We start from the raw sequence: 72089 nt of genomic DNA, 5'->3' as shown, positions 1-72089 counted from the left end.
AAATTGTACAATTTGGTCACATACGAACTATCAAAAATAGATCTTCATCTGAAATTAAACTATCGAATATTGTGAGTTTGATAATCCATCTTTGCCATGTATCATTCAAATATTTTGCCCTTAGTTCATTTTTTTTATCTGCAAGAAAGTTAATTTTTTATTAACCAAAATAAAATATTATCATTTGGCAAGTAACCAACTATAAATTTTTTATTTTTTATTTTTAACTTTCGAGTTTAGGATTTAGGGGCAGGCAGCTAGTGAACAGCAATGGGCCATCATAGACTTTCAATTGATACGAAAAGGAATTAAAAAAATTGCAAAAGTGCAAAATAATATCTTTCTCCAAATAAATAAAGACATCAACTTTGGTGGTTGTGAATTAATCACGAGAGGGAATGTTGTCAATTGTGGTTAATTTGGAATCTTCATATGTCCAATCTTTGATTAATTCGATGTGAAACTTAATTAAATGTGCATGGACATTAGGATACAGTATCATTATAATGATTTTGAGGGTGTTTTATAATCAGGGAGGTTATTAAACCAAAAGTCTAACTAATATTGTGATTGGTGGAGAATGTGAGATATCATGATTATGTGTTAGATGATTGAGAAACATATGGGTTCATAGTAAATGATAATTGATGAGGATGTACGGACACGTAATACTTCGAGAGTACCTAATAATTTTTCAAAAAATACATTAGGGAAGAAATAAGCATATTAAAATGTTCTTTTTTTTCTTTTTCTTTTTTCTGCCTTGTTTGGTTTGTTTTTGAGAACAAAGTATTAGATTTTTTTTTTAAAAAAAATAGAAACTAATTTGATAAGAACAAATATCAAAAAAATATTTTAAAAGTTTTAAAAATTATTCATGGCCCCTTAAAAGATAAAATTATGTAAAAATAATATGTGTTTTTTATTTTTTTAGAAAAATTTTCTGAAACAAATTTCTATAAACCAAACTAAAAATCGACCTTTCTTGAGACATGTAAGACTTAAATAGTTATCTTAACAGTATCAGAACACATTGCCATTATGATTATGAGGTTCTTTTTATAAAAACGTGTTTTTTTTTTTTTATTTTAAACCCAAAAACTTGAAAAGGAACGGCATTTTCAGAAGGACCCAAAAAATTATATCAATGTGACCTAAAAATAATCATATATCAAAATGCCATATAATTCTTGATTTTTCTTTGAATGTTACATCACCTTATCAATATCACTTGCGTTTATATCACCTTTAAGAGAACCACCCTTGGCTTGTTTTGAGAAGTTGGCTTTTAGTCACTTTTTTTGGTTTGTAACAAAAGTTAAAGTTGATTTTTTTGAATTTTTTTTCATTTGGGAATGTGGTTTTTAGCCATGGGTAAAATTACAATTTTACCTCTCATGAGTCAAAATATACTACATGGGTAAAGTTGTAATATTTTAAATTAAATAGGGATAGTTTGGTCATTTGATTATGATTTTACATCATAAACAAATATTAATCAAAAAAACCAAAAGTCACTTTTTACTAACTTCTCAAATCATTTGTCTAAAAAAGTCAAAAACTTAATTAAAAATCAAAAAATTACTTTTCACCATCTTCTCAAAATAAGCCCTTATCGGCAGGCGTCTCGCAGTTTTTGAAATAACACTACTTTCCTTGAGGTAACTGGAATAGTCAAATCTTAAAATTGACTTCCAACGTAGTTCATATTTTTCATTGACTTAGGCCAAGTTTGGGGACTTTAAAAAAAGTCAAAAAGTCAAAAAGTTACTCAAAAAGTTAAAAAGTTAACACTATTCACCAAAAGTCAACAATTACGGCTGCACAACTCCCAATTCAAAATTTTCCCTACAAATCAATTTTTACAATTTTTTATTACACATTTTTCAATAAAAAGTCAAAAAGTTAACCCAAACATCCATATTTTCAACCTCAATTTTTTAGTCTAAAAAGACAAAAAGTACACTTTTTTAGTCTTCCCAAACTTGGCCTTAATATGTTTATTAATTTTCCACCATTTATTTTAAAAAATAATAACCTCTATGATGCGATTAGATCATTTCTTCTAGTTTGTTTGGCCTCAAGAATAGTTATCATCTCACCAATAGTCAATTTTATTTTTTAAAATTATATATTTATTGACTATTTTTTTAGTCGCCAAAAACTCATTCGTAAAAAAAAGAAAATTGCACTTTGCTCTTGTGGAGATTTGAAGCATCAACCTCTCACACCATAAATTTTATACAATACACTTTTTCCACTACGCCTCCATAACACCATATGATTATATATGTAACATATATTATTTATATAGTACATAAACCCATATTAATATAAAAGTATATATATATAAATTATTATTTTTTATTAAACATAATTTATTTAAAAATAAATTATTTAGTAGAAAAAAAAAATAGACCACTTTTGGTGACTAAACATAATTTTAGTCATCAATTCTATACTTTTGTCTAATAATTATTTTTTAGTCATTAAAAAATAAAATTTCCGAGCTAAAATTACCACTTTTGGCGACTAAACTTCTTTTCAGTAGCGAAAAAGCCTCACTTTTGGCTACTAAACATGTTTTTAGTCGCCAAAGGGCCTTACTTTTGGCTACTAAAATTTTTTTAGTTGATAAAAATCTCACTTTTGGCTACTAAACATGTTTTTAGTCGCCAAGTGCTATACTTTAGGTTATTAAATTTTTTCTAGTCGCCAAAGGGCCTTACTTTTGGCTACTAAAAATTTTTTAGTCGGTAAAAGCCATTTATTGGCGACCAAATAGATTTTTAGTCACTAAAACCTATACTTTTGGCTATTAAATTTTTTTAGTCGCCAAATATCTTCACTTTTGGCTACTAATTCTTTTTTAATCGCCAAAACTGATACTTTCAACAACCAAAAGTGATTTTTTAGTCGCCGAAAATACTTTTTCTTGTAGTGTGATGGCACCATTGATTTGCATATGTTTATATATTGCACCTATCAATCCTGGTCCAACACAATTAGATCAAGTTTTAATTTAGGAAAATAATATATATGTTCACTTTTTAAACCTATTTTTTAAAGGTAGTGGCTTCCCTCCAATCTGTGATCGAACTGAAGGGTACTATCGGGCTCGTGGGGGCCCATCCTGGGTCCCGTTTCGATAATCCAAACTGTTCAATGTGTAGAACTCGTCAAGTACTATATGACTATAAAAAATCACGTTAATCGGATATCGATAGCTATGTGATCAAATCAGTTTTTTGTCAACCATTTATTTTTTCACCCTCCATTTTTTTTATTTTATACAAAACTAATTTGATCACGTAACTATCGATATCCGATCAACATAATTTTTTAGAGATATATAGCACTCGACAAATTCTACACATTGATCGGTTTGGATTATCGAAACGGGACCCATGGTGGGCCTCCACGAGTCCAACAGTACCCTCCAACCTGATCACGGATTGGAAGAAAGCCCAGCCCTTTTTTAAACCCAATGATTTATGAGTAAGATGATTAATTGATTGATAATTAAAGAAGATATGAGAGAAAGAAATAACATGCAAGAGTGATTGGTTAATTGATTATTGGATTTGAAGAGTAAGTCTAATATTTTGGTTTAAATAGTGTTATTTAATTTATTTGCAAAACATCCATTGTTCATTGTCTGTAGTCGCTCATGAGATCGACTATGCTGTCAACTAATTAACTTTGTCTAGTTGTAGGGAGACACTTGATTATCTTGTTTATAAACTCAAAAAAAAGTAACTAAGAATGCAAAAGAGCTAAGCCATTCATTTATTTATGTAAAGAGCTCAAATTAATTTAAAATTAGCTGAGTTTAAAAATTATTCATAAACAATGTGATTCATTTATAACTCTAAAAATAGTCATGATTTCTACATATTAGTAAACGACAATTCTAGGTAGCTCAAATTTTTGTAGCTCAAATGGCTCAAATCTGTCAAAACGACGTCGTTTTGACAGATTTTGAGTGTAAAACGACGTCGTTTTGACAGATTTGAACCATTTGAGTCACAAAAATTTGAGCTACCAAATATTTTCCATTAGTAAAAGAGACTTGTTAACAAATATCCTAGGAGCACAAGAAAAATACGAAATATTTGAAAAAGTAAGAGACAAATTTCACCTATGACAAAATATTTTTCGTTGATTTCAGAACTCTTTTAATATATATATATATATATATATATATTAAATTTATTTTGAAAACATTTTTCATTCCAATGTTAATATTAAATAATATCAAAAAGCATTTATGAGGGTTTTTAAATTTTTTTTTTTTTTTTTTTTTTGATAATTGATTTCCATTGTTTGAAAACAGTGTCGGTGGATGGAGAAATTAAATGTGCAGCTTGTATGCATGCTTTTAAAATAAAAAAGCGAAAAAGGACAAAGCTCTCTACACTCAACCCTTTTTACCCTAACCTAACCACCACCTACATTGCACAAGGGTTGGCTCTGGCTAGTGATTGCTTCCATGTATATATTTTCTTTTTTCATGCAAAACTTGAACGTGAATTTGAGAAACGAAACATTACATATCATATCATATAATTGTACCAAAATATGCAAGCATAGAGATAGGGGCGGGGAATATACAGTGACGGAATCAGAAATTTAATTTAGAGGAGGCACTTACTAATTATAATAATTTTTACAAAAAATATTTTACGTAAATTTTTTACGATTGATTTCAGGAAGCATCAAAAAATATATATTATTTATAACTAATGTATCATGGACAATATCAAAAAAAAAATATTGATGTAAGTCTTAAAACAAATTATATAATGATAAATTATTTTTTTATACAAAATTCGATTAAAAATTCAATATAATGGTAATATCATGTCATCATTGGTATGTAATATCACCCACTAATGATAAATAAATGCATAAAAAGTGAACCTCACATGTCAAATGTAACTAACAATCTAATAAATTTCATATCTTTATAGTGAGATTACTTATACTTGCATATCACTAATAATGACATCGTCGTTACATTCAAAAAATTTCATAGCTAATATAGTTTATTTATAATAGTCTCTTTATTTTCAATCAAAACAACCATTATTGTTTTCATAATTTTTAAAATGTTATTGACATTTCATTCTAATAATATTTTTGTAATTTTTTTTTAAATTTTTTTTTTTATGTTTGTAAAAAAAAATTCCAAAATTCAGGAGCACGTGACCCCCTTGTCACATGCTGCCTCCGCCCTGGGAATATATGAGATTAGCTAGCAATAATAATGAAAATGGTGGGAGCACGTGTGTAGGAAACTTTGGCACGTGAGGGGCAGGTAAGATATTAGGAATTAAATTCAATGATGGAGAAGTGGTCCTGTGTCAAAGCGTGTGAAGGGAAGGGAGGGTGAGATTCACGTGACATCACCCCAAAGACGATAAGTCGGAGAAGCTGGTCTCTCCCATGGCCAACAATCAATCCCCATCTCTCTATTTAAAATTAGATGATAAATATAACTTTCAGTATAAATTTTTTAAAATAAATACAATTTGATTATGTGATTATCGAAATTAATTTGATTATTTACATAAAATGATTTTCTTGACCCGTCTCATAAAATAAACAATTCAAATTATCTCAATGAGTTCAGAATATGCCACATCGAAACTCACAACAAGTTTTACTCTACCTTGGACATAAGAGGCACTAAAACCCATTATTAGAATGACCTGAGTTTCATATTAATAGGAAAAAAATCTGAAGTCCCAGACTTAACCACCTAAATTTTTCTGAGTGAGAGATTGTGTGGTGGAGATTAAATTCGTAATATTATTGATTTTAGTTTGACATATTCTTATATATACATATTTATATATTTCACTTTTTTTTAGCGTTAAGCATTTTCAAGCAGTCGCTTTTTTCTTTTGTCAAATTTATTTTGTGGTTAATTATAGGGAAAATAACATGACAGTTGAGCAGTAAAAAATATTACAAATAAGTAAATTTTTTTATACATTTTAATAATTAAAATAATATATTTCATAATTTTGTAATATTTTTTTTAAAAAAAATAATTGAGAGCACTAAAAATGATACTCTAATAGCACCACTAATGATGGCTGTCTATGCCTTGTTATTTATTTTTATTTTTTTTGACATTCTCAATGCATTAGTGTTATTAGTGATTTTTTTTTAGTAGTATGAATCATTGTTTTTTTTTTTACTGTCCTATTATGCATTTATTTCCCCTTAATTATATAAAGAGAGAATTTAGGCTGCTTCAAGTTCATTCACTTCTAACTTTCAAATTAGAGTGTTTTTGTTTTTGTCACTTGAATAAAGATTAATAGTTTTAATTTTAAAATTTTAAAAAGAATTTTAATAATATGATAAAGAGTAAAATTCATATGTAATATAATATGTGTGTTTATATATTTATTTTTTTCTCTATCACACTATTAAAACTCTTTTTAAAATTCTACAATTACAACTCCCTAACATCATTTTATTTGTCATACTGTTTCGGAAATTTCAGCGATAAAGTAGTAACACATGAATACGAAAAAGAAATCACATCAAATGTCTTTCAATCAAACAGAATAGATCAATAATGTGAAGCAAAAGAAAATAAATAGATAAGAAGAAGAGAGGAAAAAAATAAAACAAAATAAAACACAGAAAAAATAGCACTACTCTGAGTCGCCTCCATTAATGATTATTTAAGCTTTGTATTTTTTATTAGGAGAGAAAGATTACATATATATATATATATATATGTTGTGATAAGCAAGGTTTGGTTATCACTTTTATATATATATATATATATATATATGTATGTATTAATAAATAAACAAAACAGCAGAAATTTTAAAACAACGTACTTTTTATTTTCAAATTTCTTTTTTTTTTTAATCAACAAAATATAAAATTTATTGATATTTGAAAGAAATTACAACTTCGAAGCGTATATCAACACAACGAAAGAGTGAAATATCAAAACAACACCTTCCAATCCTAACTAAGTTGACACAATTTTCAAATTTCAATTAGAAGTTGTACCAAATAGACCTATGGTCACTGTGACAACTTATGCTTAGAAAATGCTCCATGGTTCAAGTATGAATGGTATAATAATTAGACATTTCCTACATTATCTGCCAAATGTGGGAGCTATATCAGGATTTCACTCCAAAGTTTGTAGGTAGGGCCAAGGATTGAATTAAGAGATTGGTACCCCATGAGAGCTAATTTGAGGATTGAGGATTGAGGATGGAAGTGACAAAGCATAGGAGGCTTTCTCATCAAGAACTTGCCCAAATTGCTTGTCTTATGCAACCAACTTACTCCAATGGCATCCACCACATGCTTAAGTACATTGTTGCCTACCCTATCTCCTATTTATAGACAAAAATGTAGTGTTTGTCACTTTCATCCCCAAGATGATAATGCATTTTGCAAAATTAAAATTACTCCATATTTTCTAGTGACCCTTTTGCTTACCTGAAAAAGCTATAAACAAATAGCCCCAAAGCAAAATTTGATTATTTAAAACAAATAAACAAAGAAAAATTGAGGGTCTATTTGGCATTACTTTCATTTTTTTCGAAATAAGAATAATGAAAAGTTTTTGAAAGTATCCATGTTTTTATTTTTTTTAACTTCCAAAAGCAAAAGTTTTTAATTTATAAAATATTACAAAGAGGTAAAGGAAAGCACATAGTTCATCGAAGAAGTATTATTGTGAATTTTTAATTTTTAGTTTTTGGAAAAAAAAAAATACCTTTTCTCAACCACAAGCACGTAGACACTCCAAAGGCCTAAATTACTCCCACATCAACAATCACTTTTAGCCATTACCGATGTGAATACTTTTTAGTTTCAAATTCTATGATCTTAAACAACAAAAACTATCGGAAATTATAAATATATTTAATGATATTTATTTAAAATATAAATTGTTTCTTATGATTTGAAAAATTACAAATATCGCATTGTCAGAATTTTTTGTTTAACAAAATTAATTGAAGAATTGAAATTCTTAATTGCTCTCCTATACAGTAATAAAATTACTTGAATTATTAATTAAAATATATTTTTGATGTTATTACTATTAATTGACTTGATAATTTATTAATAAAATAAGATATTTGTTATGATATTAAAAACTTCAAGAGGTTGGATGTAATTTTAAAAATTATAGGGAGTAATCTATATTTTAAGCAAACTTCAAAGGTAAATTTGTAATTTACCCTAAAATAATCTACTAAAGATTTTCTATAATGCCCAATCTTTCTTAAGTGAAATGTACAAATCATTGTTTTACTCTTTCTCCTTTTTTTTTTCATTTTTACCCTTATATATATTTTTTTTTATCCTTTATTTTTCTATCTATTCTTACTCATTATAATCAATTGCTGCTCACCGTTGTCATCAACAACTCACCAAAAAGTCATCGGAAAAGTTATTGAAAAAGTTGTTAGCAATAGATGGCGGTGGCTGTGGACATCTAGGTGGACACATGGACAAAAATAGGCAAATAGTACTACAACATATAAGAGTTTTATAGACTAAATCTTTTTGTTTCTAAAAGTATAAATTTTGTTGCAAAAAAATATTTAGAAAATAGTTTCAGTTGTCACGAGTACAGTTGCTAAAAGGTCATTCCTAAAATTCAAAACATAAAAATTTTGAAAACGTCACTAATAAATGCACTTTTGGGAACAAAATAACTTAATCCCAAAAATGTTTATTTTTTGAGACAAATTTTTTGATCCCAAAAGGTTCGTAATTCATCACTAAATATACAATTTTGTCGGCACAAATATTTTGTCTCTAAAAAGTGATTTTATTCCTAAATTCTTATCTCTAAAACCTTAATTTCTTGTAGTGTAGGTAGAGCATTATAGCCTTTCAAATTATTATTTTTCTTATGGATGGAAAAGAATAAAATTTGGGACAATTGTTTCAAAAGTTTCAAATTTGGGCTTTTAGCCCAATTGTACAATAGTTTTTTTTTTTTTTAATCTCAATTTAAATATCAACTAACTCCCGAAATCACTTTTTAACCAAAAAAAAAAAAAAAAAAAAAGTCCAATAAAGAAAACAAGTTGAAAGATACTAAGAAAGAGAAACAAATTGAAATACCTGTTGAAATCAAGGCCATGAGAAAAGGGTAATACATACCAACCTTGAAAATTGCTAACCGTCAATCGGTTACGTGTGGCTTTCAGACCTTATTCACACAACAAACCCAACAAATTGCATATACCCCAACTCAACCCTTTCTCTCTTGCCAACCATCTTTTACTTCTATGCTTCTTTATTATCAATAAATAAATAAAATCTCTTAATTTGGTCCTTTATATTTTATTTTTTTCCCACCTTTTTTCTATACTTGCTTTGCCCATCTCTTTGCCTGTCCCCAATAATGCAATAATAGAGTGTGTGAAAATGACCAAAATGACCTAATCAACTACTATGGTTGTGCGTCCCAAAATATGATTACCAAAGGCATTTTGGTCACATAAATGTAGAACATAGGATGGTGGTAGTTTAGATCATTGAGATGACTTTGTACTAGACTTATCCTTTTTTTATATATATTCCTTAGTTTGCGTTGGTTCCTAAGGACCTATGGAAAATGACAATTATAGCTGACATTTGGAGGTGTCATTTTTGTCCTTTCACCATAAAAGTTAAATATTTTTTTGAATATGTTAAAGAATGACTAAATATTTATTTATTTATTTATTTTGTAACAAATATATTGACATTAATTTTGTTTGCAATGTCTTTATCATACAGAACATATATACATATTCCAAATCTACAATTAAATAATAAAAAAAATCTCAAATGCTATCATGTCATTTATCATTCAAAAAATAAAAAATAAAAAAACACAAAATTTGATATGTGAAAATCAATTTTATTATGTGTCTTGCCTATATTACACTAAATTGAAATTTATATTATGAATTTAAATTCAATTATTTAAGTAAATAATATTATGTTTAACATATGAGCATTAACTCATTCTCTTCTTTTTTTTCTCTCTTTTTTCTTTTTTTTTTTTCTTTTTTTTTTTTTTGTGGGTGTGTAGTAACTTGTAATCCACAATAGATCCAAAATACTTTGAATTTTCAACCTCTGTCAAACCCAATAAATCTTCATTACTTTGTGAAACATCAACAGAGGATATTATCCTTTTCAAACTATACATTCTAAGTGGGGTTAATTTTGTCCTTTGACAAGTCTCTTAGCCTCCGTTTGGGTAGTGGATTGGCTTTTTAATTTTTAGATTTTTTAAAATTTTTTTATGAGAGAAGAATGTAATGATTATGGATTGGATGTGATGTTTTCTTTGTTATGGCTAAAATAACCTATTTTATTTTTTGTAACTAAAATAACCAAAAAAACTTGCAAATCCACTCGCCAAACACAGGCTTAATAACCCAGGTCTTCTATCTTCGTCCTTTCATTAAAAATCTCTACAAAATTTTCTTTGTCATATTGGAGACGAAATTAAATAAATATAAAATAATGTTGAGTAGAAGAGGAGGTGTAGAGGAACAATAGCGACCTCTTCTCTTCCCTCCTCTCTCTCTCTCTCTCTTTCTCTCTCTGTTGTTGTGTTCTCTGAGAGGGAGTGAGAGAAAGATACATATATATATATATATATATTGATTCCAAAGCCTCCATATTTTTTTATATTTTGTTGTTTGCTCATTTTTCTTTGCAGAAGGCGATTGCAGAGAACAGTGATCAGTGGAAGGAGCAAGAACAAAGAGAAAAAAAAAGGAGAGAAAGAGAAAGAAAGTGAGAGAAACGACACGGAAAGACAACAGACAGAAGTAGAGAGAGAGAGACATAGAGAAGAATTCAAGAGAGGCTTCAATCCCACAGAAGAGAAAAGGATGTCTGAGAGCTTTACACCCTTTTCCACCCTGCAACTATAAGAGGTATATAATTATGTATGCATACATCAATAAAGCTGGAAAAATAAAAATTTAAAAATAAACAAATCAGAAAGAAAAACCCATTTGATGCCTTCACTTTTTTCTCTTTACTTCCTTTTCTATGTTGCAGTGTTTTGATGAATAACCCAAAATTCTATAACGGGTATTGTTTGTGTTGCTTTGCTTGTGTATATGACCGATCTGAAACTAATAAATTGAACAGTACAGAGAGAAAGGAAGCTGGTTTTGTTGAACTGAAGAGAGAGATGATGAAGAACGAGACACTGATATGGGAATAGCAATACCTCTTCCTCTTCCGTATGTGATTTCTCATTCAAAGGCTTACCATCATCAAATTCAAATCTCAGACAAGCCCAATTCTGCAAATTCTATGTCCCAAGACTACCACCACCACCACCACCACCACCAAGGTATCTTCAGTTTCTCAAATGGGTTCGAGAGAGCCCAACACGAACAGCAACAGCAACAGCAACAGCAACAACAACAACAACAACAACAACAGCAGCAGCACATCGCTCAGCATCAGATCCGCAGGCCGCCGCCATTGGTGGCGATGGAAGAAGACGAATCCGGTGAGCTTCCAGTTTATGAGACCGCCGGTATGCTTTCGGAAATGTTCAATTTTCCACACGGTGGCGCTGGAACGGGCAACGAGCTGTTAGAGAACCAGATATCTCCCAATTATCGCAACACTAGGCCGGCGGCAGCGGAGGGGGTAAGCAGCGGGTGGTACGAAAACAGGATCGGGGGGATAGGCGGTTTGGGACCGCTGAGCGATGATTCGAAGAATCAAAACGTAGTGAATAACCAACATCATCACCATCAGATTTCAAGCATTAATGTCACAGACTCGGCAGCTGCTGCCATGCAGCTTTTTCTGATGAACCCACAACAACCCAAGTCACCTTCACCATCTCCATCTCATCATCCTGCTCCTGCAACATCCTCCACACTTCACATGTTGCTTCCAAATCCAAACCCATCATCATCCACTTCTACTCTACAAGGGTTTCACAGCCACCACCAACACCACCACCAAATTGGTCCTCCTTCCCAATTCACATGGGTTCCTGACAGTGCACATGAAGGAGTTACAACAACTGCTGAAATCGGAGGAGTAGTGGAAAGCCAAGGACTCTCGTTATCGTTATCGTCTTCGTTGCAACACTTGGAGGCGGCGAAAGCTGAGGAATTGAGGATGGGAGATGGTGGGATGCTGTTTTTTAATCAGGTAGGAAGTGGGTCTGCTTCAGCTGCTCAGTTTCCGTACAGGAATTTGGGTGGTCATCACCAGGCGCCACTGCATTTGCAAGGCGGAGGAGTGGATCAAAACCATCAGGTTCATGTTGGGTTTGGGTCTTCTTCATTAGGTGTGGTCAATGTGTTGAGGAATTCAAAATATGTTAAGGCTGCTCAAGAATTGTTGGAAGAATTTTGTTGTGTTGGGAGGGGTCAATTCAAGAAGAGCAAACTTGGAAGACATAATAACACAAACCCTAATCCTAATCCAAGTAATAGCGCCGCCGGTGGTGGTGGTTCTTCATCTTCCTCAAAGGATCTCCCTCCTTTGTCAGCAGCTGATAGGATTGAGCACCAGAGAAGAAAGGTCAAACTATTATCCATGCTTGATGAGGCATGTATTCTCTCTCTCTCTCTCTCTCTCTCTCTCTCTCTCTCTCTCTCTCTCTCTCTCTTTAAAATCCCGGGAAAATTCCGGCATGTTTGTCGGAAAATTTTATATTCATGTATTTGTATAGGAAAAAGCCGGCCGGTGAAATGGGTTCTTTAGAAATTAGATTGTATTGGTCGAGTTTGATTACATAATTTTTTATTTTATTTTATTTTTTTTTTAAATATCTATATATTTTTATATCACTGATTCACTTGGTGGGGATATTTTTATATATCTAGATGTACATTGGGTCTTCGTTTGGTGAAAACTTGAGAGAAGACTACTATTTAGGGGCATGTATGTGTCAAGTGTCAAGTTAAGAAGGGACGTTACTTTTGATTGAGAAAGATGGCCAATAAGCTAACAACAGTTACATATGAGCAGCCATAGACATATATAGGTAGTAGTTGGAAATGGCGGGTGTTCTCATCACTTCCATACCCAATCTTGGTAAAAATTGCATACAAAACCCATATTTCATTTGATTATATATATACACACATATGTATATCAATATCACAGTTGACCTGCGGGTGATTTGTTTTTCTTTTCTTTTTTTCGCTTTGTCATTGTTTATATCTATGTTCGCCGTATTGGGAAAAGAAAACAAGTAAAGAAACATAACGATATTCTTTGCTCCCATCAACAATCACTTCACACTGTACCTGGGTTTGATCCACACATTTATTTGGGTCTTCATTGATTATATTTTTTTTTTTTGACATCATTAGTCTTTTTTTATTATTATTATTATTATATTAAACTCCATAATTGACTTTTATGGGGTTTTTTTGGGGGGGAATATGGGTTTTGTAGGTGGACAGAAGGTATAACCATTACTGTGAACAAATGCAAATGGTAGTGAACTCATTTGACTTGGTGATGGGGTTCGGATCAGCAGTCCCATACACGGCCCTTGCCCAGAAAGCGATGTCGCGACACTTCCGGTGTCTGAAGGATGCCATAGCAGCACAATTGAAGCAGAGTTGTGAATTGTTGGGAGAGAAAGACGCAGGGACATCGGGAGTGACTAAAGGAGAGACACCGAGGCTGAGACTGCTAGAGCAAAGCTTGAGACAACAAAGAGCGTTCCACCAAATGGGTATGATGGAACAAGAAGCCTGGAGGCCCCAAAGGGGTCTGCCTGAACGCTCAGTTAACATTTTGAGAGCTTGGCTTTTTGAGCATTTCCTCCACCCGTACGTCTCACCTTTCCCTCTCCTCTCTCTCTCCTTTCTATTTATTACTCTCCAATCATAATCAACATTAGTTCAAAAAAAAATAAATCATAATCAACATTAATGTTAGCATAATCCCATTTTCTCACTATATTTTATCTATCATTCAATTTGTCAACATATAAGTTTATACCTCATAGGCGTGTTTTGAAAATTAAGTTAAAAATCAATTCATAGTTTTTTTTTTTTTTCTTCGTTTTTTTTGAAAAAACATCTAAACAAATTATAAAAAAAATAATATAACTTAAAAAATTCAAAAAATCAAAAAATTAATTTATAATCTAGATACCAAAATAGGCCATAATATCACTCTTCAACTTGAAAAAAAAAATATACAAAATGGGCAGTTCTAGTACATCTTTAATAAAAAAGAACATATATAATAATGAGACTATTTGTTTATTAATTAAGCACAAATCTAGTACACTGCTTTTTATCTTTTCACTTTTAGTGATTATAAGCGTTTAAAGGAACAGCAGGAATGCAGTGTCCTTGAATGTTTGTCTCGTCAGGTAAAAAAAGCTGAAAAAAGCCTCTCCTCATTTTGTTTCAATGTTTTTTTTTTTCTTTTCGTCCCTCATGTCAAGAACAACCATAACAGCCGATTAGCTCCCTCCCTGACCCTTTTCATTAGTCCATAAAAAGAATCCCCGTTATACTTTGTTTTCAACGTACATACCATACCACCTAACCCCTCTGTCTCTCTTTATATACGTATCTTTATTTTTATTTTTATTAATAATGTGTTTAATTCTTAAATTTAAAAAGAAATTTGAAAATGAAAAGAAAGAAAATAGATGAAATATGTGTAAAATATAATTACATTTCATACAATTTTTTTTGCTTTCCTTTCTAAATCCCTTCCAACATCTATGAACCAAACAGCCTAACAGTTTATTTAGAAAGTGAGTTTTTAGATTTTTAATATGTTTGAAAAAATATTTTAGTTTTTATAAAATAAAATAAAAAATGTGTAAAATGTAATGTGAATGGAAAGAAAATTTTGATTTTGTAGAATAAATGAGAATAAATCTTTTTGACTTTTTGTATAAGTTGAAAACTTTTTAATTTTTTGATTAAAATAAATACTTTCTAAATGGACCCTAAATTCACATCGTATTAGAATACAATTATTAAAATTAAACTGTACTGGGCTTATTTTTTAATCTTATTGTTTTGTGAACCATATTTTGAAAACATTGAATATAGATTTGAGTAGTAGTTTGATAAGATTATTTCATTGAAATCATGTTTTTAAAATTCAAAAGAACTTGCACTTAGAAAATAAATTTTTAAAGAATTTATTTTGATTATAAAAATAAAAAATAAAAAAACTATCTATTTATATAGTATGAGAAATATTATAAGGTCATTCATTTTGTATCATTTTTTGATATCACCTATTACATGAATATTAAGAATTCATTATTTAGAAAATCATTTTAAAAAATAAAAAATATATATTTTACCATATATCTCAATAATATAAAAAATCATACTAATGATAGTCCAATAAACTATCATCAAAAGATACAAAATGATAGTCTAATAAATATTTTAGATTCTCCTAACACTTTTTACACATTTAAAAATAACTTTACATACTTTTACACATTTCAACAAATTTTTTACACATTTACTTATGTTATGACAAACAAAGAATTGTTATTAACACGTTCCTAATATAAAACAGTAATTTCAACAACTCAGATAAATAAATCAAAAAAGAACCCAGAAATTTTAATCAAAGGTTGAAATATACTTATAGTTGAGTCCCACAATAACAACTTCAAATATATGGTCATTGATTACAAAATAAAAAAATAATAAAGACTTACATTTTCAAACTCACAAATTCACACACAACAGTAACATGATAAGATATATCATTGGGATATAACATCCAAAAAGTTAACGTCCATCATATTAATTATAAAACCTTTGATGGGTGGACGATTGATTTTCTGATTTATTATATAAGTTACTGGACTTTTTGAATATTAAAAATGATAAAAGGATGAGTGATATATGTTAGAGAAGAGCGGGTCTAGTTGTCATCTATAGTTCAGCTTTTTTGAACATCGTCTATTCAGCTGGTGCTGCTGATGATGCATGCATGTTCAGCAGCAGCAGCAGCAGCAGCTGCTTTCTTAGATATTGACGCCCATGATTTGGGTAACTAGCAAGGACCCTTTGAGGAGAGCTTTCATGTCATTTTCATCTTCATATTTTTATTTTTATTTTATCACTCAGGTACCCCAGCGATGCAGATAAGCATCTCTTGGCACGTCAGACTGGCCTCTCCAGAAACCAGGTATTTTCCTCTCCTCTCTTACATCCCTCTCTTACCCATCATACCCATACCATTACATTCATATATACAGTCACTAATCTATATCTATATCGGTATCTATGGGGGTGTTTGGTAAGAAAAAAAATAGCTTAGTTTAGGCTAAAATTTACAAAAAGACAAAATAGGCTAAAATAATTAATAAGACAAAATATCACATCAAACCCATAATCATTTCACTTTTTTTCTCACAAACATCACATCCAACTACAAAAAAATTCAATCATCTTCTCAAACACAAAAATTTTAACCTATTAAAATAACCAAAAACTAAAATAACCTATTAAAATAGCAACTTTCCAAACAAAGCCTATATATATGGTAGTACAAACCAAAGAGCTATTACAGTTAGAGAGTGAATTCAGCCTTTTTTTTTTTTTTTTTTTTTGGGTGCTGTGAGCTTGTTCTTTGAGAAAAACGAACAGTGATGATTAATCAGAGAAAGTGATAATAGAGTTAGTAAGTAAGTACTGTTGGAATTGCATGGTTTTGGGTTTTTATTTCTCTCTTCACTCGTGGATTTTCTCTTTTTTCTCTTAGACAAACTGCCAAATCCATTTTTTTGTTTTTCCTTTTTTTTGTGTGTGTGTGTGTGTGTGTTTTCTTATGCTTTTTGTTTATTTGTATTCTTTATAACCAACACATATATCCGGGAAACAGTGAAGAAACTCTGGGGATAATAGCCGCAGCGACAGATACGGAATAGAATGAGAAATATGAATTGTTTTCCCCCTGTCTCTCTATCCAACAAATGACAAATACTAAATGCAAGATGTCCCTCACCAATAAAATATAACAAACAAAAACAATATGAAAATGTTTAAGAATTTAAAAATCAATACCAAAATCAAACATAACTTTCTCATATACAATACTATTAACTTCTAATTTGATTTCGTCATAAAGTATATTTTATTCTTTGAGTAATTTCTCTTTTTTTTCCTAAATGAAAAGTAATAAAACTTGAGACTCACTCAATTACCTGTAGAGAAAAGAAAATACAATAAGAAATATAATGTAAGATCATATGTAACATTTTTATTCCTGTTTTGTTTCTTACCCATTGAACTTTGGTTCAACACAACTTTTTCTGTCGCTTTATAACAATACAAGAAGAAAAATGAGAGCCAATGTGTCATATCAAAGTTATTGTAACCATAATCTTCATAATTAATAGCAGTTGGTTGTAGCATAATATTAAAAGGGTTTCTTAACAAATGCTCAGATCACTATGACATTCCTTAACAAAAATTTTAGTAAAAAATTATGAGAAGAGCCAAAAATTTGCAAAATGCTATAGGGCAAAGAGAAATTAAAAAATCCAAAAAACATTAGTTGAATAACATATATTTAAAAATTATAAATTTATGTATGATTATATTTTTTTTATAATTTGATGTGACACACTAACTATAATCATTACAATAAATTTAATGTCAATGTCATTATTGTCTAATATAAATCTGGCCCGGTGTACATTTTTTAGGTGTTTTTTTGGATATTTTTTTGAATATGTATTATTATTATTATTATTTTACCTATGATAAATTGTGGGTGGGCGATGAAAGTGTCTTTTCACCGAAAGACTTTTTTTTTCATGAACCAAAAGGACTCAATAATTAAGAAATTATACAGAGATGGAGGACAATTTGAACAAATTTTTTTTAAAATTATGAGCCACTATTGTGTATGTTTTTATTTGAAATTACAAACACAAATTCATCCCATCATTTTGTATGAGAATTATGTACGAAAATTCTATTGATATAGCATTACCAAAAAAATAATTGAGAGGGAAAAAGCTGGGGGGGAAGAGAAAAGATAGGAATCATGAAAAAATTTTCATGAAATTGGTCATGAAAAATTTATGACCCTTGGATTACCTTGATTAGTGTGTAGTGTTTATTTTAAGTGTAATCCAAAGATCATAAATCTTTCATGATCATTTTTATGAAAGTTTTTTCATGATACCTAGCATTGCTCTAAAATCTCTTCCCAATTGTTGCATGTAATTAATGTATATCATTCAAACAGTCCAATTAATTATTCCTCTACATTGATCTGTCTGGTAAAATAAATGTTTGGTCCCCCTCCCCCAATTCAATTAAATACCAATCTCATCTCCATCTTAGCAATAATGTTCTAACGTTTGTGTTTTAAATTTCAGGTCTCAAACTGGTTCATTAATGCCAGGGTCCGATTGTGGAAACCCATGGTGGAAGAGATGTACCAACAAGAGAGCAAAGAAGAAGAAGAAGAAGAAGATGACGCGGATCCTGATCCTGATCCTGATCATAATAATAATAATGATACTGATGAGCGAGAAACAATTAGGCAGCAAAACAGTGCCCTTGCACAAACACCAATGCCTACTACTACCACAACAACAGTCACAAGAGCTGTTAACTCTGTTGCCACTGCACCCCCATCATCATCATCAACTACAACAACAACAACAACAACAACAACAGGCAAAAGATCCCAAATCAATGCACTTGATAACGACCCTTCACTCATGGCAATCAATGCCCAATATTTCTCGGAAAACCAAGCACACCGCCCCACCACCACCGTCTCCACGGCCACCACTATTCATGACTCCAACACGTGTCGCTACGGCAATTATGGAACCATCGCCACTGCCACTGCCGCTACCGCTACCGGGAATCCTGATATTGGAATTGGATCGACACTAATCAGATTTGGGACCACGACGGGTGATGTGTCGCTCACTCTAGGACTTCGGCATGCCGGGAACGTGCCGGAGAAGAGTCCTTTCTCGGTTAGGGATTTTGGGTCATGTTGAAATTTTATATATATATATACACAAAGTACCTTGATGAAAACAAATTTTATATATATATTTGGTTTTGGTCCCTCTCATGATTCTCAGGACTTATGTTAGTCATTTTCTTTTTTGTTGTTTGATTCTATTAAGAAAGAAAACAAATTTACATCATGGGAAAAGTAGGGATTTACGTTAGGTGGGTAGCTCTGTATGAGGTCTATTGTAATTGTATAGTACACTGTTTTTTTGGCTTCCTATATATGTACTTCGTTAAGGTTTTGTACTTAATTATCTCTTAAATAATTTATGAAATGTCGGCTTTAGTAAGAAAAGTTTGGGGACTACAGCTTCATGCCAAATTTTGAGAATTAATTTATTCAGGAGTAGTAAAACGTAGTTTGACATTCAATTACTATATCATAAATTTCATATCTTAAAATAATCTAAATCATATGATGATGTTTTGAAATATAATAATACTATATGTACCAATTAGTGTACTAACTAGTGTACTAATTGATAATATGACATAGTTTAAAAGATTTTTAATATTTATAATGTGATTAATAAGTAGAATCAATAATAATGTCATAATTAATATTAATACACTAATTAATATATTAATTAATACATGTACCACCACCATTTAAAATATATTTTTGCATATGTAATTTTGCTCATGGGAGGGGGACCTTTGCACTTACTCTTCTTAATGGGCAATAAAGTATTGTGCTTTTAATACTCGCTTGTTTCAATTTGTGTAATTATTATATTTTAATTTAAATTTAAATTTTTTTTTTTATCATTACCGACCTACTTAAATTTTAAAATATGTTTATAATATTTTATCAAGAGTAGTTTTAGAAGTCTAATAAAATTTAATATTTCAAAATAAAAAGTAGACAAATATTTTGAAACTAATTACACTGCAATATATAAGAGTTTTAGAGGTTAAGTTTTTTTGTCTCTAAAAATATAAATTTTGTTGCAAAATCCATTTAGCGACTAATTTTAATTGTCACGAGGAATTGCTAAAAAGACGTCCCGAAAAATAAAATAAAAAAAAGGAGCTTCTAGAGACAAAATTTTGAAAATATCGCTAATAAATGTATTTTTAAAGACAAAATAATTTGATCTCAAAAAGATTTATTTTTTGAGACACTTTCAGTTTTAAAAGGTTAATAATTCATCAATAAATGTCTAATTTTACAGCTAAAAATAAAATAATAACACTTTTGACAATAAAAATATTTTGTTCCTAAATTTTTGTTTTTAAAATTTTAATTTCTTGTAGTGTCCCAATGGATAGGTGGATAAATAAAATGAGAAGATTGGAATATGTTATAGATATAGGTGTGTTGTTGTCATTGTTGAAATTCGGAAAAACCCTAGAATGGACAAATGTTTATCCAATTTTACCATCAGAGGATTGAGTAGTGAAAGATGAGAGAGAGTGATATGTGTACCCTATGCCGTCAAATGGAGGAAACCACAAAACAGGTGGTGAACTTTATTTGTGATTCAAGATCAGGGGGTTTGTTTGGTGGTTGTGTTTTCTCTCTTCAGTTGCATAAAGTCAAATACTGTAGATAGATAATATTAGTTGGACATACAGACAAGTGTCACCATTAATAAGATATATAATATACTAGCAAAAGATATTTTTACATCATATCTTTTTTTATTATTATTAGTAAAGGAAAAATTTTATTAAAAAATATGAAAATAAAGATGTAGGAAGATGCAAACTATCGAGAGAGATTCGGATAGTACAAAATACTCTTATTGTTGCAACTCGCAAATATACAATTAACCTCTCGACCTCACGATTAAAAAAAAAAAAAAAAAATCATGAGATTTGCACCTTGCTCCTATGAAAGGCCTCCACTTGTTAATTCATTTATATTGACGCTATGAAGCTTTGGTTTTGCCTATCTTTTTCATGATAAATGACAAAAGAAAGTATTGTCCTACATCTCGTGTATTGAGAATATATAATATAAATAATAATAAATATTAATAATTTATTTTTATTTTTTTAACGAGTTGATGATCAATAATTTAACATGATAACAAACTAACCAATAAATATTTTTAGCCAACTTAAATAATATAATAAAATTATCTCTATTTCTAAACGTTTATATTTTTAGATTAATGTTGGTTAACAATTTAATAGTTTGGTTGTTTTTTTTTTTTTTTATTTTATCACACAGAACTTGGTTCAGCAAATTGTTTCCGAAAATTATTTTGAGAAATTGCTTTTTAAAACAATCCACTTCGTGTGAAATGCTAAAATTTGTTTTCAAATTCTCAAATAAAAAGGATGTTTATTTTTAAATTTTCCATTATTTTTATTTGTGAAAACATGAAAAATGAAAACAAAAGGCATCTTGGAGGTTATGCAATAATGTACATGCACCCATTCTGCAACAATTGTTAGCACTCAAAAGTTGCAAGCTTAACCTTCAACATCATCAAATCAACAAAAGATAAGAAATAAGAAAAGAAAATATGTGCACTATCTTCTCTCCTCTCTTGCTTGTATAGCAGATGAGGTAGTAGGTTAGTTACCTGATAACTGATGCCAAGACAAGACAGTTCCTTAAAATCCAAAACAATTGTATGCAAAGCAACAACTACCTTTTACCATCTATATATATGTTGCTTTCTAATTCAGACATAACAAATAATTAACCAACCACACTAACCGAATGCTACTGGTTGATTTACTAAGTTGTTGTGCTGCTACAATCAGTTCATGTTCCTTTTGAATATGATATATATGTATGGTTCAGGACCTGTCAAATTGTTATTGAGCTTTCATAGAACAAAATACCTATTTAGCTGATTCATTTTGTTTTCTAGTTTACGTAAAAATGAGTAATTGAAAAATATATAACTATTAGTACATTACTAACCATTTTCAGAAGCATTTTTTATTTGTATTTAGTATTTGCTAACAAGAAAGTATAATGTCATGTGTTTAGATCTTGAATTTGTAAAAGAATTTGCACAAAAAATGGAGAAGGAAACTTTCAACACCAAAAATAAATAAATAAATAAAATAGAAAATTAACTTCAAATTTTTAATTAAGAGCTCCACATCAAAATTATGACATTATATTTCGAGATTATTAAATAATTATCTCAATATATATTTATATATAATCAATATGTTGTTATGTGGAATTAATGGCATTCTCAACTACCAAGCAAATATCGCTGTCAAATGCATTCCATTCTGATCTATGGGTCTAGGTTTAGTAGCGAAATATAACTAAACCCTTAATTTCATGATTAAGGAATAACAATCCTCCAAATAATTAAGACATGTTAATAAATAAATTCAAAAATTCTTCTGTCAGGGCCTCTTCTTGTGGGGTCCGTTGACGTCCAATGAAATACCACCATTCGAACTCAAGATTCGTCGAGGAAAATGCATGCACAATGTGGTGTAAGTGAACCAATACTTAGGGTTGGAGATGGAGAGTGGTGTACGGTTTTGTTTATATACAAGATATGTTTTTTTGATTAGCAAAGAAAAGAATTTTATTGATGAAAAAAACTATTACATCAATAAAGAAAAAAAATGATGAGTGCAAAAGCATGCAGCAACCCATCAAGAGTTGGTGAGGAACCAATCACAAACACTCAAAACAACTTCACCTAAATAAAGGTTAACTAAGCCTAAAACATAACACCGGCAAATCAAACCAGTGAAGGGCTAAAATAACAGCAGCATGGTCTGATTCAGAACAACCACATTCAGCACAACCTACCATACAGAATTGATAGCAGCAGAATGAAACACACCATCCACAAGATAGCAGGCAAAGACTGGGGATCACAGATGCAAGTCTGAAACTTAGGCCAGATCACCTTCAAGCAGAACTATACCAAATACTTGAAATTTAGCCCAGATCACCACAAGCAGAACTGATAACATCAGAATGAAAGCCCAGATCACCCACATAAGACAGAAGCAGACACCCTAAACCAGACCACCACCTAAACAGTATCTAATTTGTGAGAAGTTATAGAAGAAATCATAAATCGAGAATTGAGACTCCTTGAATGCAGCCTTTAACCAGATAGCAAGTTTGGTGATTATAAGCTCCTGCAGCTCTAGCATCTTAGGCTGAGATCCATCAAAAAGGCATTCATTTCTGTGTTTCCAAATGGACCAAAGAGCCACTAATGGTATGCCTTGCCAAATTCTCCTTTCGTTTTTATTACAACAGTGCCCTGCCCACCATTGTAGCAAGCCTTCGATGGATCTTGGTACCACCCAGACAGCCTCCCACCACTGAAGTAGACCAGACCATATCCTCTACACCAAAGGAAAAAAAAGTAGTACATGTTCAATTGTTTCCTGCTGAGTTTTACAAAAGATGCACATGGTGGATGCAGATAAATTTAAAATACCAACCCGATTCAAGAACACTGATGTTTTGTGTGATACCCCTATCTCGTAATATGCTGATTGGTACTTAATTTGAGTATGATTATGTGTTTAGCATGATTTTATGTGCCATTATGTGAATGTTTGTGATTTTGAAGTCTTATCTGTTCACCGTAGGAATACCTGTCTGAATAATCTGTTTTGGAAATCAAATTGAGGGCCTTATCGGCCACAGAACCCGAAATTGATTACGCCATCGTGATTGGCATAATTTTAGAGCCTACGGTGAAATTTAATTAGAAATTGATTCGGGTTAGATTAAATCGATTAAATTGATAAATAATGCCAAATTACTTTATTATTATTATTATATTGTGAGTGGGGATTTATGTAAAGGCATGTTACACTCAATTCCCTTCCTTTAACTTCATTTGGGCTGATCAACTCTCTAGAGAGAGGCAAGGCCGGCTGTTAGAGTGAGAGATGAGAGAATTGTGCAAATTTGGCCTAAAGCTTGGGAATCTTGGAGATTTAGCTCAAGAATTGACTAGAGCCTAGGAGATCAAAGCTTCTAGGTGAGTAATTCTTGGAGTATAGTTTGTTATTTTGTGTGTTCAAGCTAATTTGGTGATCAAGAGTAAGGTTAAAATGGAATTGGGTTGCATTTGTTGAATTGAAGCTTAATATGTGCATGCATGTAGGAAATCACCTTGATATTGCATGTTTGAGCACAAATGTGTATAATCCATGTGAAATGTTAAAGGAAACTCATGTCTTGATCACCATTTGTGTTACCTAAGTTGAGAGTGTGGCTAATTCATCACATGCATGTACAATTTGAGAAGATATGAGCTTGGATGCATGAGTTTGTTATGTTGGTGTTGAGTTTGACATATTTTGGGACATGCATGTAGATAAATCAAGAAATTGAGCTCTATAATGCTATAATCTTGCATTAGTACCAAGTTGATATGATTATATTGAGATTTGAGCCATTGCGAGCAAGTATTGTGGCTTGAAATCCGAATTGGAGCTCCAGAACACATTCTAGGTTTTCCAGAATTTTGAATTCCGCTCGAGCGGGAAATACGTGCTCCCAGTATTTCTTTCTGCAAACCTTGATGTCCGCTCGAGCGAGTAAGTCCACGCTCGAGCGGGGAACCATGTAGGATGGATTTCCGCTCGAGCGTCTGAGGTCATACTCGAGCGTAAAAATGATACATCCAGAACTTTTTGCAGACATGGCTTACGCTCGAGCGGGGAATTTCACGCTCGAGCGGAGAGCCATGTAAAGAGGCCTTCTGCTCGAGCGCCGGATTGAACGCTCGAGCGTAAATTTCCCATATCCAGTACTTTTGCAGGCCTCAGGGGTTCGCTCGAGCGGGGATCCTGTTTTCTGGAATTTTGTTCATGCATTCTGTGATTCGTTTTCTGTTCTCTTTCACTTGTAAGCACTCTTAGGCATATGTTAAGCATTGTAAATGAGTTAATGAGATAAGAACAAAGCCTAAAGAAGAATATGTGAATTAAGGAACGGATTGAATTGTTAGTGACCCTTTTATGTTCATGAAATATGTAGGGTCAAGCTCCAGGGCAAATCCACAAGCCGATCACTGTGAGTAATATCAATATTTGAAAGCTTGTCAATGTCCAATTGTTATTCCCTTATAAACTTTATGAATTGTTAATTGGGATTGTGGACAAAAGTCTGACATGAATATATGAATGGACCGAAGGTCGTTTTGATATAAATGAACGGACCGAAGGTCGTTTTGACCTATATGAATGGACCAAAGGTCGTTCTGACATGAATGAGCGGGCCGAAGGCCGTTTTGACACGAATGTATGGGCCAAAGGCCGTTTTGACATAAATGAATGGACCAAAGGCCATTTTGACAGAAATGAATGGGCCGAAGGCCGTTTTGACATAAATGAGTGGGCCGAAGGCCATTTTGACAAGAATGAAAACCTGAATGGGCCAAAGGCCAGTATGTTGGAACTACAGTCACTTGATCTAAATTTTGTATAGCTATATATATATATATATATGTGTGTTAAGTAGAAATGTGAATTGGGCCCAATGCTGTTTGGAACATGTTATTCTACATTGTTATGTAATTTCTGTATTTGATATTATTCACTAGGCTGTTGCTCACGCTCATTCATGTGTTTGTAGGTGAGCCAAGAGAAATCCAAACCCAGCCCCAGTGAAGTCTGCCAGAAACAACATGAGTTTTGGAGAGTCAGCCTTGTGTCTCACGCACGAGACCCATCCTTGCCATTTTGCTATGTATTTATATTTTGTCTTGTTGGCTGGGACTTTATGGATATCTGTATATAGTTTTGATATGGGTTGACTCAGTTTGGATGATCCTGTCTGTAAAGGATTTTATGGTACTGCATTTTGTCTTGGGTTATTAACATATATGTGTATAGTTCGTTTGATGTGCATAGCTCTATGGACAAAGTTTTAAATTTTTGCTTCCGTTTGGCCCCTTTACTCTGATGAGTTATGTCTGTTTTGGTTTGAGGCCGTAGGTAATCTCAGGATTACTGGCCGGTTATGTCCTTAACCTATGGGAGCGGATTCGGGTCATGACATTTTGACCCTACGCTTCCATGCGAGCCAACCAAAGAATTGCACTTTGGGTGGAATATATTTGATCCACACCAATTTACTTGTGCTAACATTACAACCAAAATTAAGATTAGTATGATTGTAAAAAACAGATTGTAAAAAACAGAGGCAAGAGACTGGCCTGGCTTTGCTGCTAACCACACAGCACTATCTTGGACCTCCAGATTTAATTCAGGTGTAATTGATAAGGTGCCAATGAGTCTGGGTAATTCCTCATTTTCCCAGTCAAATAGGAGCCTCCTAAAATTGAGAATCTAGTTTCCAGAAGAGTTTGAGAGATCCACAAAGTTCTTGAGATATCCCTCATTATCAGAGGACAAACGGAAAAGCCTTGGGAAGTCATCTTTGAGACAGATATTTGCACACCATCTATCATGCCAGGATCTGATTCTGCATCCATTGGCCACTCTTAATTGCAGGTTATTAACATAATATTGTAGGAGAGAGTCCTTCTGTTCCATTGCTCCTATTATGTCACTCCAAAGTTTGGAACAATTGGTGCTTGAGGTCAGATATAGAAGCCAGTGCCCTTCCTGAAGTTTGTACTTGCTACATATGACTCTCTTCTATAATGTGTTATGTTCATAGGCGAACTTCCATCACCACTTGAGAAGTAAACACACATTCACATCTCTAATTCTTCTAATACCCAGCCCACCTTAATTGATGCTCTTGGTAACCTCTGACCATTTCACTAAGTGTATTTTCCTCTTCGAATATGGGCCACCCCATAAGAAGAAAGCTTGAATTTTGCCTATCTCTCTAGCTATTCCTTCAGGCAACCTGAACAGAGACAAGAAGAATATTAGTAGACTTGACAAAACAGCTTTCACCAAGGTCAACCTTCCTGCAAAGGATAGAAACCTCATTTTCCAACCAGCAAGCCTCATTTTGAACTTTTCAATGACAAGCTGCCAAGTCTTCTTTCTCTTGGGACTAGCACCCAGTGGTAAACCCAAGTACTTAAGAGGTAGTTTATCAGTCTTGAAAATCAGCAAAGAAGCAAAATCCTTAAGAGTAGAGATAAAAATATTAAACCCACAAACCACACTTTTATAGTAGTTGATTTTAAGCCCTGATGCTAATTCGAAACATCTAAGAATCCTTTTCAAGCTAAGAACTTCTGACAGATCCGCCTCACAGAATAATAAAGAATCATCTGCAAATTGGAGATGAGAGAACTGAACATGGTTGTTTCCAATGATTACCCCTTTCAACAATCTCGAGTCCCTAGCTCTCTGGAGGAGTATATTTAGTGCTTCTGCAACTAAATTGAATAGGAATGGCGATAAGGGGTCACCTTGCCTAAGACCTTTCTAAGGAATAAACTCCTTGGTTAGTGAACCATTAACAAGTATAGAAATCCTTGAAGATGTAAACACATTCCTTGATCCAAGAGATCCATTTGGAGCCAAACCCAAAATTTGTAAGCATGGAGTAAAGGAACCCCCAATTGATGGAGTCAAAAGCCATTTCAAAATCTAGTTTGAGTAACAGTCATGCTTTCTTAGATTTGTGCCATCCATCCACAGCCTCATTGGCTATCAAAACTCTATCAAGAATACTCCTACCACCCAAGAAAGCTGATTGTATATCACCAATTACAAGAGGCATAACTTTTTTAAGTCTAGTTGCAAGAACTTTAGAAAGTATTTTGTACACTAAACTAACCAGGCTAATATGTCTAAAATCCTTTAGGTTGACAGCCTTTTCCTTCTTAGGTATGAGAGTGATGAATGCACTATTTAAACCAGAGGCCAATCTGCCATTGATATGGAATTCTTTCATAAAGTTAAGCACCTCACCTTTAATCACTTTTCATTGCTTCTGAAAGCACATGAAATTAAATCCATCTGGCCTTGGGGCTTTATTTCCATTGCAGTCTCTTATTGCTGCCCAGACCTCCTCCTCAGTAAACTCTGCTTCAAGCATGTGAAATGAATCACTGAGCCTTATCCTCTTGAACTCACCAGCAAGTACTGGCCTATTCACCAAATCCTCTTTAAAATGATTGGAAAAATAGGTCCACACCTCATTTCTAACCTGGTTTAGCTCCTCAAATACTACCTCCTCAACTGTGATGAAGTGGAGAGTGTTTCTATTCTGCCTGCTGCTAGTCATGACATGGAAGAATCCAGTGTTCCTATCACCTTTCAAACTCAAGTCCAGCCTTGATTTTTGTAACCATTCCTATTCTATCTTCCTGCTCAACCTCCACACTCCAGACCTTTTCTCTCTTTGCAGCTTCAATTCTTCCTCAACCAAAGGCCTGGTTTTAGCTACCAGATCAAGATCATGTAAATCAGATTCAGAGTCTTGCAATTGGGATGCAACATTTCCATATATATGTCTATTCCATTGTTTTAATGCCAACTTAAGGGCATGCAATTTCCTTTGCAGAATGTAGCCAGCAGTCCCAAAAACCTGTGATTCCTTCTAAGTTTTCTCCACTAAAAGGGCAAGGGTAGAATGTAATAACTAGGCATTGAAAAACTTAAAAAGTCTAGTCCTCCAATCCCTCTCATCCTCCATGAGGGCAATTGGGCAGTGGTCAGATACAGTTCTAGGGAGGCCCCATAATTTGAATTTAAACCTCTCTATCCACTCAGGGCTAATAAGGAATCTGTCTATTCTACTCCATTTGTTTTCATCAAAAGCATTACACCAAGTGTATTTCCTGCCTAACATTTGCACATCTATCACCTCACATCTGTCTATGAAATCATTGAATTCTTGCATGTCTCGATCCCTTCTTGATGATCCTACTATTTTCTCTAAGTGCCTAATCTCATTGAAGTCTCTACCAAGACACCAGGGTTGTGGGAAGGAGTGTTTGAGATGTAACAATGTCTCTCATAGCTTCCCTCTCCTTGTAACATCATTTGGAGCATATATATTAACAATTACACAATCAAAAGAGTTCAGTAATTTACCTGAGAAGAGGATGAAGTTTCTATTGTTGCAGCACTGTGAGAGCTGAAATACTGCTAGATCCCAAAGACAAAGTAGCCCACCTACCAACCCTGCTGGATCTACAGCCATGAGCTCCAAACTATCCCTAGGCCAAACACTCTTCACCATTGCACTGGTCAAGTTAGATCTTTTGGTTTCTTGGAACAATGCCACATCAATTTTCTTATCCAGCAAAAGTTTCCTGATCTTTCTCTTCTTTTCAGGTCTACCCATTCCTCTTATATTCCAACTTAGTGTCTTCATAAGAACAGAAATGACACTGATTTCACCTCTATGGAACTTTTTACTCCGCAATGCCATTTGCACTGTCCAACCTCTCCTTGTCGTTCACCTCCATGAGTGTTAGTTGTCTGATTACCTCAGATTTCTACCCTTTCACTACAAGAAAATGCAGAATTGGCGACTAAAATAAGTATTTTCATCGCTGAAAGTAGTACAAATGGCGACTAAAATCAGTTTAGTCGCCAAACTTGAGCACTTTTGCCGACTAAAGCACTTTAGTCGCCGAATATAGGGCTTTTAGCGACTAAAAGTCAGTTTAGTCGCTGAATATAGGAGTTTTAGCGACTGAAAAAATTTTAGTAGCTAAAAGGCACGATTTTTGGCGACTAAAAGCATTTAGTAGCCAAAACTATAGCTTTTGGCGACTAAAAAATACTTTAGTCGCCGAATATAGGTGTTTTACCGACAAACAAATTTTTTGTAGCCAAAAGTAAAGGTTTTTGGCTACTAAAAAAAATTTAGTAGCTAAAAGTGGACAAATGGCGACTAAAACTGAGTTTAGTCGGCAAAAGTGGAGCTTTTGGCGACTAAAAATTAGTTTAGTCGCCGAAAGTTGTTTTTTTGGGCGGAAATTAATGTATTTAGCGACAAAACAGCATTTAGTAGCCAAAAAGCATAGAATTGGCAACTAAAATTCATATTTAGTCGCCAAAAGTGCTCCTCTATTTTTTTTTAGTAAATACTTTATTTTTTTCGTAAAATATATTAAATAAAAATAATTATTTATATATATATTGTTTTCTATTAATATCGGTCAATATATTATATAAATAATATATGTTGCATTTATATTTATGTGATGTTCTTGTGGCGTAGCGGGGAGAGTGTTGGTAAAGGTTTACAGAGGCTGGGACGTTAGTGGTTCGAAACCTAGGAGTAGTAAAGGCTGAATTTTTTTTTTTCGGAAAAATGCTTTCAACGACTAAACTGTTTCGTCGCCAAATGTGTTGTTTTGGGCGACTAATGAGTTTAGTCGGGGATTCATGACCTATTGGCGACTAAAATAGTTGTCGCTAAATGGATAATTTAAAAAAGTGGAATTGAGTATTGGCGACCAAAAGTTTTGTCGCTGAAGACCTGACTTTTTGCCGACTAAAATGTTTTTAGTCGCCAAAACCTTGGGCGACCATTTATTCGCGACAACACTGGCGACAAAAAAAATCAGTCGGGAAAGGTATAAAAGTAACTTTTGGTGACTAAAAATAGACCTTTGGCGACTAAAAAATTTAGTCGCCAAAGGTGATTTTTGTTGTAGTGTTTATAATCAAGTCCCAAATTTCTCCCCATTTATAATGTGGCCTGAGCTTCTTGAAGAACATCATTACAGGAAGGGGTTTGCTAAAAATCAGGCTTAAGATTTGATGAAGATGTAGCAGTGGACGTTATCCTGCAACCTTTAAGGGTACATAAGTTTGATCTTGCTCCTATTTGACCAATTCGTCTAACAAACCCATTAAACCTACCAAGAAGTATAGGATTTTTAACTCCACCACTTCTGCTTCCTCTGCTTCCTTTCCTTTTACCTTTCTTAATACGGGTACTGATGGAGCTTGAGATTAATAGGCTAAGGTGGACACTATTCTTTGTTTGAGAGCCCAGCCCAGCTACTCCACATACTTTCTTGACTAGATAGAACCCAACATCAGCTGGCCCAATGGGTTGAAGATCAGAAGAAGCAATGTCATGGGATGCCACAATGGGCTGTAGCCCAGATTGATCAGGGCCAAGGGCTACCTCAAGATTAATGCTAGGTCTTACCTTTAGAGTTTCACTTAGGCTCTTCATAAAACCAGGAATGTGTATCTGATCATCAACAGTAGGAGCTATAACACCTTTTTTAGCATCATGATTGCACCATGTCCTCTGCTGCCTACTTTCCACAGCATGGCCTTCAACTCCTTTTTGAGCGACATGATTGTACCACTGCCTCTGATACAGGCTTTCCATTGGTAATGATGACTCTACCACATATGTGCCCTCATCATTTGAATTTCCCACAAAATCTTCAGTCTTTTCCACTACAGATGCATTACTCCAACTACCACCAGCAGCCAGCTCATCTCTTTCCTTTATTCTAGTTGTCGAATCCCCTTTTGCCACATTCGAGACCCCTGCCACCTCATCTGCCTTGTCACCATCTCCTTCCCCCAAGCTATTGACAGCCTTGGGTTGAAGAACTCCATTAACTTTGGAGCAAACATCTTTGTCTGCCTTAGTAGTATTAGTGCCATTACAGCTGGTGCTTGCTTCCTCTGCATTCGGCTCCTCAAGAGCTCTTATTGGATAGGTTCTACCTTTACACTCCAGATTAATGCTTGTGTTTATTGGCTCCATAACACTAGTAAATATTTTAAATCTTCCACAACGAAATGATTTAGGCGTGCAAACATCTCTATCAAAGTGAACCAACTCCCCCCATAGTCTTCCAATCCTCCTAAAGATATCTGAGTTCCAAAGATTAAGTGGCACCCCGAAGTAGCTAATCCAAACATATCTCTCTTGTTGAAGATACATACCTGGTCTCCACTCTGTGATGAATTCATTCCAATCATGAAACCAGTCCTTGATCAAATGCTTATTGCTCGACAAATCTTCCATAAAGCTGAAGGATATGATGACATCCCGCCCTCCTCTTTCTTTCACTAGCACATTTTTTACACCTCGTTTGATGAGTTCTTTTTTCACCTCTGTAACACAGTAGACTGGTTTGAGCCTCATAATCATGCTCTCATAAAACCACCCATTTCCTAGCTCTTCTACTTTAAAAGTTCTTGATGTGCTTCGTTGGTCAGCACCCTTGATGACCTCTGCAAATGACCTTCCATCCCTGCCTTGGTTCCAATTTTGTTTAGCTGCTTTAGCAGATGACTTGTGTGCCTCTGATTGCCTTGGTGGTGGTGGTTGCAATCTCTGCCTAGCCGCTATTCCTTTGCCATACTCTGCAAGTTTGACAACCAAAGCTTTGTCATCTACCCACAAGCCATTTGCCTTTTGCTCTGTCACTTTAGCTGCAATGGAGCAGTCATGACGTACGATTCCAAATCTTGTATTTGTTGATCTCCCTCACTTTTTTAGTATGAACACATCCTTAACCACACAAAATTTTATGAACAAATCATACAAGTGACGAGGTTACATAGATTCAGGCAAGTTGTCTACAAAGAAGGTAAACAGTCCTGATCTTCGTTCTTCAGACCACGTGCTATATTCACTTGACGTCCTCTTTGCTTGATCACTGGAATCCATCCTCCTTGCTTGAGCATTTTGCCTCTCTTCTAAAGGGGTCTAATTATTAGACTAAAACTTTCGGTCTATGTGTATACAAATTATTTTAAAATTTTTATTATTTTGAATGAGATCAATATGTTGTTTGAATACAAGGCTCATTTTTTTAAACCAATTAGGACATGTGTTTTGTTAACACTTGTTAAGTAAATGAACAAAATCATTTTAAAAATAATAACATTACAAACTTAAACTTATGAACTCAGAATTTTTTTAGAAAAATAAATTAATGGTTTAAATTTATTTTATTCATAGACTCCACACTTTATTAATTTAATCTCTACTACACAAACACATTTAGAGTAAAATTATGAGTTGATAATGGTAGATTCATGGCATTTTTGTTTTAAAAATATAGAGAAAATGACGGGATTTGGGAAGAGTTTTTTTTGGCTAAAATAACCAATTAAGATGTGTTTTGAGAAGAGTTTTTTTTTTTTTTTTTTTTTGACTAAAATAGTTAATGAAGATAAAAAAATGCTAAAATATCTAATAAGGCAAAATGTTACATCATTTACATTAATTAATCATTTTTTCTCTCACAATTATCTATTTAACTATAAAAAAATTATAAATTATTTCAAACATAATTTTTTTTTTATCTCATAGAATAATTTAAACAATCAACTAAAATAATAAAGTTACTAAATCAGGCCATCGTATGAATGTGATTGGGCTGGCATTCAAGGGTGGTTATAAATGCTCACTACAAGAATTAACACTTTTGCCGACCAAAAAATTGGTCGCTAAAAGCCTATTTTTGGTCGGCAAAAGTAATCCGCGACCAATTTTTTTGGTCGCTACTTTGGTCGCCAATTGAGGGTCGGCAAAAGTAATTCGCGACCAAAATTTTGGTTGGTCGCGAATAGTCGGATTTGCCGACTAAATTTTTGGTCGCTAAATATATCATTACCGCGACTAATTCATTTAGTCGCTAAAACACTTTGGTCGCGAAAAGTGATATTTTCCCGACCAAATATCTTAGTCGCCAATTGACACATTTCGCGACCAAAAAGTTTGGTCGCCAATTATTACATTCAACGACCAAAAAGTTTGGTCGCCAATTGTGACATTTCACGACCAAAAAATTTGGTCGCCAATAGTCAACGAATCGCCGACTAACAATTTAGTCGCCAAAAGGTAAGGAATTGCCGACCAATAATTTTAGTCGCAAAAGTGTAGAATTTGCCGACCAATTTTGTAGTCGCCAAATCTCTATTTTTTTTTTTTTTTTTAGAACATTCAATTTTTGTTTTTAAACATTCAATCCAATATCGAACAAAATTCATTCAACCCAACCACAATTAAGGAACAATAACATGTAAAAAATTAAAAATTGCTCATAGTTTCGGTACCACAATTGAAGAACAAAATTCATGACACACAACCAAAGAAATTAACTAAGAAGAAAACTTGAGAATTTAACTTGTATACAAGAGCAATAGTACGTACAATATGGGATTTGGCAAAAACAATCACTAAAAATTCAATCTCAAACTATACTTTGCTCTCACCAAAAATTATAAGAACAAAGAAATCAAAGAAAATAACAAGGTATGAGACTATTGGAACAGTTCTTCAACTCTTTCTGTAGTACGCTCATACCACAATGACATCCTATTGCAATTTCATCCAATCTGAACGGGCATACTTAGGATTCAAGCCCAACAACTTGCAGTCTTCATCACTTATACCCTTCAGGACATTTAAAACCTGTAAAAATGTCATATAATGCTCCCTTTGTAAGTCTTGATCAGCTAGAAATTGACAAGAACAAAACATACACGCACAGAATTTGGGACAGAAAATGCATTCTGTTAGTTACCCAAGCAACACACTTCTTCCCCCAGCACCTTACCACAAAGTAGGCTAAGAGAAATATTTTACCAGTCAACGGTTATGATTCTTTTATTCAGTTGCATGAAGATCCTCCTTACAGAATGCTCCACTTCATAGATAATATATAATACCAACTGTCATGGACATAAGAAGAAGAATAAGAAGAATAAGGGGCTGATAGAAGTCTAAGCGCATTCTTGTGACTATTAAGGAAGGGAGGCTGCAACAGATTCAAATAACCAGAAAGCATCTGATCCTTTCAAGTGGGCTCAATGTTTCATAAATCAAAACAAATTGGCTCACAGGAAGTTCACAAATTGACATCAATAAAATTGTAGTTGTCGTCTTTTGGCAATTAAGATTTGATAAAATAAAAAATAATAATAATAATATTAATACAAATTAGCTATCCATTTCTGATTGGGCATTATTACTTCGTAACAAACAGCATTAATCTGGGATTACAATTATGTTTGGAGTTGGATTCCATACCATACCCTTTACTTCTTTCCTACTCTTCACCAAGTAAATACAAGAGCTTCACAGACAATACCCCTTATTATTAACAGAGTGCAATCATAGAACTAACTATAGGATCCGGAAGAACTTACATAGAAAGGAATATAAGTTTGTCTGCCATTAACAAGCCCACTTGTGTAGCCTGTGTACCCGGCCATAGCTCCATGAACAGCACTCTGAGCAATGAGTGTACAATACACATTGTCAGCTGCATTGCTTGGAATAGCCCGGATCATGTATGTAGGATTTGTTAGAAAAATTGATCAGGTCCAAATCTTGTTATTTCCCTTCGCAGCACTCTGTTTGATAATTTCTCCAAGTTCAATTCAAGAAGAAACATAAGACAAACAAGAACGGGAAGTGAGAGGTTACTGACCTGTATATTTAAGAGTAAGAACCATCTTATTTCGTTTTGCAAAATGTTCCTACAAAACAGGAAAGAACTAGTAAGCGACAGCACGAACCTGTTATATTATCACTTGGGAATGCTCATCTTATAGAAAACAAAGAAATCACAAAATATCATAAAACTAAATTCATCAATGAATTATCCATTTCCATTAGATAGCCATGTAATTTTACACTTGTTGTCATGAAGAACATCTGCATGTTTACAAATTGAGAACGTAAATTGAGAGGTATAAGATGCGAAGTTTAGGAAAAATAAAACAGGGGAATAGTTTTTTCCCCCCTCTTTTTGACTAGATAGATTCTCAGTCAGAGGATTAAAACTAGGAAAATTAAAGATCAACAAGCAGCATCACTAGTCCAGAAGAAGAAACTGGAGACTAGAAAAAGATAATACATTAATATACTTCCAAATAGCCTCTGCATAAAAGAAGACAGTTCCAAAAGAATACGTAATGAACTTAAAAAAGTTGTTTACATTATGCGGCCCAATAATGGTGCCTGTCCATGAACGCATGTAGATGTCATCTCCATCATCCATTCCATAACTCACATGTACCAAGCTTTTTTATTTATGTTTTCTGTCTAACAACTATAATAGTACCAAACTACCATAGCCACCAAAGGTGGAATTTTTCAATCCCAGGACACAACCACCAAACAAGATACAACACACAAAAAGGCAACAAGCATCTAAAGAAGCCAAAATAAATCACAAGGAACTACAGCCCTCAGCATGCATTTCCCAATGCCTTCTCACACATCTATTGGACGTATAATCCTGTCAATGTGGGAATACACAAACAAGCAAAGCCCCATGGGCAATAACGCTCCAACTGTTCACTCAGTGCAATAATTTTCATTTATTATGACAATGTTATTGTTCTCTGCAAGCCAGGATCTTTGAGGGGGAGGAGCCTGATAGGAGTTTTAAACGCTTCTTAAACAGCACTCATATTGCAAAAGGTGGAGCAGGAGATACCAGGGACTTCATTCTAAGTAGTTTGATGGGATTTGTTTAAAAAACATTGGTCCAAATGCTAGCTTTAAGATCAGGGACACAGGCAGAGGGTGATACAGTAACAGATTCTCAAAATGAGCCCATTGAAGACAACCAAACTTTGTAAATGGCTCTAGTGGCTGATAAGTATGTGGATTCTAGCATTTAAGATAAAATGTCTGGGCATTGAGAAGGCATACAACCATGTGTTTTCCTTATCTTGATCACTCATTGGGTTCAACTTGCAAGGCCAAACCTGTTCAAGACTCAGTGGGATAGAGTATGGTTTTAAATTGTGATCGTAGACCCCATTGTTAGTATCTGTGTGCTGTTATGAAATATCAGCCATACCCATGCACTATAACAAAAATGATGGTGCTACATGCACCAATTAGTGTGCTAATTAGTGTACCAACACTAGTTATGACATTATTATTGACCCCACTCATTAATCACATTACAAATCCCAAAAACCTTTTAAATTATGTCACATCATCAATTGGTACACTATTTAGTACATATAGCATTATTCTAACAAAAATTATCAAAAATAACATAACATAACATAAAGTGTGAATTGATGCTGAAACATCTGCTACCATGGCAAATGATCACCTAGCATCTGGCTGACCTACCATAGGTTTCCAAGATAGAGCAGTTGTCAGACACCATCATACCATGGCTATTGTCTTTATGTTTTGAAACATTGCTTCTTTGTTAAACTTACCACTGACTGACACGGTCTTTCATAAAAATAGAAAATAACCAATTAAAAGGCAAAAATATATATATATATATATATAGTGTTAAATACAGTTTGCTTAAAACATACCATCAGGTGAAAAATCTCTTAGAGGCACTGTGATCTGAATCCTTTCTTCTGATCCAGATAAGGTACCTGCAGCATCTCCATCTTCTATATCCATATCTACCTGAAAGATTTGACATGAGAAACCAACAGACTAGTAATAACATCTACAAAAATTATGAACTCCAAGGGGTTAAAAAAAAAGTTACAAACTACTGTTAGATTAAAATTAGACATCGTTAACTTGGTAAATGCATAATAAGAAATTCTCGAGGAAGAAATTAATAATTTTATTTCTGTTCTCTGTTTCCTCCCATTCATAGTACACTCTAGTCTTCTCTTTTCAGTAGTTTAAATATTTCCACTGGATAAGAGACACTTCCCCGTATTGATGGTCTGCTGGAATCATAGCATGAAAAATCTAACACCAGTTTAGACAATAATAACAAGACAAGACACTGCTTTTATTACTCTGACAATGTCCACAAGAACAAAGTGTATCTTGCCTCTTCGTTACAAACTGAAGTGTGAATTCAGCTATAGAGTTCCTACTTATCTCATTACTTTCACTACTCACGATAGCAATGTCAATTTGGTCGAACATTGCAAAGATACCACCATATTCAAAATGCCACTTCCTGTGTTAAACATATGTAGTTGCAGAATGTATGATAATCACAGGTTACCCCCCCATAAATTTGGTCCCAAAAAAAATGGTGAAACTGACATGAATAATATAATTAATGAGCTTCAATTTAGAGTAGTAAAAATTACGACAACCTATTCATGTTAATAATTAACTATGTGGGGAAGAAACAGAGAAAAGTCTGCCCAATGTAGAATTTTACCCATAGTGTCTCACTCAAACATATGAGCAGCAAGAATTTTGAAGATAATTATTAAAATAAATTACATTGACACCCCCTGAGGTTTCTAACAAATACAGGGTAACCCTGAACCAAACCAAAAATTACACTAACATCCCTTGTCAAGGTTGTCGATTGACGGGCATTAAAACTTAACCTCTATCCAAGATACATATGCATCTTATCAAATAACATAAAGAGAATCTCAATAAATTTATCAGGCTGCCTAATGTGAAGTTAATCTGGTGTTTGCCCAAGCAACATACAACAACTTAGAATCAAATGTTTTATATTTTATTTAGCAAAAACAAAAACTACCTGATAATAGTATTGGTCATTAATTTTGGTCTATCACATCTCCTAAATTTAGCCCCTTTTTTCTTGTTGGTTTGATAAAGTGTGATACATTTGTATATTATTACCATATTTTTATTTGATTTTTTTATGAGGATATGAATTAAGATGCATACACAACTTAATTTTTATTTTTTATGCGAACCTAATAAATTTTAAATTGTACTTAGGATGTTACATTTTATTATTAAAGACATAATTGTCTTGTCATTTTTATCTAATTGAGGGCATTCTTATATCTTATAAGTTATATAACATTGGCCTAATAACCTTGAGGTTATGGGTTTAAGTCTCGGAGCAATCACTTTGTGCACTATGTCAAAGGTTAGGTGTATACCCAATCTTTTTTTTTTTTTTTTTTGATAAATAAGGTGTGTACCCAATCTTTCTCCTCCCAAAGACACATAAATGTGTATTAATTGGGACTCTTTTTTTTCATATCTTATAAGTTATATGTAATAAGAGCATTGTTTTATATTTTAAAATATCAAATTGCTGACAACACCATCTTTAGTTATGTTTTTTTTAATGTTTAGTTACCATAAGGGGTGTTCTCGTATATTATTAGGAAAAGTAAAGGGTGATTGTAATTGCCCTTGAGATTTGCCTAAAATACTAATCGCCTCCTGAGGTTTGCTGACAACACTGAGGTTGAGCTCAACAGTGAAATCTACAAGTAGAAAGGAGGATCAAAGAAATAACAATAAAAAAAAATGAAAAAAATATATATATCATTTACACCAAAAATGATAATTGTGCAAAAGACTCATCTTAATTCTATAAATGAAGAACAAGGATCTGGTGAATCAAATTAATTCATAGAAAATCATATCAAGGAGATAACATAGCCATAGCTTTAAAAGAGGAGAGAAAGGGTTTGTTTGGCATAATTCAAAATTAAACCGGAAACTTTTGACAGCTAATAGAAATTGAAAATCTATGGATTAAATTTTTTTGTTAAGATTTAATATAAAATCAGTTTCATTAGGTGTATTAAGCATTTAGTGATTAGTCAAATTCAAACCCCCTTCTAAGATGACATAGATTTAAGTGGCAGCTGATCATTGCCCATCAAAGACACATAACCTCACAGACTCATTGAAAGTTTTAGACAACATCCCTTAATATAGTTTACCCAACAACTTCTATGCATCCTCTTCTAAGGAAGATGTCAACTAAAAAGACAAAATATGCAGGATAAAAAACTAGACATATAATGTAAAATGATAATCAGGCATTGGATTGTGCTTCAAGATATCTACATCAGACCTCACCTTGGAGGCATCAGACAGAGTGTAGTCTGAGGCCAACAATATACCAACCCAATAATGTCCCAAGACAAACTTGGGGATTGAGGGGGCGTTATTTATAGAGAACCACAACAGATATAATCTTTTCCTCAACAAGAATCAAAACTACATCATGTTTTAACTATTCAAGTACGAAATTAAAGTAACTTCAAAAGCACTTTCTTAGTCTAGGTAACTCACAAAAGCATTCAACTGGTATATATTCTATAAAATTACCTCTTGAATCCCGCTTTCCTTCAAATCCTCTTCGTGGAACAATGACTGCCATGCCAGCAAAAATTGCACATAAAACAAAACAAATATGTCAATATATGCCAAAGCAAGGTTTTAAACTTTATAAGGAAACATAAACTGCCACAAATCACTTCACTTTTTCTTATCTAAGAAACACGGACACTTCAAAGGTACTATGTCAATGTCAAACACTAACACTCATTTGACACTTCCAACTTATGAAGCACGGATACTTTGACAAAGGGGTTGTATCCGTGTAGTAACCATATCGAACATTGATACTCATCGGATACTCGCATATACATATCTGATACATCCTAAACATATCCACAATTATAAATTAATTTTCTCTAAACTTTTAGTACTTTTTATTTTATTTTATTAAGTTTAGTATTGAGTAAGTATTGAAGAATACTTTCTAGATACTCTACATATCCAACCCATCTTGAAATTAAGATGTAGTATTTCTTGTGTAGCATTAGAGTATAATTGTTAGAATAAATGAAAGAATAGTTTTCAATATGTTGTATACAGAAAAATTGGGAAATTGTGAGTTTAAAACATGTCAAATTTGGTCAAAGCTTGCACATAACAGATTTGAATCCAAACCAAAAAATTGATAATCCAATTCATAGATATACCTAATATTCTTCAAACGAGGCATAAAGACCTCTATCCCCTGAAAAATCCGCTGATTACACTCCAACCAAACCAGCCACCCCGCCAACTGCGGAAAACATCCACCACACTATTGCACCCAATCCAAACCAAACACCGAGAAAATGAAGCCCCAAAGTTGATTTGCCACAGAACAGTTAAGTAAAAGATAAGAAATAGACACTGCGTCCCGACAGAACATACAGCACCAATTAACCAAATTCTGACGACGTTGTTTCAAATTTTATCATTTATGAATTTCATAAGACAAATAATTAATCAACCCAAATTCTCTACAAAGCCCTACTACACACATAAAAGATCAATCAAAGCATACGGAAGCCAGAAGGTTCCAAAAAGTGCAACTCCAACAATAAAGACATATCGTTCTCAATGGATTTACTTGGAAGTTCATGGTTAAACAAATTACCCATTTTCCGGAAGTAAAGGAAATTGGTGACGAGCCACCAAAACTGGTAATGCTTGACCACTAGCTTAGGGTGCAAATACAAGTTATAAGGAGAGATTATCTGCAAATAAAATTCACTAGTTAAATATCAACATTGATAAAACTAATGATACATAAATGACTACTTACTCTGACAACTTCCAATTAACCCATCATGTAATTAAAATACAAAATTTGAAATACATTAAAAGTTAATAAAAACCTATTAATCTCCAATAACCACCCAAAAAAATCCATTCTTTTCACACATATATACATATAGATAACTAATAATCGCGCCAAAATTAAAATTAAAAAAAAAAAAAAATTTGATAATAAGCCTAACCCAATAATACCCAAATGCATAGATTCTGAACTGCTGAGTAGTAGATGACGAAATCAATAATTCTGTACAATTTGCTCACACTTACATACAAATACATAAATACATCAATCGATAGACACGGAGAGAGAGAGAGGCATACATCGAGAGAGCAACCGACTGTGATAACAATTGCAGCAGTGAGATAAGAACGGGTGATGATTGGCATCTGCTTGTAAAGGCTAGAAAGGGATGATCAAATTATCCCATTTCAATTAGCCATCATCCACATCACTAAAAAAACACACAACTGAGAGTAAAGGCTAGAGAGGGATAATCACCGCATTATATATATATATATATATAGAGAGAGAGACAGAGACAGACCGAAGGCAAAGGCTAGAGAGGGAGAAACAGAGAGAGACAGACAGACAGACCGAGAGGATGCTGCGGCGGCGGTGGCGCTAGCTGTGGCGTGCGACGTTGGTCTGAGATGAGGTGAGATTGGGTGAGGATCTTCTAGAAATGAGGAGTCCATTACACAAAGGGTAATGGCGATTTCCGGCGGTGGCGATGTGCGACGAACGTGAGCAATGGTGGTGAGGGACTTCGGTGAGCTACATAGAGTTGGCACCGATTGAGAGAGAGAACACAGAGAGAGGGAGAGGGCAGACCAACATAGACACAGAGAGCGGGCTAGATACAGAAGAGATTAGGGCTGGTAAATTTTTTTTTTTTTTAAATTCAACATATTACGACGTCGTTTTAAAAAAGGCGACCAAATTTTTTGTCGCAAAAAAAATTCAATTCCCGCCTGCACAGACTTTCAAATTTTCCTCCCAAAGTTTTGGCGACCAAAATACCAGATTAGTCGCAGAAAATGTACCTTCGCCGACAAACTTCTTTAGTCGCCAAATCTTAATCAACAGCGACTAAAATATTTGTTGCTAAAAATACTCATTTCGCGACTAATTTATTTTTGGTCGGCAAAATGTGGCATTCCGCGACCAAATTTGTAGTTGGTCGCCAAAAGCATACCAATTTCTGCGACTAACTCATTTTTGGTCGCCAAAATGTGACCTTCTGCAACCAACTCATATTTGGTTGCCAAAAATATTGATCATTCGCGACTAATTAATATTAGGTCGCCAAATGTCATTTTTTTGCGACAAAAATTTTTTTGGTCGGCAAAAGTGGTCGCCAATTGTGTAAATTCTTGTAGTGGCTTGAGGTTGTGGTGGGTGGGTGGCCTTTTTCTGACCATGGGTTTTTAGGACATGATCTGGCCTTTAGCATAGGCTCTCGAAAATGACAATCACATATCGGCTTGAGAATGGTTTTTTTGTCTTGTTTGCCTGCTTCATCATATAACCAATGGCAAAGAATGAAACGACCTGAATTCAAAAGTTTATATGAATTCTCAATATATTTATTTTTTAGTTTCTTAAAATATTATGAACTATGAAATTTTACTTCAAAATTTATCTATAAAAAAAATGTATGACGCGGGCCATATTTAGAATGACTATTAGTGTATTTGATTTTAATTTTATGAATTCAATTTTTAAAAAATTGAATTTTTTATTTTTCATATTTTTTTGTGAATATTTTTTAAAATTTTAATAAAAATTGAATTTTTTATTTTTCATATATTTTTTTTGTGAATATTTTTTAAAATTTTAATTAATTTTTTCTACTTTTTTAAATGAACCTTACTTAAATGTATCTAAATAGTAAAATATTTGTGAAAAAATATTTTAAAAAATTAATAAATACACAAAAAATAGGAAAAATATATTAAATTTTCGTATTTTTTTATATTTTTGGTATTTAGTAAATTTTTTAAAGATTTTTTCACAAATTTTATACTTTTTAAATATATTAATATTAGGTGTGTCTAAAAATAAAAATAAAAAATTACTTAAAATATTAAAAAAGTTTCAATGAAAACAAAAAATACGGAAATCAAAAAAATAAAATTTTTTGAAAAGTGAATTTTGAAAATAGAAATCAAACAGAGTGAAATGTATTTTTTAAATATTTTTTTGAATAATTTTTTTTAATTTGTAATGTTAAATTATTATTTTTAAATAAAAAAAGAAAAAAGAAAAAGGACGAGTACAACATTTGTGGACCCCAACCTGATTGGGTACAGACCAGCGACTGTCTACCGACTAGATAGATACCCCAAAAGTGGGCCCCCACGACGGATGAGAAAGGGAACACATAAAGCTGTTTTTGGGCTTGGGCCCATCTTGACCTGTGCAAAAGCCTCACTTAATAAAGAGGGGTAATTACCATTTAATTGATTAAGTAAACTTTTTAAATGCATCAATAAGTGTTATAATATTTATATTTATCAAGTTCTTTTATTTTCTCTTATTTCTATCTCTTTTTTTATCATTTTTTTAAAAACTTCACGTTACCATTGTCTACTACTACCACTGTTATCACTGTCTACTTGCCACCACTGCCGCCGCCGTTGCCGTCTACCCACCATCACGGTCATCGTCATCTACCCATCATATTCTCTTCTTTTCTCTCTCTCTCTCTCTCTCTCTCTCTCTCTCTCTTACTCCACTATTTTTTCAAAAACTTCACACCAGCATTATTTACCATTACCGTCACCATTGCCATCCACCCACCTGCCACCATTACTGTTGTTATTCGGATGCGGTCATCGTTCACCAATTATCTCCACCATCATCATAGATTTATACTCTACCGTCGCCGATCTATACTTATTGTTATAGATCTACACTCCACTGTCACCAATCTACTCAACCACCATATCACCACCACCTCCTTTGTTTTAGATTCAAATTTATTTTTTAGTAATAATTTTATCAGTCTCTCTTGTTCCTTGTGTATGTGGAAGAGGATAGTGGATTTGTTAGGTTTTTATAATTGGCAATCTCATTTGACAAAACTCCTTTCAGTTATAATTTTATTCACTCTTTTGTTTCAGTGAGGCTGTGAGTGTTTAGATGTGAATCCAACTCGAATTATACCTATATAAGAGAGTTTGTGCTGACATTCTTTATTTTGAGCCTTTCTTGTTTGCCACTTCGCTGACTATGTAAAAGAAGTTAAAGTGGTTTAATTGCTATAGCGATCATTTGTGTGCTCGAAAAGTGAAATTGATCATCCAATGTAGAATTTAGTATACTATATACACAGTGGATTCAGGCATACCATGTTGGTAAACAGATTGCACAATGAATCCAACTTAGAAGGTGAATCACGTACTCTTAAATAATCTCCTCAGTAATGAAGTAAAACTACTAGAGTTTTACCCACACCAATCACAACACAAAGGCAGAATGGTTTATGGGAAGAGGGAATGTATGTTTTTTGTTGTATAAAATACCAGGAGAGTTATGAGACCCATATGATAGACATATTATTCTAGATAATGTCTATCCCATATCAATAATATCTAATCAATAATTATCATATAATATATTGACAATTATCTCATATCAAGATTATTCCATATCAAGATTATTTCATATCTTGATATATAATCTATTACTAATATTTTGATCTCTCCTAATCGAGTCATGCCACCATGGGTGACCCAATTGAGTCCGGGTTCTAAACCCTACCCAATTTCCAACATCTCCCACTTGAACATGCGTTGGCATGACACCGCGTCTTTATATCTCAATCTACCCAATAAACGCAATCATACTTAGCCAATGGACCGTACGACCATTGAGGATACCTGCATGTGGGAGCTCTACACTAAAAACTCGTCACGAGCTAGCATACCCAAAGATAATATCTCATATGCCCTAAATCCATCTAGTTACACCGAGTCAAGCACCAAGATTTGCAAGAAGTGGAGTTGAGCATAGCCACTTTGGTATCTAAAAGTAAACAATTTTTTAATTTATCAAGCACAATCAAGACAATCTCCATTGACTCCTTTCATTACTATGAGGACATCAGATTTATAAGTGTGTTAAAAATACCCAAGAGATAGAACTAGCCAACCAACACTACAAGAAAACTGGGTATATGAGACGGAACTATTTGCGACGGCACACTTGCCATCTCAAAAAGTCACTTTTTGAGACGGCAGAAAATGCCGTCTCAAAAAAGCAGAGTATTTGCGACAGCACCATTTGCCGTCTCAAAAAAGCAGAGCATTTGCGACGGCACTATTTGCCGTCTCAAAAAATAAGAGTATTAGCGACGATATTTTCTGCCGTCGCAAATACTCTCATTTTTCGAGACGGCAAGTAATGCCGTCGCAAATGCTCTGCTTTTTTGAGACGGCAAATGGTGCCGTCGCAAATACTCTGCTTTTTTGAGACGGCATTTTCTGCCGTCACAAAAAGTGGCTTTCATGTTTTTTTTTAGTGAATATTTTTAAAATTTTAAATATTTTTTTTAGATGTACCTTACTTAGATGTATCTAAAAAATAAAAAATTTATGAAAAAATATTTTTAAAAATTAATAAATACATAAAAATACAAAAAAAAAATGTATTGAATTATGGTTTTTTTTTTTGTATTTTTGGTATTTAGTGAATTTTTAAAAGATTTTGGTGATTGTGGTTTTGAGATAGCTTCATATATATACAGTCACAAAATGATTTGAATAAATTCAACGGTATTTTTCTGTCGCAAAAAAAATTAAAAAAAACAATGTCGTCTTACTCTTTTGATATAACATTTCTATTTTCATTCATTTTTTCATTTTCCTGTCTCTCTGTCTCTATCTCTCTCTCTTCTCTTTATCTCTTTTCATTCATTTCTCTCTATCTCTATCTCTCTCTCTTTCTATGTCTGCCTGTTTCTCTCTCTCTCATTTTCTCTCTGTGTCTCTCGCCTATCTCTCTTCTCTCTATCTCTCTCATCTGTTTTCTCTCTCTGTCTCTCTCGCTCATCTCTCTTATCTCTATCTCTCTCATTTCTTTTTTTTCTCTCTTTCTTTCTCTCTCTCTTGTCTTTCTATCTCTCTCGCTCATTTCTCTTCTCCTTCTGTCTCTCTCTTTTTCTGTGTCTCTCTCTCGCTCATCTCTTTTCGCTCTATTTCTCTCTTTTTTTGTCTATCTCTCGCTCATCTCTTGTTTCTCTCTCTTTTTCTATCTTTCCATCTCTCTCTTTCTTTCCCTCTCTATTTCTTTTTCTGTCTATCTCTCTCTCCCTGTCTCTCTCTCACTCATCACTCTTTTCTTTCTCTGTGTCTACTTGTCTATTTGTCTATTTCTCCATCACTATGTTCGACTTGCTCACTCTCTTACTCCTATCTTCTCTATTTATCGAGCTTCTTCTCGATTTATCGATCCACTATAAGAAAATACACTTTTGGCAACCACTTTGTCTATCTCTCTCTCACTCATCACTCTATCTCTGTGTCTCTCTCTCTATCTCTCTTCTTTATCTGTCTCTCACAAAATTAAAATATTTTTAAAATATTTAAATATTTAAAATATTTAAAAAATTGATTTGAATTAAGTTTTGAACAGAGTTTTGAATTATCTGTCTTCTTTATTTATTGAGCTCCCTATCGATTTATCGATCCACTACAAGAAAATGCACTTTTAGCGACCACTTTGTCTCTTTCTCGCTCATCACTCTGTCTCTCTATCTCTTTTCTCTATTCGTCTCCCACTCATCTTTCTCTCTCACTACCCATCTTCTCTACCACATTTACCACTACTGCAAATGCCATTCAACTACCACCACTCTTGTCTTTGTCTCTTTCACTCATCACTCTTATTTCTCTGTCTGTTTGTCTGTTTGTCTGTGTGTCTTTCGTTCATCTTTCTTCTTTCTATCTCTCTCATTTGTCTTCTCTTTATGTCTCCCTCGCTCATCTCTCTTTTCTCTATCTCTCTCATCTCTTTTCTCTCTCTGTCTCTCTCGCTCATCTCTTTTCTCTCTATCTCTCTATTTTTTTATTCTCTTTATCGTTTATCTCTTTTCGCTCTCTTTCTATATGTCTCTCTCATCTCTTGTTTATCTCTATTTTTCTATATGTCTCTCTCTATCGATTTCTCTCTCTGCCTCTCTCTATATCTCTTTCTCTCTCTTCTCTATCTGTCTCTCACTCATTTCTCTCTCTCACCACCCATCTCCTCTATCACCTTCACCATTACTGCAAACACCATTCCACCACCACCATTACTTCTACTGTAGCCACTTCACCTCTACGACTACCATTACTACTACTATCGCCACCACTCCACTACCACCACTACCACTACTACTACCATTACCTCTCTTTCACCCTTGTCACTCCATTTACACTACCACTACCACAACTTCACCACTAATCTGTTTCGCCATCACCATCACCGCCGCCACCACCATCATCGCTTATCCACCACCTTCACTACTACTGCCGCTCCTTTTCCTCTACTACAAAAAATTAGTTCATGATTTTTAGTAATAAAAAAAAATAGACCGCAGAAAAATATTTTTCATTGACTACAGAAAATTAACTTTTATTTTAGTGAAAATATTTTTCATTAAAATATATATGAAACAAATCAACTTTAATAACGGAAAGAAAATAAAAATTATTATTTATTTATTTTTATTATTTAAATATTTATTTATGATGATTTTTTTTTTTCTTTCACCCCGCCCGCTCAGTTCCTCTCATTTTTTCCATTCCCGCGCCCCAAAATCCCCAATCTCTTTAGAACAAAAAAAAACCCTAAATCTAATCGTCTCCCTCACATCACTCTCTCAGTCGCCTCTCTCTCTCTCTCTCACCCTCTCGTTTATCTCTGCACTGATCTCGTTCATCTCTGCACCGATCACTCTCTTACTCTCTCGTTGCTCATCTCATCGATTCGCACCGATCATCGCACCGCCGATCTACTCACAGGTAAACTCTCTCTCTCAATCTGTCTCTCTCTCTCTCGGCCCGATGGTTGTTTTATATATATATATATATATATATATATATCAGATATATCTCTGATTTATAGTCATTAGTTGCGATGTATGTGTAAAAATTGTGTAGAAGTATGTGCATAGTGTACGAAAATATCTCTAAAAATTGTAAATATTGTATAAAATATGTGAAAATGCATTAGGTTTCTAATTATTGGGAAGATTCCACAAAGAAATATAAAAAATAAGAAATCTATAATATTTTGGTTGCTTTGAAAGTTGAAAGAACGAAAAATCCATAGTATTATGCTCTGATGAGTAGAGATTCATTTTTTTTTTTGGTTATCATAATTTTCATTCATTAAATATTCATTTATAATAAAAATAAAAATTATTATTATTATTTTTTATTATTTAAATATTCATTTATGTTGAAAATTATTATTATTATTATTATTTTTTCCCAATCCCGCCCGCTCAGTTTCCCCATTTTCTTCCATTCCCGCGCCCCCCAAAATCCCCAATCTCTTAGAGCCAAAATCCCTAATTTCTACCAAAATGAAAAAACCCTAATCGTCTCCTCACTCACCCAGTCTCATCTCAAGTTCAACTCATCACTGTCTCTCTCTCTCACTCTCTCGTTTCGTTGTTCTTCATATCTGCACCGATCACTCTCTGACTCTCTCGTTGTTCATCTCATCGCACCGATCATCGCACCGCCGATCTTCTCACAGGTAAACTCTCTCTCAATCTGTTTGTTTTGGACCAACAGATCTGTTCTGTTTCTATTCAGGACAATGTTGGGACCTAATTCCTTGTTAATTTGTGTTGGATTTATATAGATATTTGCTAGGGATTTTGTATTAGTCTATTCTTTCTTTGAATCTGTGATCCTTTCTTTGTTCCCCTTTTAAAGTCATTCACTCTTTGTACAGAGATTGTACAAGTCACCAAACTCGGTCGTGAACAAGGCAAGGACACAATATCGCAACAAGCAGCGAATGTTTTCGCAGGTAGTTTATTATTACAATAAAAATAACCCAGAGCTTATCTTTTACCTGCAGTTTTATTGTATTTATTGCTGGTTCGATGTTTTGATGATGAGTCTAAATTAATTACCGCGACTCATCTACAAAATCTTGCAACTTATATCTCTTACGATGCAATATTGTGCGAAAATGGTTAATTTTAAGATTTATCTGCCTATTTGATATGGTGTTCCAATTCCATCACTTGATCTCAGATGCCTGATTGAGGATGTTTTGTGGTTCATGTGGCTTGCTTAATAAAGTGACATTAAAATTATGATGCATTTGGATTATATGCATTTGAGAAATGAAAGGTTTTGGGGAATAATTATTCAAGGAGAATAGTTCCAAGTTTTGATATGGATTTCAAGATTGAAATTGATAAGTTATACTATGATAGATTATGATGGATTTGAAAATAACAATGTAATAATAGTTATTTGAAACCTTTCATGCTAAGAATTATAGTTGTAAAAGATCATAATAAAATAATTTTCCTTTTTCACAACTATATTTTCATTTAGTTATCAATTTCTCTATAATAGCCAGCCATTATTCTGCTTCAACAAATTTTCCATTCACTAATCCGGGTAATGTGTTGGTGTTTTGTGGTGCAGGATAAGAACACTGGGCACTATGCAGTTGGCTTAGGTGATGTGTTCTAAATTCTTCCAAACATTTGAGGCTTTAAGAAGTATTTCCTTATCTTAATATTTATATTATTGTTAACCCATATGATGATATGATACCATAAAATGGGAACTACTTTGATTTATAGTTAGGGACATTGTTGAGAACACACATTAGATCCGTGTAATTTGTCAAAATTCTTTCGTTTATCCTATTCAGAAACATTTGTTTCAAACATCAATGAAATAACTTAATGGTTAAATGGATGTTGGTATGAGGTTGATAATCTTATGTTCACCAAGCTCTTAGTTTTGGCTAAGACTGCTCTTAGGGCTGGTACATGTACGTGTGTGTTTGTTTTTTTTATGTTTTTTTCAAAACAGTTTATTATAATTACACAAAGAAAAATGTGATTTAGGGGAAAAAGGAGATACCTATCCCCCATTCATGTGAGGCTAAACATGTTTTTAGTTATATATGAAAACATGTTTTTAGTTATATATGAAAACATCTCTGATCTTGTTTTCTTATGTATTTACTTTAACCCATTAATTTCTCTCTCTCTCTCTCTCCCCATCTGTGTGACATTCATTTCATGTGTAATTTGTGGCATTTCACAATTCCATGTTGCTTGCATACGTTTCTTATATAAGCATAGTTGATGTTGAAATCAAAATAAACATGTTTACATGGGATATGTCCTAACAGATTCATTTTGGGCGAAATTAAAGATGGCTGCAGAAAAGAAGGTAAGAATGCTTGTGGTGGTCATACTTTATGAACATAATAAATATACTCACAGCACAGTAATTAATTTTAATGTGTGATCACTGTGTGCATGGAAATTATAAATAGCAATCTTTTTTTTTTGCTTTGAAGTTAACTCTCATTGACAATTTTTCGATGATACTATTATTGCTTCAATTTTCTGGTTAGAGTTTCCATTTCATATTTTTCATCTCTTTGGAGATATGTTTACTCAAAAAATTGTAATAGCATATTTAATACTCATAATGAATATCAAATAAGACAATCAACCAACATAGCTAAATTATAATGATTGTTTTCGATGTATGGGTTGATTATTCGTAATGACAGTGAATAGATACTGGCCATATAGATATAGCATCTATACGAAACACCCTTTTAGTTGGGTCTTTTTTTTATTTAATTTATCTACATGACAGGTTATTCTATTTGATATCATGTTAGGTAGTCAGAAAACATTTGTAAAGAACTTAATTAAGGGTTTATGTTTTTAGATAGTTTTGTTTTAAATTGTTTCGGGACGCTCTAGTCTTGCAATGAGGCATACTTAAAAGTTTCAAAGAGTTTGTGAAAAATGCTACAGTAGTTTGCTATTTTTCTTAAGTTGTTTATAAACATGTAGCTCTCATTTAAGGCCCTGTTGTCCCTCCTCCATGTTACTTTCCATAGTCTTATATTTCCTATTCTGTGTTAATTTCTAAGCATTGTTTGACAAGTTTGCATAAATGACCAAAATGTTATTTTTTATGTAGTCCATATGAAGCTAGTTTTAAGGATGATATCTTTCTTATGAAACATCTTGTAGCTCTTCAATTCATTGGACTCTAATTCATAGTTGTAAGTTTAAAATCCTTGAGGTAGAAGAAGCTCAGGTTTTAAGGGCCCTTGCCTTCTTTCCCAAAATCTCAGTTTTCATTTTCACACCCTTCTTTGCCTTTTACTGATGAAACCACTTTTTTTTTTTATTATTTTTTTTACTTTTCACTTGCAATTAATATAGGGAAATATTCTTTATCGATTTCCATCACTACAACGTACAGCTTCTCCTCAGAGGAGTGGAAGGAAGGAATATCTTTTCAGGTATCAAATCCTGAATTTATTGTTCTACATTTCAATTTTTCACATATTACCATATGTATATTTATATGTTCTTCATGTTGATCATGTTGAATTTTTTTGTAAGCTTGTCTTAAAACCTTACAAACTAGTAGATTTTCAAATCATATTTGAATTTATGGGGTTGGTGAAATCAGATCTTCGGGCATTTAACCATTTTACTGTTGCGGTATTGTTGTCCATTGCGAGAGTCCGGAAGTTTAGTGAGTGTTCAATCGGAATTTTGAAGACAACAATAACTACATCATACCGTGATTACAGTTTTTCCAAGTAAGGGTTGAAGGGTATTAAGTTCTATCTCATGTTTAAAGTTAATATAGTACAGTGGTAGTAATGTTGTATCCCAAATTCAAATGGGTTTTTGTGGTGCTAATATGTTCCATGGAAATTAAAGCTATCCAATTTGTTGAAATATGATTTTAGTGGAATTTAATTTGAAATTCCAGACTTTGTTGAGTTGAGCTGAATCAAGTTTGTGGGATTTTTAATTGAGTTCATCACGGCATGGATGGTAATCAAATGTAGTTATCTTGTATTCCAGGAAGCATGTTTAATTGGGTTAGTTTTGTAGGATTTAATTTCATGTACTAGTGGCCAATTAGTTTGAATTGTTGTGATATCATTGCCATATTAATGTAGTGGCTTTTATTTCAGACATTTGATGTTTGTCACCTGTTGCGGGATTGGTGTTTAGGTGTATGATTTTGTGACTTGGAGAATTGTCGGTGTGTCTTGATAATTTAGCTAATGATGGTTTCAAAGGATGCACATTTTAATTTTAAATTTTTTGTTTTAGTCTAGTTTTAATATAATCCTTATTTTTCAGGGTTTGTAATTGGCTACCGGATGACTTGAAGGAAGAATATGTGCATAGTGTGAAAGTAGTGGAGAAGGCGGTATTGAGAGCTGTAATTTTTCCTTGTTTTTCCATTCTGTTCATTTGAAATCATCTGTGCCATGGCAGACATGAAGATGTGAATAAGATATATGTTCTTATTACTAAACTTTAGTGAGATGATGCTAGTGATGCCCTTTCTTCTGTTAGCTTTATATTATTGTTTAGTTAGTTTTTCTTGTACAATGTATGACAGCAAAAAGAAAAAAATGGAAGATCATTTTCATATTTTTAATTATGGATGAATTTTTATTTATATACTGGACTTTTTATATTATTATGTAATTATCGATTTTTTTTAAAGTTATTTTTCATTTAATACAGGTCATTTTCATAATTTTAATAATTTTATTACTTTTTTTTTTTTTTTTTTGGAGACGGCAGCACACACCGTCTCAAAAAAAAATTGAATCAGGATTTTTTGCGACGGCACCTTTACTGTCGCAAAAGATAGGGAATTGGTTGAAATGTAATGCCTTTAGCGACAGTTTTATTGCCGTCGCCAATAGTCCTTTAGCGATAGCTCAGGGGCTGTCTCAAATAAACCTTTAGTGACGGTATTTTTTGCCGTCGCAAAAGACATTTTTAGCGACGGCAACACAGTGCCGTCTCAAAAAAAACTCAGATTTTTACATGTTATTTGCGACAAAATTTTTCCGTCGCAAAAAAGGCATTTGCCGTCGCAAAACAAAGGCGATGGCATAATAAAACCCTTTTGCAACCCCCTTTGTTGCGACCCCCCCTTGTCGTCGCAAAAAGTCACTGACCGTCGTAAAAAACCTTTTGAGACGGCGTTTGGAGTATTTGCGACGGCGTTTTGCCGTCGCAAAAAACCAATTTTTTTGTAGTGCAAGCTTTTGCAAGAGCCATGGCTTCACTAAGGTTTACAGAGTCCCACAGAAACCTTAAAAATATTTCCTTGTAAATTGGTTCTTGATTATGGTTTTTGTTCAGTTTTTTAAAATGAATGTGATTTGATAAATGGTTAATAATATTCAATCTATTTAATTTTACTTAATAGGCCTATAGAATGAACAGTTCAGATTATCAAATTCGGCTGAGAGCAGATCCACTAAGACCTAATAATATATTTCTAATTAGATTACTTATTGGAGGCAAACTATACCATTTTTTTTATGCCACTGGATTATTGAATGGAATTGTATCCAATAATCCCATTCCCCAAGGGTATAAATGTATTCTTCAGCACTCGTCGTAGCTTGTTGGATTGGGCTCCAATTCAATTGGGCTTTTGCTTCACAAAAAACCCATGGATTTCGAGATTTCCATATGTACCCGACAAATAAGGGCTTTCTTACCAAACTCCTTCAGTCCAAGGATACCGTTGTCTTTTTTGTTTTTTTGGTTGGGTGAAGGACAGTTATTTACTAGGGGCATTTAGGGGCCGGTTTTATTAATCAAATTTATTTACCTCTAAATTCTGATTGATAAATCTATTATTGTAAATTTATTTATTGATATTCACTATCCTTATTCATATTCACTTACTCACTTAGAAGAATCCAGAAAAATCTAAATAACTTCTTAAATATTAATTTGTGATTATGTTTTAATTTAAAACAGTGAATAACAATTTTAATCAAACAATCAAGACAAATTGGCACAACGATTTAACTTAGAAAAAATCACAATTGGAGCACCTCCAATTGTGATAAAAAATCACCGGCCAAAGCCACAAAATAATTCACTAAGAAGACAAAAACAAGAATTACACAAGAATACTCTCAACTACCAAGCGAATCCACACCCGAATTGAACCACAACCTCATGTGCTTCTTCCACCACCGTTTTCAGGACCGACCCTAGCCTAAAACCAGTAAGACCTGTGCCTTAGGCCCCAAAATTTTGGCCCAAAAATAGGGCCCCCAAATTTAGTAAAATGTTATAGGCCCAATTTTTTTATTTTTTTTTTAGGACCAATTTAAAATGCCCTAAAATATTTTATTGGGCAATGTTTATTTATAAGTATGGTTTAACCCATATTTATTTATAAGTGTAGTTTGATCCATATTTATTAAAATGAAAATATATACAAAAAAAAATGTTTGGACCCAAGAAGAACAATACATACTATACATTGTTCAGTGCTTTCAATCTATTCTTTCTTTCTTTATCAAATTTTAGTAGAATAATAAATTTGTCCTAATTTTTTTCACTTTCTTTATTTATCAGATTTTAGTGGAATAAATATTTTTTTCCTAATTTTTTTGCCCTAGTTTTGTTTCATTAAATTATTTTTTATATTTTCTTTACTATCAAATATGAAATAATCAGTGGATTGTGATTTGTGGGTTGAATTGTAATTATAGTCACATTTCCTAGTAAATATAGTTCTGGAAATGAAAAGAGAAAGAAGAACCTGCGAGTAGAATAATTAATTCAATCTCAATCGGGAGCAGTTGATAAATATTTTGGTAGCAAGAAACAAATAGATTTGTTTACTTCACACTGCTAGAACATTTCATTAATTAATTTTGTCGATTAATTAATTTGTTTTCTTGATTTGAACTATACCTTACGGTATATATTTTTTTGGTATTTTAAAATGAATACATTTTGATATCATCAATCACCGATGGTTTTTTTTTGGTATTTTAAAATGAATACATTTTGATATCATCAATCACCGATGGTTTAGCCCATATTTATTTATAAGTGTAGTTTGATCCATATTTATCTCATAATATATAATCTATTACTGATATTTGGATCTCACCTAATCGAGTCATGCCACCATGAGTAACCCAATTGAGTCCGAGTTCTAAACTTGACCCAATTTCACTTTGGTTTGTGAAGATATCAGCAAACATAGTGGCTCACACTCACAGGGTTGTTGCATTGGCTAGTTTCTGATTTAGATACTGAAAGTCAAGTAGCCGGTTAATTTCTCTGTTTTTCTTCCATCTTATGTTATTTTCTTTTAAATTGTAATAAATAAATAAATAAAGATATTCTATACATAACTTGGGAATTTTGTAAATTTCATTTCTCAGTTGGAATTTAGGAAGTATCGACCTTCTACCCAGTTGAGCATGATGCAGGAAACAGAAATTCAGATAGTTTTTACATCCCCGTATTTATCACAAAAATCAGGAACAAACTACTTGACACATAACTTAATTTCAATTAGGAGACATGAACTGTCTCTAAATTATACTGATACATCTATGAACCAAAATGAACTTCACGTAAGCAAAGTAAGATCTTGATATTACATTCCTATCACAAATCTCCACCACATCAAGCATTCAACCAGCATTCAGCAATATTTAAAAAAAAAAGAAAAGAATCCTACTCTACTCACACCTCACGTTACATTCCCATAGAGAAATTTCACGCTTTTAACTTCAATCAGAATGGCCAGCTTAATCTTAGTCCTCCCCAATTTCCTTTCAAGTTCTAATGCACTTCATCAAATACTTCCCTCACCGACACATTAGTACTTTTATTAGCCTACTCTCTCAATGCCATCGAGCTCTCTGACAAAAGCATATTCCCTTGGTCAACATAAGGTCTGACGAAAGTCCTCCGCCACCAGACCTCAAACGCTCGTTGAAGATTAGGGCAATTATCGCCAGCCTTTAAAAAACTCCCCAACCAACCAAGCAAGATGCTCTGCTGATCCTCCATAGGCAGTGTGAGGATCGTCCTACCAATTCCTTCCTCCACAACCTTCCGGTCAAATGACCTACACCCGTGTTGTAACCAGCTGTAATCATTGATTAACGGCTGTAACCACGTTTTTAACAACAAATGACGAGTATCCTTTGACGGCAGAAGCTCCCCTCTTCCTATTCCGATGAACAGTCTCGCCGTAATGCAGCTAACGTGGTGGCGAGGTACGATTGGAAGCTTTGGATGAAGTAATGCCAACTCTTGCTGGCTAGCCCACATTACTGCAAACTCATCTGCTGCTTGCCTGTCAGCTAATATGTCAAGCAACCACGAGAGGTTATCAGCCTCTAGAGCCATCTGCTTCATCACAGGTTCTTTGCCATCCAAGGGTTTATCTGTAAATTCAGGTTCAGCGGCTTGTTGAAATAGAGACAACAGTGAATTCAAGCAGCTTTGGCATGAGCTGTAAATTGTTTGGTTGCAAATGTCAGCCAATCCTGATGAACTCGGAAGAGAGTTGTTCTCTCTGAGGAGCTTCAGAACTATAGTTTTCATCTCACGTCGGCCTCTCTCCTCATTGCTCTTAAGCACCAGTTCTAATATGTGAGAAATTGTGTCTTTAGGAGGGTTTGAAGCATCGGAAGACACTCGTTTCAATACTGGGGTTACCCCGATACCCTCCCCCCGAAGGCGCAGGACTGAAGAAACCACTTTCTCCTCTTCTTCGTCACCAACCCAAGGGACTGCTTCCAAGTATTCCAAACATGACTCTATGCATAAGTTGAACCCAAGCTGTTCTGCAACCTACAGAACAGTTCCATTGAGATGAGAATGTAATACTTAGATGTAATGGAAGTTCACCACACACACACAATTGTCATAACTATAAGAAACAAGTAAAATCATCACAAGAATGCAATGTTTTGCAGTGCGCGCACACACAAACACACTCATGACAACAGCAATAATTTGTGCACGTCTGCACATATCCTTAACCACTTAGCCAGAATATGCATTTGTTTGCACCTAGTCCTTCATTTGCATTGCCATTTCCATATGCAAACAAGAGAGTATTCATAAAAGGAATAAAAGGAAATAAATATCTTCTTGGGTAATATGTCCCAACAAATGCTATGTAGGTCTGTTTTTTTTCAGCAGACCCTAACATTGTGTTTTGTTGGAAAATTTGAGAAGAGATTTGGAAAGGGAAAAGGAAAAGGTGTGTGAAACTAGGTAAAATATAAGTACGTTTTATTCACATTTTACCTACCTTTTTTCATTTTTCTTTTCCAAATCCCTCCTCAAATCCCCTAACCAAACACAACATAAAGATACCATAAAGAAACTAAATTGGATTAATTAATAGTCAGTGGGAGAAAGGGTGGGGCCTAAGAAGAAGAAGAAGAAGATAACATAGTTGTAGGAACAGTGTTGCCAGCTATCTCCTACTATTGAGATTGTAAAAATTTCTTATAAAATTACAATATGACATTGAATCCACATCTTGACCATGTTTTCCAAGGAACATAGGAAACTTAATTGGTTAGGGACATAATTTGGGCCTTAATATTGATTGGATGTTTGAAGTTTGTATTATAAATTTATAACACTTCATGAATGAGTTAGATCTTGGGAGAGGAACGAGAATCCCCCATTCATAAGTGCAATTGGGTGTTTTGAGTTTCCATGACTGGAAAGCTAAAAAATACTCGTTTATAGAAATATAATTATCAGAACTACCTGATACTCGCAAAAGAAACATATGCTGATATGTATATTAGCAAAAATCCATATTAATGAAACAACACCAAACCAATTAATTACAGTCATTATTAATACAAACTGTCTTTGAAACCAAACCTTCAAAGCATAATTGCAGTCAATCTATACTAGTCTCAAAAATTAATAAATAAATAAAGAAAGAAAAGTCTATTACATAATTCTCCAAATTACCTTGAGGATACGCAGAACGCGTGAAACGTTTTGCTTAATCAACCGCTGCTTCAAATCTTTGCAATACATCAGTCCCACAGTTTCAACATATATTTCAACATCCTCACAATCATCAATTTCAAGACCAGGTAAACCAGGCGGCTGCTCCAACAATCTGTCTGCGAAAAAACTGCTATATTCTACAAGAACATTCTTGTGCACACTCAACCTCACGGCAAAGCCCTGCTTGCCAAGCAAAACTACCTTCAAATCACTAGTTCCCAGTTCACCAAACTCAATTGACACCTTCCTCGGAAAATTTTCAACCTTGGGCCGTGGCATTCTCTCATTAACTACAGGTGCATTAAGAACAGGTGTATCAGAGCTGGGATTTCTTTGTTCATCAGAAACAAGTCCTGGTCGGGATGGAATCAATGTTGGCTTTTTCTTGGTTAATGGGGTTTGTTTCTTCTGAAAAGAGGTCTTGGGTATTGGTGGGGATGGTTTGGGATTGTTCAGAGGATTTTGGTTCTTGGGGGGCTTTTGAAACACAACAGGAGAAGGGCAGCACCAGAATCCTTCTGGGGTGACAGCAATTGGAACATTTTTTATCTTGGTTTGACCCTGCTCTAACCTTGGAAGTCTGATTTCAGCCATATCAACAAGAATTTAAAACACAATTTAGTCAAGATGCATTTGAGACAAAAACAAGGATGTGGACGCCCAAAGATTACAGTTAAGTACCTAAAATTTCCTAATTGCAACGAATCTATATTTCCTACAAATGGCAGAAGAAGGTAGAATTTGAAGAAGATGAAGGTCTGATAGTAGAAACTTAAAAATCTTCTTTCTTTCTTTCCAACCAAATTTAATTAATTTCACAAATGCACAAAAGGAAAGGTTTTCAAGTTAAAAACCCAAAATCCTAAAGTGAATATATATTTCTCAACAACATGAATTGCAATTGTAAATATAACTTGGAAGAAGTGGAATTTGATCTAGTAGTATCAGCTTCCTAAAACTGAAAGACACTAAAATTAAAATTGCAGAAATACAAAAGAAAACAGAGTTCCAAACAGAGAATTTTGAATTTCTTTTATAAATATCTCCCTTTGACAGAAATATCTCTAACAGAAAAAATAAAAAATAAAAATTATGTAATCGATAAATTCGTTGCTTCCTCTATGTCTGACTACAAATATTTATCCTTAAAAAAACGCACCACCAGAGATTACTTCACAAATCACAAAAGAAGTATGAAATGGGTGTGTGCTTAAATACCCAATTGAGAGAATTTCTTGAAACCCCCAAAACTACAAAGACTCACCAACAACAACAAAAACTGGGTAATCTGAGAATTCTCTGAAACCACTATCTTTTAATTCTCTTTGTTCCCATCTTTTTATTCTCTTTATTATGACTCAAAACCGAGTGTTGAAAATGATTGAACGGAACTACGATGTCGACCATCAAGGGAACCAGTGATCAGAGATTTTACAGGATGCAATGATGTATGTACATATGAATAGCTCGTAAAGAAAATAAAATTTAAAAGAATCACAAAAGAAAAGAGAGTCAGAGAGAGAGAGAGGGGGGGGGGGGGGGGGGGTTTATGGATTGTGTTTCTAACTTTACCACTGTGGTGCAGTTGGTAAAATGTTCACTTTCTGATTTTTTTTTTTTGTAATTTTTTTAAATTTTTTGTGTAAAAAAATAAAGTGAATGTTGTTGGAAAAAAATAGTACATAATTTAAAAATATGTTTATGATTTTTGGGTAAAATCAAAATTGAAATAAATTAACATAATAACGTAACAAAACTTACAGTATATAAATAAATAAAACCTGATCGAGTCGAGTGTGTGACACTTTTTTCTTAAGATAGATTCGCCTTCCTATCAGTGCTTAGGATTCAATGGACGTCTATCTGCCAAGATATAACGATCAATGTCTTGCACTAACAGCACTACTATTGCAAGTCTAGCGAATTTCGCTGTGCATGTACTCGCTTTATAGAAAAATTAGACTCAGAAAAAAATGAAGAATAAATGTAAAATGAAAAAGAAAATGACAATTCTATATGCAAATTGAAGTGAGAGATGAAATTTATAGATTTCTCCATGACTCTTTAGAAAAGTTATGACCTTTCAAAAGAGCACATCATTTTATTTCCAAAGACACAAGAAACATAACTATTGGAATAAATTTTAATTCAAAATTTTCAATAGATATGATTTAAAAAGTCAAAAAAAAATTAATTTTTTACAAACTTTTCAAAAGGCACACAAGTGTATTGTCTAAAAATAAAAGTATGCTTTTGATGTGTTTTTGAGTTGTGGGTCTGCTGAGAATTGCATGTTTTTGCATCTGCTATGCAAATATTCTCTTTAATAGTAACTTAGAGAACAGAGAGAGAGAGAGATACAGGCACGCCATGGACCCGTCTTTTTTTCGCTTTCTTTATCTTTATGATGCTTTCTTGGACCGCTGTTGGACTGATTCTCTTGTTTTTTCTTTTTCTTTTCTTTTCTTTTTTTTTTTTTTTTTTTTTTGGCATTTATATACAATTTCTATGAACTTATATTTCATTAAGTTCGAATTAAGATTTTTTAAATTTTCAAGTCCTATTAAATTTTTAATAGTCAGAATTATCTTTCAAATAATAATTATTCATCAATTATGATTATCTATATAGGAACATGATGATTTCATATTTATTTTAATTTTCAAAACTTTAAAATATCAACTTTCAAATTGAAACAACTTTTTTAAAAAATTATGTCCAAAAAAAATTGAAAAATGGAAAAAACTGAATTTTTTTTTTGTATAAAACTGAAAATTTTGTATCTATAAAGGAGCATTGTGATCGAACATTGATGTGCAAAAATAGAGAAAGAAAAAATAAATAAATAAACTAATAATGTTCTCAGTTTTAAAATAGAAAAAAATTATTAATATTCTCGATTTTATTGTATAATTGAATCAAACCAATAAGTAGAAGGGTAAAAACATTTAATCTTGTACTTTGCTTTTTTTCATCTATTAGTGAAACAATTATGTTAGATTTATTTATTTTGATGATTTATTTAATTATGTTTTAATTTATTTGAAAGAGAAATAGAATCAAAATTTATTTTGTCCCATTATTTCTCACCTAAACATTTATCCTAAATGTTGTTAGAATGTATTTAATATTTGATTAAATCAGGAGTTCAAACAGTCCAAAACAAAGATTCAAACAGCCTAGCACAGCAGCAGGCCAAAAGGTTCAAAAAGTTCAAGTGAAAGACATTCAAATTAGTAATGATGGAAGTACAACGGCTATAAACGGCTATAAAGGTTCAAAAGGCTAAAGGTTTCAAAAAGTTCAAGTGGAAGATATTCAAATTTGTAATGATGGAGTGGAAGATATTCAAATTGGTAATGATGGAAGTACAATAGCTATAAACGGCCATAAATTCAAATGACTACAACGACTATAAACGACTATAAATTCAAATGAATACAACGGTTATAAACGGCTATAATTTTCATTATATATACCAAAACCTCTAATGTAAACAAGATACAAAAAACCTAAAAATATTCTTTGATCTATAATCACTCACATATATTCTCAGAAATTATACACTGAGCCTTATAGCTTTAAGCTCATCTTTCATGTGTGAGATTTACAGAAAAATCAAAACTTCATTTTATATATCTATCTTTGAGAGATATTTATTGTAAGCTTTCTTTGAAAGCAAAAATACCATTTCATCTTGTAAAAATGTTGCAAACACTGTGTTCTTGAAATCTTTAGAGTGATTGTGAATCACTTAAGATTTGTAAGGGTTTGGGCTTGTGAAGTCTGTGTAAAATTCATGGAGGATTGCTCCATTTGTAAAGAGGTTGCTAACACCCCTGTGAAACTAGATGATAGTGGAAAATCTCAAGTAAAGTTTGAGGAGTGGACGTAGGCCGAGTTGAAGTCGAACCACTATAAATTTGTTTACCTCTCTCTCCCTTATCTCTTTATTTTATTTTAAATTATCATAGCTATATTTCACATTTTTACTGTGTTAAAATCATTAACTGACATAATTGTTAAGACACTTGTTTTAATTATTTTCATTTCATTAATTATATTTATCTATTGTGTTAGTCATAATTTTTATTAGGGTATTATTAATTTTTAATCATAAAAACCTAATTCACCCCCCTCCCATCTTAGGTTGTCTTTTGGGTAACAAATTATTTAGAACATTATACTATGCAAAATTGATAATGTTCTTAGTTTTAAAAGTTGAAAAAAAAATTGATAATATTCTCAGTTTTATTAAATAAGGCTTATTGATTCAAAAAATCTTAAATAGGATCTGAACTACCATAATATTTGTAAACAAGACTTTTAAGTAATTAACTTTTTTTTTTGATATTTTATTTTATTTTAGTTTTTCACAAGGTGAGAATGTTCGGTTTATTTTTTCAATTATTTTTTATTTTTTGATTTTTGTTGAAAATATTTTACTTTTTAATCTATTGGTGAAAACATCAGAAGAATTAGGCTATGTTTGGATTAGTTTTCCAATCACAATTCCACCCGTTCAAGTGAGCAACATATTTGGATGGGATTTTCAAAAATGAATTCCACCACAAATTTCAAAATACATTTCCGTTTCATGTTTGGCTGAGGTACTTCCAAAACAAACTTTCAAGCAAAACTCTCAGGCTGTGTTTGGAACGATTTCCAAACGTTGATTCTATTCCCACATTCCAATATGATGTTTAGATAGAGCTTTGGAACTAATTTTCCCCAACTCTGCAGAAAACTCTGTGTGTGAGGCGCGATTTTCAAAAAAAAAAAAAATAATTTGGCCTAACCGGTCGTCCGGCCTGTTGACCGGAACAGTGCACTTTTTATTTTATTTTTTACAATTGACATATTTTAATTTTTATATATTCGAAAAAAATATTTTCTGAATTTTTTTTAAAAAAATTATGTATTTTAATAAAATTTTGAGTTGTATGTTTGGTTATGAGTTGTAAGTTTTTGTATCAAATATTAAATGTCACATCAAAAATTTCTCACTCAATTCAAAACTCTTTTCAAAACTCTTTCACCAAACAAATTTTCCACACTCAAATCATAATTCCAAAACTCACAAACTCAAAATACAACTTCTATTCTCAAATCATAGTTAGAAAGCTCTACCAAACACAACCTCACTTTTTCGTACAATTTTCAAATTTTTTAGTCTATTGATCGTTCCCCCAATATCCTCCCAGATGTCCGACTGGTTGACCACTACAATTTTTATTTTTATTATTATTATTTTTTTCTGTTGGTGACGTAGGAGAGGCAGTCGGCCATATTAAGGACCAGGACGGAGCAATCGACCGCCGGCGTCGGAGCGGATAGGTCCTCACTTTCGTAGTTGTGATTTTGCGATCGATATCGATCTTCATCATCATCATCACCAGTCAAAATTAGGGCAAAAATCTTGAGTTTTCTCATTGAACAAGAAGAAGATGGTGAAAATGGCGACTTACTTCGCGATGACACTCGGTGCCTTTGTCTTCTGATAGTCCATGGACAAGATCCATGTTTGGATCGCTCTCTACTAGGACGAAATGTTCTCACTCACAACTTACAATTGTTTACTGGAATGAAACCATGATTTGAAAACAACTTGAAAACAAACTTGAATATAAAATTACAGAGCTATTTTTCTTGAGGAATGAGCACTCTCAATTTTTTCTAACTCTGCCCTATTCTTGACTGAAGAGGCCCTTTTATAATCAAAAGAGACTACTGTTAACCTTGTGAGTGAATACTGTTAGCCTTGTGAGTGAATATTGTTAGCCTTGAAATGAGCATCAGGAGCACATGGGAGCTGTCTACTGCTTTCGGTGAGTGACTAAAGTTGATGGCTGCCTTTTACTATGCTGAATTTGTCGGTTGGATGAATCATGATGAATGAGGAATAGTAATGTTGACTTTTTGATGAATAATGAACAGTAAAGTTGACTTTTTTCACTATTCATTGCTTGGAGGCATGTGACTGAGGGAATCAATATAGATATATATATCAGCAGCTTTTCTCAAAAAACGAGTATTGATTGAAGCTGATAATTATAACTATATAGAATCCAATGGCTGAATTAAACATATGGGTCCTGAGCATCTTGAAACAGAGGCCCATAAGGATCCTGATTAGTTGAACCTTCAGAAGAGTTTGAACTTTCTGAACTGTCTTCTGAATCACTATTTTCCTAATCTGACTTAGCTTGGGCCATAAGGAGACGAGCCATTTGGAGAAGCTCATCCTTGGATGACTTAGATTTAGGCTTAACCTTGGACTTGGATTTTCCTTTGATTTGGGCTGATCAGTGATGGGCTTTGCTGACTTGGACTTAATCTTTGACTTGGATGACTTGGGCTTGGAAGAACTGGATATTGGGCTTCCAAGATTGACTAGAGGAAGTTGACTTTCTTATGTGAATGGAGCAGTTGGGATCTGCTGAGCTTTAACCATAGCAGGAGTTTGAGCATATATGTTGATTGGGAATTCAGTTTGAACAATCTCAATAATGCGTGGAATTTTGAAATTATCCCACCATTTAACCATGTGTTGACGGTAAATAACATCATCAGAAATACCATATTGCCATTTGAATATCCAAGGGATTTTGTATTTGGATATAAAAATAACCAATGGAGGGAATTTCCTTTGCTGAGGAGTGAATGAGAAAACAATGGAGAAGTAATTGACTTGTTCCATAAATACAGATGGGAAGATTTCTCAAATGGCACCATATTGAGTCCACCATCGTAGAAACCAGGTAGATAACTCGGATTTGAACTTTTGATCAAATTGAAGAAACCAAGAGTGACTGTTTGACTCATTTTGATACAAGAGGACTTTGAACCAAGCATCAATGTAATCATAATAACTGTATTGAATTGAATGACCAAGCAAATCTCGTAGTTGGTAAGGAGAACCCCAATCAACCAGAGAAACAAAGTTGTGAATATAGAGTGGATGGTACACAATTTTACTTGTGTAAGTGCGATCATAAATGGGTTTAATCACAATTGACTGATGGTTGAACAGGATGTCTTTATAGAAAGTAATTGTTTTTTTCTGGATGAAGAGGAATAAAATGCCATCCAGGAGGGAAATAAGATTTAACCAGATCATGAACAGTATGACTTTTTGGGTGACTAGGTTCTTTGAAAAAAAGATTAGTAGTGGTAGATTTAACATAATCAGATCAGGTTGATTTAATAGGATTAGGAGGGTATGGAGTAACTGCTTGACTAGATGAAGCAAAAGGATCAGTAGCCAAAACAGATGTATAACTAGGTTTAGGAATGTTACCAAGAATTTGGAAACGGTTAACCAATTCAGCAGGATGGTATTTGGTGACTAACTCCAATGGAAGAGGAACAAATGGTTGACTAGATGGGACCAAGGCTTTGGAAGGAGGCCGTGGACGAGATATCTGTGAAATAGAGGAGATAAATTAGCATCCACTGAGGATATCTAATTGATCAGTATGTTCATGTAAACAGTTAATATAATGAGCAAGTTGTTGTTTCTGAGCTTTAATCCGATGAAATTGTATGTACTAGGCTCTTGTAGTAGGTAAATGGGTTGATTTGAGAAAGGCAAGGCGACGAGCAGTATGTTTGACTAAGGTTTTATAGTGTTTAATCTGGTGTTTATGGTAAGGAATAGAAGGAATTGTCATGATGTAACTCACTATCCACCCTGTAAAAATTCTCGGGTAAGAAAATCAAGAATAGAATTTTGATAACCATGTATATATTCAATTTCAAAATAAAAAATACTTAAAATAGATTGCCAATGAGCAAAAATTTGCTTACTAGGAAAATTTTGAACATCTTTTTCTAAAATATATTTAGCAAATTTGTAATCAACACGAAGTAAAAAATTTTGATTTAAAATATCATCTTGAAATTTATTAATACATAAAACAGTAGATAAAATTTCTTGTTTAATAGTATTATAATTCTTTTGTGTTTTATTCCAGACACCAGAATGAAAACGAACAATTTGTTCAGATGACTAAGGAGTAATTTTCTGGAGAAGGATGTCACCATAACCAATATCAGAGGCATCAGTTTGAATAATTTTGAATGAATTTTCAGTATGAATACCAAGACAAAGAAGAGACTTGACATAGTGTTTGACTTGTTTAACAATAGCAGTATGAGTAGAAGACCAAGAATGAGGATTGTCTTTTAACTGATCAAACAGAGGTTGACAAGTTTTCCTAAGGTCTTTGTAAAATTCAACAATATAATTCAGTGATCCTAAAAAACGTTGTAACTGGGTTTTATCTAAGATTTCATCAGGAAATTTAGACGCAAACTCAATGAAACGACTAATAGGTAAAATAGTATTCTGGTGAATATCATAACCTAAAAATCTGACTTTGGTTTGAAACAATTTAATCTTAGGAGCAAAAATGATTAGACCATGACTCTTAATGGTATAAAAGAATGCAGTAAGGTGTTTCCAGTGTTCATTAATGGATTTAGAAAAAATAAGTATATCATCAATATAAACGATGGAAAAATGACTAAATGGATTAAAAATATTATTCATTATATTTTGAAATTCACTAGGAACCTTTTTTAATCCAAATGGCATGACATTCCATTCATAGTGACCAAAAGTGTAGTGAATGCAGTTTTATATCTATCTTTAGGATGAATTTGTATTTGTCAAAAACCACTTTTTAAATCAAATTTACTAAAATAATAGCTTGACTAAGTCTTTTGATTAAGTCTTTTTTTATTAGGAATAGGATATCGAATCCATTCTAAAATTTTATTTAATGGTTTATAATTGATGACTAAGCGAGGGACACCTCGTTCTAATTTAGTATTTTTATTAACATAAAAAGCAGGACAAGACTATGGTGATTTACTAGGACTAATAATTCGATTTTTTAATGGTTCATTGATTTCTTTTTTACACATTTCAACTAATTCATGATTCATTTGAATAGGTCAAGATTTAGTAGGAATTTGTCTTTCATTAAAATTCTTAATGTATGGTAAAGTGACTACATGCTTTTTCTTATGCCAAAAGGCAGTTGGTAAACTAAAACAAATAGTTGTTTCTAATTTTAATTTAAATTCTTCAATTTGAGATATAACAACAGGATCAGTTAATTGTTGTTCAATGCGTTTATAATTGACTTCTTCTTTGAGAAAACATAACTGACGAGTTAATCGATTAATAGATTGGGAAATCGAATAGTCTTTTAATTGATTTAATTCCAATACTTCAGGTGGTGATAAGAATTTAAAAGTAACTGTTTGACCAAAAGTTTGAGTTGTTATTCCTTCACTAGATGTAGTAAATGGATATAATAAGAATATAAATGGTGTTCCTAAAATAACTTTATTAGTCATATTTCTAACTAAAACAAATGAGGTTTTAAAACAAACATTATTTTGACAAATATGAACTTTGGGTAATTTATATTTAATACGCATTTTACTACTATTTGCATAAGTTAATTGTTCACTAGTTTTCTCATAATATTTTGTAGGTAATAAGCCTTCTTGAATACAATTAAAATCAGCACCAGTATCAATTAAAGCAATAATATTTAATTCAAAATCATTGATTACTAACTTGACTTTTGAATACCATTTTTGGATATGAATTTTATTAACAAAAAATTATTAGGATTAATATGTTCTGATTCATTAGGTGATTCAACATTGGTTTGGAAATTATCTAAACTTTTATTAAGTTTTAATGTAATAATTTCATCTTCTAAGATTCTATCTTTACTTTGTAATTCTTTAATGGTTTGTTTAATCTAATTAATTTCATGTTGTAAATCTTGTAATGTAATTTCTTTTTGTTTAGGTTTAAATCTTTCTAAGATTTTGGATAAACTAATAATTGGTTTATCAAACTTAGGTTTCTTATCATGAATGGTTAATAAAGATTTTAATTTATCAGTATATTTTTGTTTTAACTCTGGATCTTCTAAACGACTAATTAATTCAATAAGTGCAGTTTCTTCTTGATTTTGTTTAGTAAGAACAGTGATTTGTTTAACTGGTTTACAACAAATATCATTACATTCTAATTCAATATTATTATCAGAAGTATCACTAGGTGAATGGTAATCAGATGAAGTATCAGGATTATCAGAAGAGGAATTACTAACAGATTGATTTAATTGAAAGATTTCATATAATTGATTTTTTGATTCATCATTAATTTGTAGTTGATTAACTTTATCTTTTAATTTTTGTTTTTCTTTACATTTATTAGAATAATGTCCTTTTTTACCACAATTATAACAGGTAACATCTTTATTAGATTTAGATTTTGGATGTAATTTCTTATAATATTTCTTTTTTGATTTAGTATAGAATTTATCAGTGGATTTAGAAGGTGTATAATTCTTTTTATATTTATTAGAATATTTGTAGGATGACTTATGTTTAGTGTATTTATGTTTTTTGCGGTGAGAGGGTGCTACAGGAGGTAAACCATATTGTTCATAGAAGTTACCTAATTCATATTTAGCCTTATGTTTATCTTTAGCAACTTTTTGACTAAGTTTAAGATCAATACACATTCTTAGGCCTTCTTTTTGAATAGTACTAATTATATCACCATAAGTTAAGATATCATATTCAATAACACCTGTAGTTTGACTAAGGACATCTCTAATCTTATGAGCAAAATGACTAGGTTATCCATTAATAAATTTTTCTTCCCAAAAAGATTTAATACAGTCTTCTCTAAGCATAACTCGAGAGGTAAAGGCATCTTTATACCATCTAAAATCACTTAATGTAGGGCAAGTAAGGTTACTAAGTTGATCATGTATGCGAGAATACATATTAGTAGGGGTACCTATAAAATGTCTGACTATGGTATATATTAAGGTATTAATACCATCAGGTTTATAATTGTCACGACCCAAACCTGGCCCTATGGGTTTAGTACCGTAACCGGCCAGTAATCCGAGATTACCGAAGGCCTGCAGAACAGTAATACAGTAAAACAGAGTACAGGGCCTGGCGGAAGCCAATACAGTAAAGAAACAATGCCCAATGAGCTGTGACAGTCTGTATGCCAAAAAGATTCTTCATACATTCATACGTAAACAATACAGAACAGTATGCACAATATTTACAATCATTCAAACTAGGGACTCAACCCTACAAACAGTACAGAAAACATTCAGTCTATATAGAACAGTTAGACAGTACAGAAGGGGAATTCCTAAAACACCCCTAAGCCTTAGCAGATAGGCTCGGAACCTCGCAGTGAGGCACATAGGCTGGCTTGACAAAACTGGAGTCTAACCCACGCTCCTAGCTCCGGTCTGGTGGCTGAGCACCTACATATATATATAAACAGTGAGCTAAAGCCCAGTGAATAACATAATGCGTAAAGGGGTTATGAATGAAATGTCCTTACAGTAATGAAATCAGTTCATTAATCAATACTTCAGTCTTTCAGTCAGAACAGTTATTCAGTCATATGTGGTACATCCGTTAGCATAGCAGTAAACAGTAGGTCTTAAAGACCGAACAGTAATGATGGCCATCAGTCAGTAAACAGTAGTGGTTCCACGAGGGAACCGACAGAGATCTCTGTAACAGTAACAGTAAACAATAGGTGCTAAGGATGCCATAATACAGTTCAGAATATAGGACATACATTCATTCAATAAACAGTATCAGTTCAGTAAACAGTTCAGTTCAGTATTCAGAAGATAATCATTTTGAACATATCTTTACACAATTGTTCCTCACAGAGTTTGGGCTACAGTAGGCTAGAGCGTGTCTCCCCAGTCGCCAACCCTACACAGTTAACAGATTGAACACACTAAGCTACGCAGTTGGGAAAGTAACAACTTAAACCCTAATTTGCCTCGGTGTGTTCTACATCTATATCCTCAATAAGATGCCTTAAACTAGGCCTAAGAATGCCTAGAATGAGATGAGGATGCAAAGATGCACATTTAAAAGCATTTTCAGAAAAACGGAGTTCCGCTCGAGCGCAGGTTTCCCCGCTCGAGCGGACATACAACAAAGGTACACGCTCGAGCGTAAACTTTTCCGCTCGAGCGTACTATAAAAGTACTGGATGGGTGAAATCTCCGCTCGACGCCCGCTCGAGCTTGAGACATGACTCCGCTCGAGCTCCCAATCCTCCGCTCGAGCGGACTGTAAAACAGTGCAGAGAGGTGCTGGATGCTCGGATTCCATGCTCGAGCGGCACTTCCCCCGCTCGAGCGGAAGTGCGAAATCTGGAAAACCCAGATTGCACCTCCAAGCTCAAAACCAAGTTGTTAACAACTCAAACCGATCCTCTTGGGCTCATTTTCTGGGAAAACTCTTATAAACATATAGAATATCATAGTTCAAAGCTCAATTTGAGAAATCAAAGCCCAAGGGTTTTTTAATTCAAACCCAATTTCAAACCATTTTCCAAGAACAATCCTCAAACATGACATGCAAACATGCATGAATTCAAATCATTTCAAAGCTTCAATTTGATGCTCTAAGGAGCCAATTCTTTTCAAAACATGGTGAAATCATGGACTTAAACATGATTATGAACATGCATGTAACCTTTTGCCATGAAAACAACTCAAACATCTACAATACAAACATGCATGCATGAAATGAGCTTCAAATCAACAACAATGAGCCCAAATATGACTTAGTTCTACAATGAAGCATGACTCATGCAAGAACTAGCTCAATGGCAACAATAAGAAGGTGAGTTTCCTACCTTAGTCTTGTATTCAAGGTTTAGGTGCTCAAATGTGAAATCTACACTTCAATCCAAGCAATTCTTCAAAATAAATTCCAAGTTCTCTCACTCTCTTCCTCTCTTGGTCGGCTAGAGCAAGAAAATGGCTGAGCAAAATGTTGCCTAAGTGTATATTGAGGCTCAAATATGTTATATTGAGTGGGCCACTAAGGGTGGCAAAATGGTAATTAAGTCCAACTCTTTAATTAGCTTAATTTAATCTAATTTAATCATACCTAATCAGTTTTCAGGTAAATACACCATAAAATCACATTAATCATGAGGATCATAAAACATTAATCAATTCCGGATTCGGCCGCCGATAAGGCCTTCAATTAGCAGTTTAAACATAAAACATGAACAGATCAAACAAACAATCAACAGATAAAATGCAATTCAAACAGATGTATTCATTCCATTTAGTTTCAATTTCGGTCAGTCAGTTCAGTACTTTAATCAGTTCAATTCTCAGTCAGTTATCAGTCATTATCAGTTCCGTTTAACAGTAACCGGTGATTATCGGTAATCAATCAGTCATTAATCAGTAAACAGAATGAGGGTTGTTACAATAATAGCCAATAGTTTCATCAAATATAGGTAAATCATTTTCATCTTTTTGACTTGCATGTAAAATTGATTCTCTTTGATCTTTATTAAGATATTTTTTCCACCAAGATTTGAGCATACCAGTAAAGCCAGAAGTAATTAAGCAGACTATTTCAGGTTGAGTATAATCAGGGTAGTTACTAAGATAACTATTTGCAACCATGGATAAATGATTTAATTTTTGAAGGATTTGATCTTCACTAAGACCATCAATATTCCATTCGTATAACTTTTTAGCAGATACAGAAAATTGATTATTAAGATTAGTTTCTTCATATTGGAGATCTGGGGGAGTAGGTCGTGAATACCAATTTTTGGTAAGAGTAGTAGGATTAGGTTTAGGATAATAAATTTTATTAAGAGTAGAGGATTGAAATTGTTGGGCTAATTGATTAATTTCATTATCAGTTGTATCAGTTTCTGATTGAGTAGAGACAGACGCA

The 72089-nt window shown here is 33.1% G+C and overlaps 3 protein-coding genes and 2 long non-coding RNA genes across 8 annotated transcripts; 3 read left to right on the top strand and 2 right to left on the bottom strand.

Annotated features, from left to right (window-relative positions):
* Positions 1-10450: 10450 nt before the first annotated feature.
* Positions 10451-19344, top strand: LOC114301811 (BEL1-like homeodomain protein 2). Of its 2 annotated transcripts, none has more exons than XM_028246768.2 (5): positions 10451-10946; positions 11167-12597; positions 13453-13835; positions 16128-16188; positions 18392-19344. In XM_028246768.2, the coding sequence occupies exons 2-5, from the start codon at positions 11233-11235 to the stop codon at positions 19028-19030; spliced, it is 2448 nt and encodes an 815-aa protein (XP_028102569.2). In that variant the 5' UTR covers positions 10451-10946; positions 11167-11232; the 3' UTR covers positions 19031-19344. The 2 variants fall into 2 exon arrangements, with proteins under 2 accessions (XP_028102569.2, XP_028102570.2); XM_028246769.2 differs by having other exon boundaries at positions 10530-10946; positions 11172-12597.
* Positions 19345-33777: 14433 nt separating this feature from the next.
* Positions 33778-42073, bottom strand: LOC114288032 (derlin-2.2-like). Of its 2 annotated transcripts, XR_014345530.1 has the most exons (8): positions 41524-42069; positions 41021-41120; positions 39916-39960; positions 37194-37293; positions 35330-35378; positions 35046-35252; positions 34483-34568; positions 33778-34308 (listed from the first exon to the last, which is right to left on the bottom strand). XR_014345530.1 is itself a non-coding variant. In XM_082896754.1 (4 exons), exons 1-4 carry the CDS (start codon positions 41587-41589, stop codon positions 37196-37198), a joined length of 309 nt encoding a protein of 102 aa, XP_082752880.1. In that variant the 5' UTR covers positions 41590-42073; the 3' UTR covers positions 35422-37195. The 2 variants fall into 2 exon arrangements, 1 of the variants encoding a protein (XP_082752880.1); XM_082896754.1 differs by lacking the exons at positions 33778-34308; positions 34483-34568; positions 35046-35252; positions 35330-35378 and having other exon boundaries at positions 35422-37293; positions 41524-42073.
* Positions 42074-49073: 7000 nt separating this feature from the next.
* LOC145803442 (uncharacterized) lies at positions 49074-50162 on the top strand. The gene is made up of 2 exons (XR_014345527.1): positions 49074-49231; positions 49864-50162. It is a non-coding gene; the product is annotated as an uncharacterized LOC145803442 (long non-coding RNA).
* Positions 50163-50796: 634 nt separating this feature from the next.
* On the top strand, positions 50797-52893 carry LOC145803436 (uncharacterized). The gene is made up of 2 exons (XR_014345526.1): positions 50797-51724; positions 52587-52893. It is a non-coding gene; the product is annotated as an uncharacterized LOC145803436 (long non-coding RNA).
* Positions 52894-55780: 2887 nt separating this feature from the next.
* On the bottom strand, positions 55781-60139 carry LOC114301813 (BTB/POZ domain-containing protein At3g50780). Of its 2 annotated transcripts, XM_082896703.1 has the most exons (3): positions 59551-59862; positions 58245-58866; positions 55781-57095 (listed from the first exon to the last, which is right to left on the bottom strand). In XM_082896703.1, the coding sequence occupies exons 2-3, from the start codon at positions 58563-58565 to the stop codon at positions 56130-56132; spliced, it is 1287 nt and encodes a 428-aa protein (XP_082752829.1). In that variant the 5' UTR covers positions 58566-58866; positions 59551-59862; the 3' UTR covers positions 55781-56129. The 2 variants fall into 2 exon arrangements, with proteins under 2 accessions (XP_082752829.1, XP_028102571.1); XM_028246770.2 differs by having other exon boundaries at positions 58245-60139.
* Positions 60140-72089: the final 11950 nt, after the last annotated feature.

Source organism: Camellia sinensis, chromosome 1, assembly GCF_055761805.1.
Source record: "Camellia sinensis isolate YWXY chromosome 1, ASM5576180v1, whole genome shotgun sequence".
Taxonomy (NCBI): domain Eukaryota; kingdom Viridiplantae; phylum Streptophyta; class Magnoliopsida; order Ericales; family Theaceae; genus Camellia; species Camellia sinensis.
This window is presented reverse-complemented; position numbering and strand designations above follow the sequence as displayed.

Bases quoted from the DNA above. Each gene is read 5' to 3' on its own strand.
- LOC114301813 (XM_028246770.2), bottom strand. From the start codon at position 58,880: ATGGCTGAAATCAGACTTCCAAGGTTAGAGCAGGGTCAAACCAAGATA. The intron at 57,096-58,244 runs GTAATTTGGAGA...ACTGTTCTGTAG, and splicing joins GCGTTCTGCGTATCCTCAAG to GTTGCAGAACAGCTTGGGTT.
- LOC114301811 (XM_028246768.2), top strand. From the start codon at position 11,233: ATGGGAATAGCAATACCTCTTCCTCTTCCGTATGTGATTTCTCATTCA. The intron at 12,598-13,452 runs GCATGTATTCTC...TGGGTTTTGTAG, and splicing joins TATTATCCATGCTTGATGAG to GTGGACAGAAGGTATAACCA. The intron at 16,189-18,391 runs GTATTTTCCTCT...TTTAAATTTCAG, and splicing joins CTGGCCTCTCCAGAAACCAG to GTCTCAAACTGGTTCATTAA.
- LOC114288032 (XM_082896754.1), bottom strand. From the start codon at position 41,589: ATGCCAATCATCACCCGTTCTTATCTCACTGCTGCAATTGTTATCACA. The intron at 39,961-41,020 runs GTAATTTGTTTA...CTGGCATGGCAG, and splicing joins CCTTTACTTCCGGAAAATGG to TCATTGTTCCACGAAGAGGA. The intron at 37,294-39,915 runs GTAATTTTATAG...CAAATCTTTCAG, and splicing joins AGGAAAGCGGGATTCAAGAG to GTAGATATGGATATAGAAGA.